General features: G+C 44.6%; 3 protein-coding genes and 2 long non-coding RNA genes across 6 annotated transcripts; 2 read left to right on the forward strand and 3 right to left on the reverse strand.

The window, feature by feature from the left end:
* Window positions 1-36,880: 36,880 nt before the first annotated feature.
* LOC139830213 (uncharacterized) lies at window positions 36,881-37,201 on the reverse strand. Its single transcript, XR_011742223.1, has 2 exons — window positions 37,159-37,201; window positions 36,881-37,080 (listed from the first exon to the last, which is right to left on the reverse strand). It is a non-coding gene; the product is annotated as an uncharacterized lncRNA (long non-coding RNA).
* A 7,186-nt stretch (window positions 37,202-44,387) lies between these two features.
* LOC127349150 (uncharacterized) lies at window positions 44,388-44,966 on the forward strand. Its single transcript, XM_051374933.1, has one exon. The coding sequence runs from the start codon at window positions 44,388-44,390 to the stop codon at window positions 44,964-44,966; it is 579 nt and encodes a 192-aa protein (XP_051230893.1).
* Window positions 44,967-49,645: 4,679 nt separating this feature from the next.
* On the forward strand, window positions 49,646-53,704 carry LOC127296710 (uncharacterized). Its single transcript, XM_051326910.1, has 4 exons — window positions 49,646-50,000; window positions 50,150-50,258; window positions 50,406-50,495; window positions 50,673-53,704. Exons 1-4 carry the CDS (start codon window positions 49,857-49,859, stop codon window positions 53,453-53,455), a joined length of 3,126 nt encoding a protein of 1,041 aa, XP_051182870.1. The 5' UTR covers window positions 49,646-49,856; the 3' UTR covers window positions 53,456-53,704.
* A 4,628-nt stretch (window positions 53,705-58,332) lies between these two features.
* Window positions 58,333-62,530, reverse strand: LOC127296709 (calmodulin-binding receptor-like cytoplasmic kinase 2). Its single transcript, XM_051326909.2, has 6 exons — window positions 62,151-62,530; window positions 60,573-60,832; window positions 60,327-60,495; window positions 60,155-60,244; window positions 59,103-59,395; window positions 58,333-58,952 (listed from the first exon to the last, which is right to left on the reverse strand). The coding sequence occupies exons 1-6, from the start codon at window positions 62,416-62,418 to the stop codon at window positions 58,728-58,730; spliced, it is 1,305 nt and encodes a 434-aa protein (XP_051182869.1). The 5' UTR covers window positions 62,419-62,530; the 3' UTR covers window positions 58,333-58,727.
* A 1,356-nt stretch (window positions 62,531-63,886) lies between these two features.
* Window positions 63,887-67,318, reverse strand: LOC127296708 (uncharacterized). 2 transcript variants are annotated; one of them, XR_007848659.2, is made up of 3 exons: window positions 66,698-67,318; window positions 66,578-66,596; window positions 63,887-65,786 (listed from the first exon to the last, which is right to left on the reverse strand). It is a non-coding gene; the product is annotated as an uncharacterized lncRNA (long non-coding RNA). The 2 variants fall into 2 exon arrangements; XR_007848657.2 differs by having other exon boundaries at window positions 63,887-66,596.
* Window positions 67,319-72,089: the final 4,771 nt, after the last annotated feature.

The following is a 72,089-nucleotide window of genomic DNA, read 5'->3' on the forward strand; positions in this document are numbered from 1 at the left end:
GCGTCTGTTTGTTTTTGTTTGTGTTTTTGTTTGAATAAATGCTTGTGTGGGAGAGAGACACGCTCCGCTGGTTCATATGAACACATGTGTTCTTAGCTTTTAATTTTCATGGCGAAGGTTGAAACTGCTTCGTTAATTGTTATATGGTTGGAAACGGAAAATGATACACGTAGTAATTGGTAAAATGTCTTGAATAATTTGATACTTGGCAATTGTTGTGCTCATGTTTAAGCTCTTGCATCATATACTTTGCACCCATTAATGAAGAAATACAGAGAGCATGCTAAAATTTGGTTTGCATATTTGGTCTCTCTAAGGTCTAGATAATTTCTAGTATTGAGTTTGAACAACAAGGAAGACGGTGTAGAGTCTTATAATGTTTTCAATATGTCTTTTATGTGAGTTTTGCTGCACCGCTTCATCCTTGTGTTTGTTTCAAATAGCCTTGCTAGCCTAAACCTTGTATCGAGAGGGAATACTTCTCATGCATCCAAAATACTTGAGCCAACCACTATGCCATTTGTGTCCACCATACCTACCTACTACATGGTATTTCTCCGCCATTCCAAAGTAAATTGCTTGAGTGCTACCTTTAAATTCCCATTCTTCACCTTTACAATATATAGCTCATGGGACAAATAGCTTAAAAACTATTGTGGTATTGAATATGTACTTATGCACTTTATCTCTTATTAAGTTGCTTGTTGTGCGATAACCATGTTCCTGGGGACGCCATCAACTACTCTTTGTTGAATATCATGTGAGTTGCTATGCATGTTCGTCTTGTCTGAAGTAAGGGAGATTTACCACCTAATGGTTAGAGCATGCATTTTGTTAGAGAAGAACATTGGGCCGCTAACTAAAGCCATGATCCATGGTGGAAGTTTCAGTTTTGGACAATATCCTCAATCTCAAATGAGAAAATTAATTGTTGTTACATGCTTATGCATAAAAGAGGAGTCCATTATCTGTTGTCTATGTTGTCCCGGTATGGATGTCTAAGTTGAGAATAATCAATAGCGAGAAATCCAATGCGAGCTTTCTCCTTAGACCTTTGTACAGGCGGCATAGAGGTACCCCTTTGTGACACTTGGTTAAAACATGTGCATTGCGATAATCCCGGTAATCCAAGCTAATTAGGACAAGGTGCGGGCACTATTAGTATACTATGCATGAGGCTTGCAACTTGTAAGATATAATTTACATGATACATATGCTTTATTACTACCGTTGACAAAATTGTTTCTTGTTTTCAAAATCAAAGCTCTAGCACAAATATAGCAATCGATGCTTTCCTCTTTGAAGGACCATTCTTTTACTTTTATTGTTGAGTCAGTTCACCTATTTCTCTCCACCTCAAGAAGCAAACACTTGTGTGAACTGTGCATTGATTCCTACATACTTGCATATTGCACTTGTTATATTACTCTATGTTGACAACTATCCATGAGATATACATGTTATAAGTTGAAAGCAACCGCTGAAACTTAATCTTCCATTGTGTTGCTTCAATGCCTTTACTATGAATTTATTGCTTTATGAGTTAACTCTTATGCAAGACTTATTGATGCTTGTCTTGAAGTACTATTCATGAAAAGTCTTTGCTATATGATTCATTTGTTTACTCATGTCATTTACATTGCTTTGATCGCTGCATTCATTACATATGCTCACAATAGTATGATCAAGGTTATGATGGCATGTCACTCCAGAAATTATCTTTGTTATCGTTTACCTGCTCGGGACGAGCAGAAACTAAGCTTGGGGATGCTGATACGTCTCCGACGTATCGATAATTTCTTATGTTCCATGCCACATTATTGATGATATCTACATGTTTTATGCACACTTTATGTCATATTCGTGCATTTTCTGGAATTAACCTATTAACAAGATGCCGAAGTGCCAGTTGCTGTTTTCTGCTGTTTTTGGTTTCAGAAAGCCTAGTAAAGAAATATTCTCGGAATCGGACGAAATCAACGCCGAAGATCTTAGAATCCCCGGAAGCATCCAGAACACCCGAGAACCGCCAGAGGAGGGGCACAGGCCCACCAAACCCTAGGCCGGCGCGGCCAAGTGGGGGCCCACGCCCCCTATAGTGTCGGCGCCCCTTCGACCTCCTGACGCCGCCTCTTCGCCTATATAAAGCCCCTGGACCTAAAACCTCGATACGAAAAAGCCACGGTACGAGAAACCATCCAGAGCCGCCGCCATCGCGAAGCCAAGATCTGGGGGACAGGAGTCTCTGTTCCGGCACGCCGCCGGGACGGGGAAGTGCCCCCGGAAGGCTTCTCCATCGACACCGCTGCCATCTCCACCGCCATCTTCATCACCGCTGTTGTCTCCCATGAGGAGGGAGTAGTTCTCCATCGAGGCTCGGGGCTATACCGGTAGCTATGTGGTTAATCTCTCTCCTATGTACTTCAATACAATGATCTCATGAGCTGCCTTACATGATTGAGATTCATATGAGTTTTGTATCACAATTCATCTATGTGCTACTCTAGTGATGTTATTAAAGTAGTCTATTCCTCCTCCATGATGTAATGTTGGCAGTGTGTGCATCATGAAGTACTTGGTTTATGCTATGATTGTGATCTCTTGTAGATTATGAAGTTAACTATTACTATGATGGTATTGATGTGATCTATTCCTCCTTTCATAGTGTGATGGTCACAGTGTGCATGCTATGTTAGTACTTGGTTTGGTTGTGTTGATCTATCTTGCACTCTAAGGTTATTTAAATATGAACATTGAATATTGTGGAGCTTGTTAACTCCGGCATTGAGGGTTCGTGTAATCCTACGCAATGGTGTTCATCATCCAACAAGAGAGTGTAGAGTATGCATTTATCTATTCTGTCATGTGATCAATGTTGAGAGTGTCCACTAGTGAAAGTATGATCCCTAGGCCTTGTTCCTAAATACTGCTATCGCTGCTTGTTTACTGTTTTACTGCGTTACTACTGCTTGTTTACTGTCCTGGGCAAAGCACTTTTCTGGTGCCGTTGCCACTGCTCATATATATTCATACCACCTGTATTTCACTATCTCTTCGCCGAACTAGTGCACCTATTAGGTGTGTTGGGGACACAAGAGACTTCTTGCTTTGTGGTTGCAGGGTTGCATGAGAGGGATATCTTTGACCTCTTCCTCCCTGAGTTCGATAAACCTTGGGTGATCCACTTAAGGGAAACTTGCTGCTATCCTACAAACCTCTGCTCTTGGAGGCCCAACACTGTCTACAGGAAAAGGAGGGGGCGTAGACATCAGTGTTCCAGAAATCCCTACTATTGCAACCTGGTTCGTGCGCGCCTAGTTATTGCAGTCTGGCACATATGTGCACATGTATCCGTGCGGGATCTCCTTAGGCGGTTCATACAAGAACTGGTAATCACTAGGATCGCCACCGATCTTGTAGACGACGTATGCCGGTGAACTCGGCACTTCTGGTGCTGCTAGCGCAAACGGCAGCGGTGGTCTGGTCTGAAATTGTTTCTCTCCTTGGTGAGTCCCTAGGGAAGGTCCTGACGGAGAGTACTGATGCTTCATGATTTCCTGGACCACGCGCAGTGCAACACGCTCTAAAGCGTTCACCGGGATCTCAGAATGGCGGTGTAGCGAGTGTGCTACCATGTGATTAACCTCCTGACGTAGAGACCTGGTGCGTTCTTCTGAAGGAGTAGATAGATCCACTCCAACGCGAGCGCCTTCAGCTGAGAACCCTTTCCACCTGATGCCGTGTGAGCGGGTCCTCTGGAAAGAGCCGATGAGATCGGTTTCGAAGAGAGCTTTGATCTCGTCGTACTTCTTCTTGTACTCCTCGAACAGGTCTTCGTACGTGACTGGATCTTCCGCCATCTCTGATGCGGATGATGATGCAGTTGTTGTAGAAGAAGGTCCCACCGGGCGTGCCAGAATGTGTTGACCACCAAAACCCACCGACGAGTAGCGACGGGCAACACGAAGAGCCGGGAGGCTCCCAGGACTGCTGGAGGGCCCTGGTCCCTCGGACGACGGCCCGCAAAGCTCCGGCACGCACGTCCGATGCTGGTGCAAGGGCGTGCCACCTGACCTATACCTGGTCAGGAAGGTGATGGATTGCTTCGACTAGTTTCCTGCATGGCATACACGTAAACATTAAATACGAGCCTCGATCGGCTCTCAGGTTGTCCTGTGAATCGGCTCAAGGAGCCGATCCACCCATGATTCGTATGAGATCTACGATAACATGGTGGTCCTGCTTGATCAATATTAAGTTAAAACGATCTACGACGATCTAGGGTTTTCACCACATAACCGGAACGTCCTACACGTAATTGAGCCTGGCAGACACGAAAGATGATAATAAACCAGTCCTAGACAAGGCCTAAAAACCAATGTGGAGTTGATTCCCGGAACATCTTCTCTAGGACTAGCAAACTATACCCTACGTCCTACTGGATCCTTCAACCCGTTTATAAGGCCTAACTATGTAGATATTAAACTAATCCTTGAAGAACAAGGAGCAATCATAACTGATCGAATCTACTAAACAATGATTAAGCAGGGTGCCACCCTTGCACCTAAGATCGGTACAAGGGTGGCTAGATATCCAGGAGTAGCATGTCTAATCAAATACATCGAGAAAGTACCGATGCTAACCCTAACATATCCATGATAACGGTGTTGCTCGCCATCAAAAAGGCTTCAGTACGAGCAACACATGAACAACAGATAAACAAGATTCTGCCTAGGCAGCATAGCGCTTACCCGGAAGAAACCCTCGAAACAAGGGGTGGCGATGCGCCTAGATTGGTTTTGTTGTGAACGTGTTCGTCTTCTTTCTCAATAACCTTAGATACATATTTATAGTCCGTAGACTTTCTAACGTGGGAATAATCCCAACCGTGTACGAGCTAAACTCTACCTTTTAATCCTAACCGACACGTATCCTACTATATTTACAGATACACGGGCAATTTAGCCCAAACTCTCTATACAAGGCCGATTCATGAATATTTTCTACGTATATTTGTTAAGCCCATCTCAATCACGGCCCACTTCTGATTTGGTTAAAATCTGGTGATAACAAAGACTCTACACCGTCTTCCTTGTTGTTCAAACTCAATACTAGAAATTATCTAGACCTTAGAGAGACCAATTATGCAAACCAAATTTTAGCATCCTCTATGTATTTCTTCATTAATAGGTGCAAAGTGTATGATGCAAGAGCTTAAACATGAGCACAACAATTGCCAAGTATCACATTATCCAAGACATTATAGCAATTACTACATGTATCATTTTCCAATTCCAACCATATAACAATTTAACGAAGAAGAAACTTTGCCATGAATATTATGAGTAAAGCCTAAGGACATATTTGTCCATATGCAACAGCGGAGCGTGTCTCTCTCCCACACAATGAATGCTAGGATCCATTTTATTCAAACAAAACAAAAACAAAAACAAACCGACGCTCCAAGCAAAGCACATAAGATGTGACGGAATAAAAATATAGTTTCAGGGGAGGAACCTGATAATGTTGTCGATGAAGAAGGGGATGCCTTGGGCATCCCCAGGCTTAGACGCTTCAGTCTTCTTGATATATGCAGGGGTGAACCACCGGGGCATCCCCAAGCTTAGAGCTTTCACTCTCCTTGATCATGTTGTATCATCTCCCTCTCTTGATCCTTGAAAACTTCCTCCACACCAAACTCAAAACAACTCATTAGAGAGTTAGTGCACAATCAAAATATACATGTTCAGAGGTGACATAATCATTCTTAACACTTCTGGACATTGCACAAAGCTACTGAAAGTCAATGGAATCGAAAAATCCATCAAGCATAGCAAAACAGGCAATGCGAAATAAAAGGCAGAATCTGTCAAAACAGAACAGTTCGTAAAGACGAATTTTATTGAGGCACCAGACTTGCTCAAATGAAAATGCTCAAATTGAATGAAAGTTACGTACATATCTGAGGATCACTCACGTAAATTGGAATAATTTTCTGAATTACCTACAGAGAATTAGGCCCAGATTCGTGACAGCAAAGAAATCTGTTTCTGCGCAGTAATCCAAATCTAGTATGAACCTTACTATCAACGACTTTACTTGGCACAACAATGCACAAAACTAAGATAAGGAGAGGTTGCTACAGTAGTAACAACTTCGAAGACTCAAATATAAAATAAAGGTACTGTAGTAAAAACATGGGTTGTCTCCCATAAGCGCTTTTCTTTAACGCCTTTCAGCTAGGCGCAGAAAGTGTATATCAAGTATTATCAAGAGGTAAAGCATCAACATTGGTGTTGGGAGTTTTCTCAACTATGCACTTTATCTTATCTATGTGAGTTTCAGAGGCTCCCTTTTCATTATTCTTAGGTTTGCTATCCTCATCAAACAAATTTTCAGGTACAAGCCAACCATAATTATTTTCTAGAGCGTCACTCATTCCTAGGAGCTTACAAGGTATTGTTGTCTTAATCTCCCCACCATCATTAATAATATTAGTGTACCTTACTCTCTCCATGTCCATCTTTTCAAGGATACTACCAAAATTGGTATAAGAACCAAGCATCTGATATTTAATAAAGACCTTTCTAGCCTCTCTTGCTACACCACCAAATTCTTTAAGAAGGGTTTCTAAAACAAAATCTTTCTTTTCCCCTTCTTCCATATCACCGAGTGTAAGAAACATGTGTTGGATTATAGGATTGAGATTAACAAATTTAGTTTCCAACATGCGAACTAAAGAAGCAGCAGCAATTTCATAAGTAGGAGCAAGTTCTACCAAGTGTCTATCTTCAAAATCTTCAACGGTACTAACATGATTGAAAAATTCTTCTATATTATTTCTCCCAATTATAGACCCACGTCCCACCGGTATGTCTTTTAGGGTGAACTTAGGAGGAAACATGATGAAATAAACCTAAGCAAATGCAAGTAACTAATTTTTTTGTGTTTTTAATATAGAGTATGCAAACAAGACAGTAAATAAAGTAAAGCTAGCAACTATTTTTTTTGTATTTTGATATAATGCAGCAAACAAAGTAGTAAATAAAACAAAGCAAGACAAAAACAAAGTAAAGAGATTGGATTGTGGAGACTCCCCTTGCAGCGTGTCTTGATCTCCCCGGCAACGGCGCCAAAAAAAGAGCTTGATACGCGTACAACACGCGTCCGTTGGGAACCCCAAGAGGAAGGTGTGATGCGTACAGCGGCAAGTTTTCCCTCAGTATGAAACCAAGGTTTATCGAACCAGTAGGAGCCAAGAAGCACGTTGAAGGTTGATGGCGGCGAGATGTAGTGCGGCGCAACACCAGGGATTCCGGCGCCAACGTGGAACCTGCACAACACAACCAAAGTACTTTGCCCCAACGAAACAGTGAGGTTGTCAATCTCACCGGCTTGCTGTAACAAAGGATTAGATGTATAGTGTGGATGATGATTGTTTGCAGAGAACAGTAGAACAAGTATTGCAGTAGATTGTATTCGATGTAAAAGAATGGACCGGGGTCCACAGTTCACTAGAGGTGTCTCTCCCATAAGATAAATAGCATGTTGGGTGAACAAATTACAGTTGGGCAATTGACAAATAGAGAGGGCATGACCATGCACATACATGATATGATGAGTATTGTGGGATTTAATTGGGCATTACGACAAAGTACATAGACCGCTATCCAGCATGCATCTATGCCTAAAAAGTCCACCTTCAGGTTATCATCCGAACCCCTTCCAGTATTAAGTTGAAAACAACAGACAATTGCATTAAGGCCCAGTTCTTTTTAGCTTCAGCTTGTGCGGAAACTGCTCTAGCTTGAGCTGTCTAAATAAACGGCCGTGGAAAGAAGCTCCGCAGAAAACTACATCCAGTTCTTTTCGGCTTATGTTGTCTCAGCTTCTTTTCTGAGTGGTACACTGAAAAATCCAAAATACCCCTGGATGGAAAATGGATATGGTAGCTGGCTAGTGTATCTGAGTAAACCAACAAACTGAATCTTGATTCAGGTCGTGACTTCAATCAGACCAGCAGATTGATGGACGCGAGGAGGTTGGAGAAGCTCACGCGCGACAGGTCCTGGCCGTTAGCATCCCATCCATGGAGCAGGGACGCGAGATGGCCAGGCGAGGCCCTGCCGTTCGACGGCAACAGCAGACGAGGGAGCTCCGCGTACGAGCTCGACCTCCGCTCGATGGGGACGACGATGCGCGGGGGTGGCTCGGGGCTAGACCTCCTCCATGGGATGGAGGCGTGCGGGCATCGGGGGCCAGGAGGCGGGCGGGCGGCGGCCGGACCGGTCGGGGGCGGCGGCATTGGAGTTTGCTCTGGCCTGTCGCAAGCGTGCGTGGGCAGGTGGCCTGTGCGGGTCGAGAATCGCGATTGGAAATGTTTCGGTCAACAACAATCCAGCTCGGTGGCATTTACCTGTAAAATACTGGAAACAGTAGGGGCAACAGCACATACCGCTTCGCTGGAACTCGGGAAGCTGTGGGAAGCTGGGGTACCCTGGCTTTTCTCCACTACACACGAATGACCGAAGCCGGCTGTTCCGCACAACGGCTTAAAATCCAGTTCTTTGTGGCTTAGGCTTCTTTTCACCACTAAGCTGCCTAGAAGCTTCAAAAGAACGGGGCCTAAGTATGGTGCGTAATGTAATCAATAACTACATCCTCGGACATAGCATCAATGTTTTATCCCTAGTGGCAACAGTACATCCATAACCTTAGAGGTTTCTGTCACTCCCCTAGATTCACGGAGACATGAACCCACTATCGAGCATAAATACCCCCTCTTGGAGTTACTAGCAAAAACTTGGCCAGAGCCTCTACTAATAACGGAGAGCATGCAAGATCATAAACAACACATAGACATAAATTGATAATCAACATAACATAGTATTCTCTATTCATCGGATCCCAACAAACACAACATATAGCATTACAGATAGATGATCTTGATCATGTTAGGCAGCTCACAAGATCCGACAATGAAGCACATAAGGAGAAGACAACCATCTAGCTACTGCTATGGACCCATAGTCCAGGGGTAGACTACTCACTCATCACTCCGGAGGCGACCATGGCAGTGTAGAGTCCTCCGGGAGATGAATCCCCTCTCCGGCAGGGTGCCAGAGGCGATCTCCTGAATCCCCCGAGATGGGATTGGTGGCGGCGGCGTCTCTGGAAGGTTTTCCGTATCGTGGCTCTCGGTACTGGGGGTTTCGCGACGAAGGCTATTTGTAGGCGGAAGGGCAGGTCAGGGGGCCACACGAGGGCCCCACACAGTAGGTCGGCGCGGCCAAGGGCTGGGCCGCGCCGGCCTAGTGTTTGGCCACCTCGTGGCCCCACTTCGTCTCCTCTTCGGTCTTCTGGAAGCTTCGTGGTAAAATAGGCCCCTGGGCGTTGATTTCGTCCAATTCCGAGAATATTTCCTTACTAGAATTTCTGAAACCAAAAACAGCAGAAAACAACAACTGGCTCTTCGGCATCTCGTTAATAGGTTAGTGCCGGAAAATGCATAAATATGACATAAAGTATGCATAAAACATGTAGATATCATCAATAATGTGGCATTGAACATAAGAAATTATCGATACGTCGGAGACGTATCATGGTGTTCCACCGGGCCAGGTAGTCCCGGTCTGTTTCATTCGGGCGCTGTATGCACAAAGCGAGCTATTGCGGCCTGTTTGGCCTTCGGTAGGTGCTGCTGAAGTTACTCACAAAAGCTTCCTCAAAGTCCAACCAACCGTTTATGCTTCCTACCGGCAAGTTGTTCAGCCAGATTCTTGCCGGTCCTACCAAGAATGACGGTATGATTCTCACGGCCCAACGCCGGTTTCCTCCTCCTGCTACGGTTCCTCCGCCACCAGCGACGTATACCGCGGTCACATAATCCGCGAGCCAGTCTTCCGACTTCGTGGTGCCATCGTAAGTTTTGTGTCACGGGGCAACTGGAAGTTGCGAACCGGTGGCCCCTCTTTCATGATCCTTGGACCAAAACATTTTGGGCCCTGAGGACCTTCAGCCTCGATCATCTCTGACAAGTATACTCTATCCAGACGGTGCCTCGCATCCCGTTCTGGCAGGTATCTTTCTCCCAAGCGTTCTCCCAATGGGTTTCGGTATGCTGCCGGTCTTGTGGAATCAGCTTCATCATAACATTCCGGTACCGCGGCCCTTGCCTGCCGATACCTCGGGGGATCCATTTCCTCTTCATCATACGCTGCCCTTGCAGCTCGATAATTTTGCCCGGTTTCGTGTCTACCGGCATGATTGTTTCCGACATAGCCTTCTTTGGCGTAGCCTCTGTTTGCCCCTTGGCTTTTTCTACCGGCATCGTGTTGCCCGGCTTGTTGTTTTTCGGCAAGAACCGGATCGTACACAGTCATCTGCTGCGCATTCATCTCTTTTTCTCTTCTTCTGTCCGGATGGGGGGACGAGGCCTGCCCATGGGACTTGCTACCGGCATTCCTTGTTGAACGCGCGGATTTTGAAGCCACAGCCTTGTTCAGCTTATCAAGCTGCTCAGCGTTCTGCTGCTCGATAGTTTCAAGTAGCTCCCGGACACGCTCTTGCTGTTTTGCCAGAGCATCCCCGGAAAGCGATTCACACAGCTGTACTGCAGCTTTAGCAGCTTTTATAGTTTTATCCGGGCTACTGTACTTAGGCTTCTCTACAACGCTCACAGATGCAGAGGTGCTTTTGCCGGCATGAATTTCCTTACGCAGATCCTGATCTAGATTGCGAGCCTTAAGCCGGTTCTCCGGTATCCTAGCAGCATGAGTGCTAACAGAAGCAAAGCCATGGGCAGCGTTATACTCACGTATGGTTAGGTTCAGCTCGCGCTGTGCCCTGACGACGTCCTTGCCGCTCTCGAGCATCTTCTGGCGCTGCGCCTCCAGCTCCGCCTGAGCTATTGCCGGGTCGATGTTCTGCGCGATGGGCGTGGCGAGGACGCTCATCGCCGCTTGGAGCGGTGTCTCCGGTAGCGCGGACGATGCTCCCGCAGCGCCTGCGTCGCGCTCGAGCGGTGGCTTGGCCGCACGGGTTGAAGCCGCACGCCCAGCACCTTCTTCCACAGCTTCTTTGCCAGCGCCGACCACGCCTGCCATCATCACCTCCACGCTGCCGGGTGCACGGCCTGCATGTAGCCACCTTGGCAGATCCGGCGCCACCAGCACCGGCGAGGGGCGCTGGCGCACAGGAACGGTGCCGAAGTAGACGCGGTGGCTGCCGAACTCGATGATGCGGCCGTTTTCGGGGAAGATGCCGCCGTTGGCGAAGCAGCCCGCGTTGTCGTTGATGAAGTCCATGTCATAGAAGCGCTGCACTAGCGCGGACACCGTACGCTGGCCGGCGACGTCAAGGATGCCCGCCCGAATGTGAACTCCAGCAAGCGCCACTTCATGCCCCACGGTGGGCGCCAACTGTCGTCGTGGCGAACGAGCAGATGCCATGGGATGGCTTAAGTTGGGGCCGAATGGACGCAAGAGGATTCGGGGGAGGGTTTGTGATTAGATGGGATGAACTTTCGGATGCTTTCCTCAAGAACTCAGCCAAAGGCAGTGATACAAGAAGAAACACACAAGGAAGAACTCTGCTCTAGATCACGATCTTCATTGATCTCAACATAGTACAGGATTCTGGTTACAAGGTTCCTCTATTCTTCTACTAGTTCATCGTGCGTGCAACCGTGCCCGTAAGGGCTATGCCCCCTCTCCTTATATAGGGGAGAGGGTGGCTTACAGGGCAAGAAACCCTAATGGCATCTTTGACTGGACAAACTACTTTACAAAGTAACTTTAAACATGGATGACGCCGGGGTCTTCTTTAATCAGGGAAGCTGACGTCCTCCGGCTTCTTTCAGCGTCATCCCTCTCTTTGGTGCCAGGGCTTCGTTTAAAGCTACTTTGTTTAGCTCATCCTTGTCCTCTAGCTCTGACGGGAATCTTTGACCAGTCTTGCCGACATGCTCTTCTTACCGGTATCCCGGTGTCTTCTTCATCCGGTTCCGGTATACCCCTCTTGGGGATACCGACCTGGCTTTACTTAACCAAACTCTTATCTTTGTGCTCCGGTATAAACATTAAACCGGTATCTTGATGGATCAAACCATCCGGTTTGGCATGCCTTTGGCATACCGGGGGTCATCCCCCCAACAAAGTTTTTCAAAATTCTAAACTGATGGAAAGAGACTGGGCACTGTATTTATATTCAACAATCCTCGCGTCTAGGCTATTTTAATCCTTATCGTGAGTTTGGTTCCGGCTGCAGAATATTTTATTTTGTTTTTGATACTGCGTGAGCAAGGTCTTAAACTTGATACTTTTTGGCTCTGATATCATATAAGATTGATGCACTAGCCAAGTTTTTCAAAAGTCCAAACTAATGGAAAGAGACTAGGCATTGTATTTATATTTAACACAATCTTATGGCTAGTCTATTTTAGTCCTTAGCGTGGATTCGGTCAGATGCAGAATCTTTTGTTTTGTTTTTATATTGTGTGGGAAGGGTCTTGAACTTGAGATCTCTTGACTCTGATACCATATAAGATTGATGAACTAGCTAAGTTTTTTAAAGGTTCGAACTGATGAAAAGAGACTAGACATTATATTTATATTCAAGTGTCTTCTGCCAAATTAACCAACTCACATGGGAAGACAACTTTATATTCTTCCTCGGCTGCTCCATACACGGGAGCAAGAGCGCTAATGAAATTGTGGTCTTTGTAATGGATATAGAGTTTTATGTGAAATGTTCCATTAGAACTAGCTAACACATCTATAATGTCTATTCTAACGCCAAGTAGTAAGCTCCAACATCTACCACGTGGCACATGAGAAATCCAAGTAAAGTCTAAACCCTAAGAGCATCCCCACTCGTTTGGGCTCCCCACGCCCAAATCCGGGTGAATTTAGCGCCGGATGGATGTAGTTTTTGGCCTGGGGAGGCCCATTTTTCCAGCCGCGAGCCCATGGACGCGCACCCACCGCGTGCAAAGCGACGGCGCAGTCACCGGGAAGGGCAATCGTCGGAGTTCCCTCGACGCATTGAACCGTCGCGAAGTGGACTGGAGAGCCGGAACGACTCGTCGGGAACGGTCGAAGTGGCCTCGATGCGAGAACCGCCGTAATGGAGCACGAACTCCGCGGAAGAGCAACCGGCGCTCTCTGTCGTCGAGAGACCTACATATACGGTTTTCGACGGGTGACGCCATTCATCTGTTCTCTCGTCACCATCCTCCGTCAACCATGAGCGATATCTCTTGGCCATCGGACACCGACAGCGAGGGGAAGCCGCCTGGATGGCGCCATTGGTGGGAACCAGCTGCATCGTCCAGCAGCGACGATTCCCCCCCGCCGGCCAGCGAGGACGAGTGGGACGACGAGGAGGAGGACGAAGAGGCCGTGGAGCAGGCCGAGGAGCAGGCCGAGGAAGAGGCCGAGGAAGAGGAGGAGGAGCAGGAGGAGGAGGACGAAGAAGCTGATGAGGACGACGACGAGGACTCAACTTCCTCCGACGAGGAGGTGGCGAGCCGGAAGCGTCGCCGCGACGACGATGAGGCGGGGCCTTCTAAGAAGAAGAAGAAGTAGTTTAGTTTTAAAGTTTTTATATGTAATTTTTATGTTTATTCGAATTATATTCGAAATATATATATAATCTATCTATGTTGCACCACTTGAGAGTTCAAAGCTTTCGTTCGACGAGGGTATTGCCGTAGATCGGGAAGACGAGGGTTTTGCCGTAGATCGGGAAGACGAGGGTTTTGCCGTAGATCGGGAAGACGAGGGTTTTGCCGTAGATCGGAGGCCATTGTCGCCGACAAGTTGGGGCCACGCGCGCTTTCGTTTCGTCCGGAGTCCCCGAGCGCTCCCCGGGGGGCCGGGGATGTCGTGGGATCGCCGGATGGATTTAGGCCCAAATCCGGACGAAAACGAGGAACCGGGGGCGCGACTGGGCCGAATTACGCCGTCCGGATGGAAAAAACGCTCGCCGGGGGCCTGTTCGGGGGGACGAGTGGAGATGCTCTAAGATAGGTGGTTCAGAAGAATCACCTACAATCCGGTCTACATGTCTTGGAGATAGCCACAAAATTCAATTTATGATTCCTTATACAATAATCAATATTAAATATTTAGCCAAGTTACAAAGACCTATAATACTCAGAAACATGACATTTATTGGAAAACAATTGAAGATTTGTACATTTTCATCTTTTTACGTGGCTTTTGATCTTTTTTTAGGAGGAGGCTTTGGATTTCCGGCTATAATCTTAATTAAGGACATGGATCAACAGAAGGTCGTCAATCAATAATATAATCATAAGGACACTAATTAGTTGGAGCTTTGTTTTAATGATGATGACTCATGATTGTCGATTAGGGACACTAGATTGGTATCCTTAATTATCTAAAACATAAACTTGGGTTGTTGCAAAGCTCACCTCAAGTGCGCCAGCTCTTAATAGTTTCTTCCACACTGCCGCTACACTGTCTCGCAACAAACAGGGCCATGGAGCCGAATAGAAATAGTTTTGCACGTACGTATACTCTGATAAAAGAAAGATATGAAATGGCTTGCACGTAACCTCGAGTAGTTTTGTTTATGTGATGACACGCCGTACGTGCAAACGCTTACTTTTGTAGTATCAGCGTTTCATGATTATATTAAGATAATGTGCGCGACAGTGCACTCCTGATTGCCCGCTTTGTTTGTTTGCTTACCTATCCGATGATTTCTTTTCTGATCTGTGTGCATGCAAGTTTGTGCCTGTATAGCTGTATGTTTATATGCGTACGTGTACATGTCCTCCACGACGAGAACACGGGCGAGTGCGACGGCTACAACTGACTTTTATGTGTTTGGGGAGATTGATTGAAGAACAGGTAGGGTAGGTGCTTGAGGTGTGGCCGTGTGGGCTAGCTCTCAGGAGGAGAAATTAAATCAGAACCTCTATAAGTCTATACATCTGATAAGAGATATCTGAATTTAGAATTCAGAGTGCTGAACAGGTGAACAACCTCATGTTTGAGATGCAGAAAAAGAGAGCGCAGAAGCGAGTCTCGACGAGAGATATATATGGGCCTGAGGGAAGTCTGGCTATTTGGAAGGCCGAGTCTCGTGGGTCTCTTGCTATGGGCCCGCAAAGACGCATCCTAGTGTGATCCAGTATTAGTGCATCTTGGGCTTTCAGATCTGCCGAAGATTTGCAATATAAACACCCCGATTAGCCTCCTCCCAATTTTCAGTTACATGTCTACCCAATTCTTCTCTAATCATCATCGATTTATGAACAAACACCAGAAAGCAAAACAAAACAAAAATGATATCAACTTTAAAGCCTGTCCGAAACATTAAACTTAGTTTAGTTAAACGAATTGTGCATTTAAATAGATTATACAACATAAGATTTTACGCATGATCTAATTGAAAAAAACATGAAATATTGACACCTACCTTTAAATATTACATACACATGAATATTTTCGGTGTTAATTTGGTTTAACTAAAAAAAATCATTTTCTGCATATAGTCACTGCCAAACCTAGAGCAACGGCTAAATCTAGCGAGACAGCTCGAAGTAATGAGACTAGTTGAGAGAAATTGTAAATCTATACCTAATAATAAAAGCAAAAAGGACCCCGATTTTCACATGTAATTATAGACATTGCCACCGCCCACCGGTAAGTTAAAAACGGTTCGCTCGTTCGTCCGTGGCTGCTGGGCCTCGTTGTTTTCGTACCCGCACCTGAATCATTCACCTAGCCCATAAAATCGCCCTCCTTCCTTTGGAGCGAAGCGGCGGAGGTGGAGCGGCAAGCCATGCCGTGGTCGGGCTCCCAGCCCCGGCGACCCCGCTCGTCTCGCGACCCCCGTCCCAAGCTCTCACCGCAGACCTACCTAACGAGGAGGACCACGAGGCGCCATCGTCCCAGCAACAAGGAGGAGCAGCCACAACACGCGGTGGACAACAGTGGACCCCGCCTGGTCGCTGGCCAAGGTTAGGGGAGTCCAACCTCGCCGTACTCCATTTCTCTTGCCTCACTCCATGGATCTGATCCCGCAGCTGACCTCCTCACGCCCTGGAGATCTTCCCGACGGGAAGGCTGTGCGCCAATCTCGCTGGAGGCCACGACCTATGTGCTCAGGGCCGGTCCTGAGATTTGTGAGGCCCAGGTGAAACTAAATTTTTTGGCCCCTTTTACTACTTTCTTTTCTCATGTATGAGATGACTTTTAAGTGTACACAACTTAAATATTCATATAAAATAATATTTACATGATATCTTAAAGTTTTCTCCGCCAATTCCTAGAAGCAAAGTCCGTGATAATGGAATCAATATCAAACTCGTCCATTAACTTCTTGTCGATGTATAGAGTTGTCAAACCAGTTAAGCCCGCTCCTACAAATAAGAACAACAATTGCTAATCGAAATTCAGAACGCGAATTATAGGCGAGCATATAATAGAATTCCAAGAGAACTGCAGTGGGCGTTTGAAAGTGCTTGGAGCCCCCATGTGTGGTTTTGGTAATTAATGACAATCCCTATGGACTAATGTTTGCATTGAGTTATATTTGTAGGAGTTGTCCATAGGCAATGCTTGAACCATATGTTGGCTTCAAGGTTGCAATAAGAAGAAATTGATGAAGGATATCAAGTGTCAAGTATGTCTTGAAGATGAAGATGAAGTGAGCCCTCAAGTTACTTCAAGACATCAACATGATGAAGAATGAAGAAATGAAGTGCAAGTTCAAGATGAGCCATCTCGAAGAGATCCTTTGCTTGAGTCTTGCCATCCATATGGTGATCATGGATATGTGAAGATGCGCCGAAGAAGAAGTTCTCCCATGGTGGATTATGGGGGAGCAATCCACATGGTGGTCATGGTTATGTGAAGATGCGCCGAAGAAGAAGCTCTCCCATGGTGGATTATGGGGGAGCAATCCACAAGACTTCGTCAAGCAAGCACAAGCAAGAAAGGCGTTCCATCTTGTTGAGGTCAAGATCGTCGTCATCGAGCTCAAGTGGAATGCGCAAGTATAAGGTTTGCTCTTGATAGGGTTTGTTTCTCACCGGTCTCATAGTGTAGTTGGAGACCGGTTTATAGTTTAGTTGCCGTACTATCAAGAGGGCTCTCGAGTGAGTAACTCGATCGTATCGTTCGGAGAGAGCTCAAACCTTTGCATCCTTGCATCATCTTTCTTGGTTGTTATTTGGACCTTATCCATGTGATGTTTTAGAGCTTGTGCTTATTCTCATGACAAGCTCTAGTTCATCGAAAACGGATTTCGCATAGATCACTTGTTGCGTTTTCGAGTTTGGTTCATCATCTTTCTTGGTTTTATTTGGATCTTATCCATGTGATGTTTTAGAGCTTGTGCTTATTCTCATGACAAGCTCTAGTTCATTGAGAATGGTTTTTCCATGGGCAACTTGTTGCATTTTCAAGATTGGAGGTTTTACCGGTATGTCTTTTTGAGATAGGTCAAACCTTTCTTCATTTGTTTCTATCCTCCTTTGCTGGACTATGATGTTTCTATGCATATTGTTGTAGAGCTCATTGTTGTGATTTCAACGAGCCCAAGATCATCGAAATCGGAGTCCGGATGCAAAAGTTATGCCCGTTTTAGTTTTGGTGTTTCTGCGGTTTTGCCGGGCCGGATTTTTCAGAAATATCCGGGCGGATTATCCGGGCCGGATATTTCGGAAATATCCGGCCCCAAATCGGCTAAGGACCGGAAGAAAAGCAGCTCTGGATGGGGCCGGATTTTTGGCCGGATTTTGTCCAGGTTTTGTCCCCGAGGCCGGATAATCCGGCCCAGGATAATCCGGCCCCAACTTGGGCCGGAATATCCGGCCTGTTTTTGCCCAAACGGCTCGATTTTCTTGGGGGTATAAATACCCCCTTCTTCCTCCTTGGGCTGTGCTTCTCTCACTCTCTCTCTCCTCCATTGTTGAACTAGAGAAGCTTGCTCTATCTCTCAATCCCTCCATGATTCTTGCCCCCATTTGAGGGAAAAGAGAGAGGAGATCTAGATCTACATTTCTACCAATCAAATCCATCTCTTTGTGAGTGGAACTCTCTAGATCTTGATCTTGGTGTTCTTTGTGAATTCCTTTGTTCTTCCTCTCTTATTCCCCCAATAGCTTTTGTAGCTTTGTTGGAATTTGAGAGAGAAGGACTTGAGCATCTTTGTGGTGTTCTTGCCATTGCATTTGGTGCATCGGTTTGAGTTCTCCACGGTGATTCGTGGAGGTGAAAGCAAGGAAGTTGTTACTCTTGGGTTCTTGGAACCCTAGACGGATTCTAGGCCTTTGTGGCGATTTGTTGGGAGCCTCCAATTAAGTTGTGGATGTGTGCCCCAATCTTTGTGTAAGGCCCGGTTTCCGCCTCGAAGGAAATCCCTTAGTGGAACCGTGACCTAGGCCTTTGTGGCGAGGGTCACCGGAGATTTAGGTGAGGCGCCTTCGTGGCGTTCGGTGTGTGGTGTGAGTACCGCATCTTGGGGTGAGGCCTTTGTGGCGTTGGTGTGCATCGAGCAACCACACCTCAAGGTGAGCCTCTTGTGGCGTTCGGGAGCACTAAGCAACCGCACCTCTCCACCGGAGATTAGCACTCGCAAGAGTGTGAACTCCGGGATAAATCATCGTCTCCCGCGTGCCTCGGTTATCTCTATACCCGAGCTCTTTACTTATGCACCTTACCTTGTGATAGCCATCGTGCTTGAAGTTATATATATCTTGCTATCACATACTTGCTTGTATTGCTTAGCATAAGTTGTTGGTGCACATAGGTGAACTCTTGCTTAGAATAAGTTGTTGGTGCACATAGGTGAACCATAGTATATATGCTTTGGGCTTGACAAAGTAAACGCTAGTTTTATTCCGCATTAGTTAAGCCCATCTCGTAAAAGTTTTAAATCGCCTATTCACCCCCCCCTCTAGGCGACATCCGTGTCCTTTCAATTGGTATCAGAGCAAGGTCTCTCATTCTTAGGCTTCACCGCCTTGAGAGTAAAGATGTCGGTTAGGGGATTAGATCACAATAACTTGTTTATATTTGATGGCACAAATTATGATCTATGGAAAATTTATGTGCTTAATATTTTGCGGGGTATTTCCCCGAACATGGAGCGATTTCTTGACATGGGTTTTTCTTCTCCTAAGGATCCCCAAAATTTATCTTATGAGGAGAAGAAAAACTCTTGTCTCGATGCTCTTGCTTCTCATGTGTTTTCCATTGTTGTGAGCAATGTAGTTACTTCTTCAATCATGCCTTTTGGGAGCGCTCATGAATTATGGACAAAGCTTCGAGATAAATATGATGTGTCCAATATCATTGAGGATGATTGTATTGCTTCCACTTCCGGCCGTGATGAGTTCTCATCTTCATCCACTTCACCAAAGTGTTTCAAGACACAAGGTAATGATATGGTGAGTGGTGATGGAAATTGCAATGTTGGTATTGAGCTTACTATTGATGATCCTTCATCTATATCTCATTGCAATGGTTCATCTTTGGACTTAAACACATCTAGCACTAGAAATGATTTACATGCTTGTGTTGATAGTCCTTGCATATCATGTGTAAGTTGCTTGAAAAAATCTAATGATGATATGCTTGCATTGTCTTGTGGCCATGATAAAAATGATTCTATTTCCTCTAGTTGTTGTGTGTCTAACAATGTAGAGGAAACCAAAGATTCTATTGGTCAAGACAAGATCTTGAAAGGAGCCTCAAGTAACTCCTCATCTTTATTTCACGGTCCTCATATATGCCTTATGGCCAAGGGTTCCACGGTACCTCCTACCATGGAACCTAATATGTCTCGTGGTGATAAGAATGAGGATGAATATGAAGAAGAGGATTGGGTTGTCTCTCTACGCGATAAAGGTGAGAGTGTATTCAAGGTTCTTTACAAAGATAAAATTGCTAGCTCTCACTTCTTTGAAATCTTGACTACCGCTATTGAGAGCCAAAAACTTATTTGGATGCATGAGAACACCATTGATAAAAAGGGTGCTCTTGAACGAGAGTATGCCGATGATGTAGCATCTTTAAAGAATGATCTTGAAGAAGAACAAGAGACCGTAGCCTCTCTTGAGGAGCAACTTCAAACCCTTGAGGTGTCTCAAAATGAAATATTTGCTAAACTCACTAAAGAAAGAGACCATGCTAAAGCTAAATTAAAATTGCTTAAAAATGAAAAGTTCAAAGTTGGTGTTGGCCATGATAAACTTGTTAAGGATCTAGATGATCTAGACAAGGCCCACAAGGCCTTGGAGAGCGAACACTCTATCCTCACCAAGTCATATGAGCAACTACAAGCTTCATATTTAAAAGAGCATGCTATGTTACCTTCTCTTCTTAATATGTCTTGTGATGATGCTTGTGCTACTAACTCTACTTCTTGTGAAGCATCTATCTTGAAGGAGAATGTTGAGCTAAGGGCTCAACTTGAATTGCTAACTAGCAATTATGGGAAATTGGAAGAAAATCATGGAAAGCTTTCTAGCTCCCATGAGGATCTTCTAGCCTCCCATGATAGGCTAAAGTTAGCTCATGAGACTATCATATCGAAGGCAACACCTTGTGAGCCTCATGTGGATACTAGCACTACTACCCAAAATGCTATATTGCCATGTGCTAGTCCTAGTAATTCATCCACTCATAGTATTGCTAAATCTTGTGATGAATTATCTTCCTTGCCTTGTTGCTCTAACAATGAAGGTTCTACTTCCTCTAGTACTTGTGTTGTTACTAACCATGTAGAGGAAATCAAAGAGCTCAAGGCCCAAGTCACTTCTTTGAAGACCGACTTGGTAAAGAGTCATGAAGGGAAATGCAAACTTGACACGATGTTAAGTGTGCAACAATCCCCCAATGACAAGAGTGGACTTGGATTCAAATCCAACAACAAGAACAAGTCCAAGAACAACAACAACAAGAAGGGCCAAGTACAAGTCAAAGACCCGGCCAAGATTGTTTGCTTCAAGTGCAAAATTGAAGGGCACCATGTTAGATCTTGCCCTTTGAAGAAGAAGCAAAAAGGGAAGCGGCCTCAAGCTCAAACTCATATTCAACCTCAAGTTGAAGAAATTCCACTTCCCAAGAAGAATCAAGCCAATGCTCCCATTGTGGAGAAATCTAGTGAGAAGAAGGAGAAGAAAAGAACTTGCTACATATGCCGTGAGAAGGGCCACATCTCCTCTTTTTGCACTATTGGTACCTCATCCAACTCTATCTCCATTGATGATGTTTATTCTCTTTGTAAGGATGAGGGTGGCAATGTGTTTGCCAAATATGTTGGTGCTCAAAGTGGTGTCAAGAAAAGAACCATTTGGGTTGCCAAGCCTATTGTGACTAACCTCTTAGGACCCAACTTAGTTGGGGACCAACAATCCAAAACTTGATCAATAGGTGCTTTTTGGAGGGCATTGGAGACTTGGCTACATCATGAAGAGTTAAGGGATCTTCATCATTTATACTATCTCAAGCCAAGTCTTTTGGTTATCTTACTTCTATCATACACCCAATGTTCCTCCTTGCGGTAACATGTGCTCAACTCATTTATATTGAAAGTTACTCGCCCCTTTGCATGTGTTAGTTTTGTTCCTAACATGTGTTTGTATATGTTGTGCATCCTACGTGTTTTTCTTGAGAAATCAAGGCTATGTATGTTAGGTTGCACACCATGTATTTGTGCTTGTGTTGGAGCCTCTTTGCATCTTGTTGTATCTTATATGGCTCTTATGAGAGATTATTGGACTATAACATTTTGGGGGAGTGATATGCCTTTAGGAATTTCACAATCCTAACAATGTGTGTACATGAGGAATATCACTTAGAATTGATATTGCAAGATTATCTAGTCTCTATGTGGTATGTCATCTTCATGAGAAATTCAAATTCTAATGTTCATTAATATCTCTAGTTGGATCTTATTTGCCTCTTGTGAAAATAAATTCCTTATCACATTATGGGGGAGTAATAAGCTTTGTGCATATTACAAGCCTAGGAAATGTGAACATTTGAGGTTGTGTCACATAGAATTGATATTGTAGATTATCTCTCCTATGTGGCATGTTTGCTCAAACAAGCTCCAATTTGCTTAAATGGCTTCATTGCTAATATCTTTGTGGATCTTATTTGTGTAAGTTTTTCTTGGCATGGTTTTTCACAACGTGTCCCTCAATACATTTTTGGAAAACCATGTGCTTCAAGTCATACTATTAATTGCTTTGCATGTTGGTATGAATACTATTAATTGCTTTGCATGTTGGTATGAATACTATTAATTGCTTTGCATGTTGGTATGAATACTATTAATTGCCTTGCATGTTGGTATGACTAAATGAAGCTATCAAGAAACTTTCTTTGCATGATGGTTAACTCTTATCTTTTACCATATGCTTTGTTCGTTGTAAATATGATCTTATGTATACTTACAAACTACCACCGGAAATATTTCCTAATACCTCTTGTCCTAGGACAATTGGTAATCAATTATGAGGTAGATATTTATTGATCATATCTACATTGGCTCTTGTGTTTAAATTGCCTTATTTATTGCCATGAATTTGTTGTGCTTTGACTCCCATGTGTCTTCCTTGCATCTTATGGATCTTGTGTTTAAATTGCCTTATTTATTGCCATGAATTTGTTGTGCTTTGACTCCCATGTGTTCTTTTTTCTATTCAAACTTTCTTAGCTTTTTTTGTAGATATAGGTAGTGTGATGATCCTAGTTGTGTGCATTTTGTATCCATATTCTAAATCCTAGATAATGCACTAATCTTGGGGGAGCTCTCCTATATTTGTTATATAAACTTCTCTTGATCTTTATCAAAAATTTGGTTTTGGGAGTCATAAATTTTCTTTTTGGTACTGTGTGCCATCATAAAAAGTGTCGAGGGTTTGGTTTATTTGTTGGAACCTTGCTCTCTTGGGAGTTGGTTATCTCATTCCTTTGTGCTTAGGTTTAATTAGCTTCTTATAATGAGATAAGTCTTTGGAGTCAATCTTGTGTTGATTTGATTCTTTGATATAATTTGGACAACCATTGTCTCTTGGTTTATTTGGTGTCTTGTCCAAATTGTATCTTCCTTTGGTTCTTGAAAGTATTGTGCATGCATATTTAATATATGTATATCTTATGGCATGTGTCACTTTCTTTGATCCAATATATAGGGTAAACTCCATCAAATCCTAATTTGGCTAAGATGTGCATGAAATTCAATTTCATATCTATATGCACATAGAATTGTGGAGTTTGTCCTATATGTTGTAGTGTGTCTAACTACTTCGGACCCAATTAGTTTGGGGATCATTTTGTACTTACCTTTGTGTTAGGTACAATGGATATGCATTGAATGCTTGTCTCACTCTTGGAAAGAAGTGGTGACTCAATGGTAACGTGAGGCAAGCTAGGATGATCAACGAACACATATCTACTACATCCACACCAATGCTATCTTGGTAACAAGTATCTTCTCATGCATACTTTTCTTGTATCCAACCTTATGGTTGCATCTTGGCATGAATCTCTTGATTTGCAAATGTTGTGCTTCTTGCAAAAGTCTTAATGAAACCTCTTTATTGTGAATGTGAGTAATTTGAGATGAGTGCATGTGTTGGGAAGTATTTTAAATCATGCTCATGATTCATCCATCCCAACTATGCCTATCTAGCAATTTTGTTGCATATCAATTCCTCAAGGCTCTCACATGTGCAATATAGATGAAAGTGCAAATTTAGTTACTTCTTTTGGTATCCCCGTTTGTGATACTTGTTGCCTTTCTCAAATGCATCCCAACTATCTTCTATCCCTTGTTGATATTTGTGATGTATTTTAGTTGTTTGTGGTTGAAGTTCATGAATGTACAATAAGATAATATTGAGCCTTTGGCCATGCTATTAAGCAAAAATCTTATTGGTATATTGCATGACTTCGTCTTGGATATCATGCTATTTTTCTTGTGTATCTATTTGGTGTGTGCATGTTTCTTTGTGGATAAATATCTTTGTGATATTGTCCACTTAGAGAAACTTATACACATAAGAGATGATACATCTCCATTTGATATCTTTTTTATTTGTTGCATGTTGATTGGTCATGCTAAGAAATATAATTCATTGAAGACTATGATGATGCTTTTTGCTCATCCATATAATAGTCTTATAATATGCTTTATCATGCCTTTCACATATCCTCTTGGTTGAGCCTTTTATTATGGTGCCTCTTACTTATTGCTCAACTATTTGTTTGTTGCAAGTGTTAAGCTTATTTCTCTATCTATGATCTATTCCAAATGTTTGTGTTTTAAATGGTAATGAGGGAGTGAGGATTCCATGTTATGCATATTGTATTCAAAGACAACATTTTAATTTATGCATGTACCTTGGGGAGCTTCCTCATTTGATTTAGAGCACTATCTTGTGGTGATCATTAGAGTTTGATTCACTTGGTATATTTTGTTTTTGAATGATATTATGGGAGTGATGATTCCATGTTTGTGCACTTTATACTCCAATACAAATTGTATAGTTTTGTGCACAAACCTTGGGGAGCTTCCTCATATTATTTAGAGCAATCTTCTTGATCTTATCATAATATCTATCTTTCTTTTTGATATCTTCTTTGTGGTTCATTTGGTTGCTTGCTTCATTTTTTGAAGCGTCTTGACTTTGTTATCTTTTTGCAATTGTTGATCCTATCTATGGTGTGATTCCTTCCGAATATTCGTAATTGGATATGTGCATTTGATTCCACTCAAATTATGAGAAATGCACACGCTATGGAGGAACTCTCACTATATTAGCCTTCTAAATTTTTCACCCATTTCGGCAATTGGTGCCAATGGGGAGAAGTTTGGAGGGTTTAAGGGAATTTGGTTATGTCTTTGCTTTGTGCTTAAGCATGTGCCTTCATTGCATTGCATCTTGTTGCTTTGCATAGTTGAATCTTTAGAGGAAACTCCACTAGGCTTTGAATGCCAATATATGCAATGAAAGTCAAGATCATTCACACATGCATATATTATGGGGGAGTTTGCTCTATAGATCCAACTTATTTGTTACTTAAATTCCTTATATAAACCCTCTCAAAGAGATTGTCATCAATTACCAAAATGGGGGAGATTGAAAGTGCTTGGAGCCCCCATGTGTGGTTTTGGTAATTAATGACAATCCCTATGGACTAATGTTTGCATTGAGTTATATTTGTAGGAGTTGTCCATAGGCAATGCTTGAACCATATGTTGGCTTCAAGGTTGCAATAAGAAGAAATTGATGAAGGATATCAAGTGTCAAGTATGTCTTGAAGATGAAGATGAAGTGAGCCCTCAAGTTACTTCAAGACATCAACATGATGAAGAATGAAGAAATGAAGTGCAAGTTCAAGATGAGCCATCTCGAAGAGATCCTTTGCTTGAGTCTTGCCATCCATATGGTGATCATGGATATGTGAAGATGCGCCGAAGAAGAAGTTCTCCCATGGTGGATTATGGGGGAGCAATCCACATGGTGGTCATGGTTATGTGAAGATGCGCCGAAGAAGAAGCTCTCCCATGGTGGATTATGGGGGAGCAATCCACAAGACTTCGTCAAGCAAGCACAAGCAAGAAAGGCGTTCCATCTTGTTGAGGTCAAGATCGTCGTCATCGAGCTCAAGTGGAATGCGCAAGTATAAGGTTTGCTCTTGATAGGGTTTGTTTCTCACCGGTCTCATAGTGTAGTTGGAGACCGGTTTATAGTTTAGTTGCCGTACTATCAAGAGGGCTCTCGAGTGAGTAACTCGATCGTATCGTTCGGAGAGAGCTCAAACCTTTGCATCCTTGCATCATCTTTCTTGGTTGTTATTTGGACCTTATCCATGTGATGTTTTAGAGCTTGTGCTTATTCTCATGACAAGCTCTAGTTCATCGAAAACGGATTTCGCATAGATCACTTGTTGCGTTTTCGAGTTTGGTTCATCATCTTTCTTGGTTTTATTTGGATCTTATCCATGTGATGTTTTAGAGCTTGTGCTTATTCTCATGACAAGCTCTAGTTCATTGAGAATGGTTTTTCCATGGGCAACTTGTTGCATTTTCAAGATTGGAGGTTTTACCGGTATGTCTTTTTGAGATAGGTCAAACCTTTCTTCATTTGTTTCTATCCTCCTTTGCTGGACTATGATGTTTCTATGCATATTGTTGTAGAGCTCATTGTTGTGATTTCAACGAGCCCAAGATCATCGAAATCGGAGTCCGGATGCAAAAGTTATGCCCGTTTTAGTTTTGGTGTTTCTGCAGTTTTGCCAGGCCGGATTTTTCAGAAATATCCGGGCCGGATTATCCGGGCCGGATATTTCGGAAATATCCGGCCCCCCCGAAATCGGCTAAGGACCGGAAGAAAAGCAGCTCTGGATGGGGGCCGGATTTTTGGCCGGATTTTGTCCAGGTTTTGTCCCTGAGGCCGGATAATCCGGCCCCCGGATAATCCGGCCCCAACTTGGGCCGGAATATCCGGCCCTGTTTTTGCCCAAACGGCTCGATTTTCTTGGGGGGTATAAATACCCCCCTTCTTCCTCCTTGGGCTGTGCTTCTCTCACTCTCTCTCTCCTCCATTGTTGAACTAGAGAAGCTTGCTCTATCTCTCAATCCCTCCATGATTCTTGCCCCCATTTGAGGGAAAAGAGAGAGGAGATCTAGATCTACATTTCTACCAATCAAATCCATCTCTTTGTGAGTGGAACTCTCTAGATCTTGATCTTGGTGTTCTTTGTGAATTCCTTTGTTCTTCCTCTCTTATTCCCCCAATAGCTTTTGTAGCTTTGTTGGAATTTGAGAGAGAAGGACTTGAGCATCTTTGTGGTGTTCTTGCCATTGCATTTGGTGCATCGGTTTGAGTTCTCCACGGTGATTCGTGGAGGTGAAAGCAAGGAAGTTGTTACTCTTGGGTTCTTGGAACCCTAGACGGATTCTAGGCCTTTGTGGCGATTTGTTGGGAGCCTCCAATTAAGTTGTGGATGTGTGCCCCAATCTTTGTGTAAGGCCCGGTTTCCGCCTCGAAGGAAATCCCTTAGTGGAACCGTGACCTAGGCCTTTGTGGCGAGGGTCACCGGAGATTTAGGTGAGGCGCCTTCGTGGCGTTCGGTGTGTGGTGTGAGTACCGCATCTTGGGGTGAGGCCTTTGTGGCGTTGGTGTGCATCGAGCAACCACACCTCAAGGTGAGCCTCTTGTGGCGTTCGGGAGCACTAAGCAACCGCACCTCTCCACCGGAGATTAGCACTCGCAAGAGTGTGAACTCCGGGATAAATCATCGTCTCCCGCGTGCCTCGGTTATCTCTATACCCGAGCTCTTTACTTATGCACCTTACCTTGTGATAGCCATCGTGCTTGAAGTTATATATATCTTGCTATCACATACTTGCTTGTATTGCTTAGCATAAGTTGTTGGTGCACATAGGTGAACTCTTGCTTAGAATAAGTTGTTGGTGCACATAGGTGAACCATAGTATATATGCTTTGGGCTTGACAAAGTAAACGCTAGTTTTATTCCGCATTTGTTAAGCCCATCTCGTAAAAGTTTTAAATCGCCTATTCACCCCCCCCCTCTAGGCGACATCCGTGTCCTTTCAGCGTTCTTACCCTCTATCTTAATCTAATACGTATATTGGATGATTGCCTAATTGACGACGGTCGGACTGGGACTGCCAACTGCGACGGTCACTGGCTCGCAGACTAGCAGGCAGCACCGTAGTTCGCAGGAGGGTAGCAGTCAGCGGATGACGAGGGATCACCTCGCCAATGCCTATGTATTGTAGACTTGGGTTTCGGGAGAGAGCGGCGATGGAGATTCCGGGTGCGAGATTAGGCACACGACGTACCCATCTTCGGGTCCCCTCGGTGGAGGATCCCTACGTGCTGCTAGCAATCTAGTATATAATCATAGGTCTGTTTATAGGGTGCCGCCGTAGCGGAGCTATGGTGTCTATCTGTTGTCTATCTGTTGGCCTCCCTTCTATCGGTGCCCTGGCTGGCTTTATATATGCAACCAGCTTAGAGTTTTACAAGAGTCCTAGTCGACTACTTCTTCGGATTGCCTTGTTGGGCCTTCTCCATATTAGGCTGACCCGAGCCAGGTATACTAATAATGGGTACCCGAAGGGTATACCCATGTCAGGCGGCATGGGCGATAGCCACGAACCGCGAGAGGACAGGCAGGGAATCAATCAAGGCGTCGGGCTCGGGCAAATTGGTGATGTTTCAAATATCGATAGATGGAATGGATTTCAGGCACTGACTCAAGTCGTGGCCGGCCAGCCGGATTGGAAACCAATAGGAAAAGAAAAGGTCCAACTGTAGACCAAGCCCATCTAAAATCATAAAATTGCTCTTTTTTTTCTGCAATGTATAGTAAACCTATACAGAATATGGCCCCCAATTTTCTGGGCCTGGGGCGGCCGCCCCGCCAGACCCTCCCCAGGGTCGGCCCTGTATGTGCTCGAGTGAAACCTGTTTGACTTCGGACTATGATTCGGTGGCGCTCCTGCGTGCCTGGCAGAGCAACCTGGTCGCCACCTCCATCCAAATATGGTCTTTAGGGAATCTCTAGCGGCGCGACGCGAGCGTCCATTTGGGCTCCTCCAACGGGACAACGCATAGTGACCGGGCCGTCCGCGGTCACGCAAACCTGGCTCAAATATGGCGATCGCATAGCTGTGGGCTTCCTCCTCCGCCAACCAAGCCTGACAGCGCTAGGCGTCCCCAGCCAGGGACTCGAAGGACGCGACCAGAACGAACTGGTCGCCAGCGCACTCGAAGCGGCCGGGCACGGGGGGGGGGGGGGGGGGGTCATCGTCCGCGATGTCGTGGATGACGGCGTCCGCTGGAGGGGCCGCCATGGCCGCCCACGCCTCCGCAAGCTCCGCCCTGGCGTCGGCGAGATCGGCCATGGCGTTGGCGATCTCCACCCTGGTCGTCGCGAGGCGCCCTTCCCACGCTCTGCCGCCTCCCGGTCCAGCTGCTCGGCCTCAACGTCGGCAGCGACTACCTCCTTGTCCTCATCCGGGTGGAGGTGGCGGCACATCTGAACAACGTGTTCCCAAGTACTGTAGTGGTCGGACATGGATGGATGCTATAGCTTGAGGTGTCCAAGTCCGACTCGCCGATGTGGTAGTGCCTCCTATAGGCTATGTCGTCGAACACCTTGACGATCATCTCGCCGTCCCCCTCGTAGAGGAAGGTGAGCTGGCAGCCAGGCTCGAGAGCGAGGTTGCGAGCAAACTTTTCCCACCCCGTGTACAGATACATCTTGCCCTGCACGTCGAACAAGACCTCGACATGCCACCGGTAGAAGTTGCAGCTGGCCTCCCGTAGCTGCAACTGGGCCGACTCGACGCCATCGACGAACTCGGTGAATTTGTCCGGCATCCGCTTGATGTTGAGTGGGTCGTCGTTGATGCGGAGGAGGAACTCGAAGCAGCGCTCCTCTTGCGAAGACGAGGAGGGTGTAGGCAACGGCGACCGTGGGGCGGTAGCTGCTCCACCACGGCGGCCCCTGCCCCGGCCCCGGGGGCGCCCAGGCCCGCGGCCTCGACCGCCTCGCTGGCCACCAGGACCCACAGCCTCGACCGCCTCGCCGGCCACCAGGACCCGCCATGGACTTCCTCACTGGGCTAGCTGCGCTGCAGGAAGAGCTAGGCGGCGCTACTGTGGAGCTTGTGGCGGCTAGGATTTGGGTGGATGAGGAAGAAGACCGCGTGCCCTCTTTATATGGGCCGGAGGCAGGCGGCGGCCGCGGGACGCGTGGGCGTCGCCATTACTGTGTTGGCGGAGGTGGGCGGCGGCCGCTCGGCAGGCGAGACATCGCCATTAACGTGGCACAGACTACCGAAGCGACGCAGCGGCGCCAGTCGCTGGTGCGCCTGAGAAGACGAATCAAGCTAGGGTCGCTACCAGGCGGGCCCGATGAAACGTCCGCTAGACGCGAGCTGACACTTCGCGCGTCCACGCAGCGTCCGCAGAGACGCATATTTGGCGAGGTCTACGTTGCCGCGGACGGCCCAGTCACTTTGCATCGTCTCACTGGAGGTGATACCAGACGCATTTTTCAGCCCAATCGCCCCCTTGGAGAAGTTCGATGGGCGAATCTGTGGAAGTGGAACACGGCCGAACATGTAAGCGAAACCTAGTATAGAACACCAAAGGTAAAATTGAAGTCTAGTCGAGATCGAGGTGGAACGTGCGGGGACTCAGCTCCAGGGCGTTAGGCCACCTGGCTGGCCGTGGCCAGCGCCTTGAAATGGTCCTCCGTCTACAATGAACCGTGGCTGATATGTACTCCCTCCGTCTACAAATAAGCGCACATCTAGCCTTCTAAAAAATCCACAAATAAGTGTACATCTAGATTTCTTGGTATATTTTTTAGGTTTAGACCCCTAGTGCATGCCTTGATTTTAGCTCCTATTAATTTTTTTTGGTTTCTCAATGTTGTTTTATTGGTTACTAGTATGCACAACATTTATTAGCGCCTAAATCAAATCATCTTTTTAATTAATGAGCAGATTGATTGAAGGAATGAGGAATTTTTTTACAAAAAGTTTAAGGTCTCTTGGAAACCGCACGCGTCCACTTATTGTGGACGGAGGGAGTAGGTACTATGCATGTAGGCCTGAGGTGGTTGATGGTGCGGACAACGTTTTGTTGGCGTCGGACATGCAGGTGACAATTAGGGCAGTTTCCATGAGTAATGAGTTGGATGATAACGCATATGCAACATGAGCTGAGCAGTTCCCTCTGCCGACGGCCGTCAGCCATCGGTACAGCAAGGAAGGCTGTCGGCACAGGCTGTGCCGACGCTGACCGTCGGTGTAGCTTCGTCGGCGTAGTTTTGATTAGGGACTGTCCAATCACTGTCGGCACAAACTGGCCGTCGACACAGATTGTTGTGCCGACGGTAGCATAGTATTTTAAAAAAATTAATTTTTTTTAAAAAAATATACAAATTATGTTTTTTGAAAAAAAAAATTCCCAATTTTCTTCTTATTCTTTTTTACTTGTTAATCTTTCACATCACATTTAGTACACCTAATCTTAGATCAAAATGCACTTGTAGTTAAACTTTTCAGTTGGTCACCCATCCTCACACTACTCCCGCCTTAGCACGCTTAACTTCTTCGTTTCCTTTGGATGAGCTTCCACGAAAGAAATGACACCTTGTTGTTAATACTACCATATCAATCATATTAACCCTTTGACCGTGATGTCACACCTCTATATTTTTGAATTCTAAATAATTACATACGTAAACAACAATGAATATATATAAATAATAATAATATAGAATTTGTAAAACAATTAAATGATTTTATTTTTTTGTCTTTTTTATTCAATATTGGATAACTAATATCAGTAAATGCGAATTCGGCAAATAATATGTCTAAATTGATCAGAAAAATGAGAGGAATACAAATATGACATTCATACCATATTTTGAACCTACAAAGTTAATTTACCAAAAAAAATGAGCGTTAGATCAAGTACCTATAGTTTAAATCTGACTGACTTTATCGGAAATGAGGTGGGAAACGGCCTCGGCATGGCATAGTTTGCCGAAATAAGGTCATATTTGGCACGCGTGTGGGCCCTAGAATGGGAAGCAAGACCCCGGATGCGGATTTCTAATCCGACCCACGGGCGACCATCTTTTCATTTTTAGCGTGCCCAAACGGTTTTTATTTGTGAAGCAGCTACATGAGGCGCATTTTAGTATGACATGAAATCTCCGTGCGATGATAATAGACCACCTACACACCACCTATCACATGACATGTGCACGCGTTAGCTTTTTGGAACCCATGCGGTTTCCGGCGGTGTCCTGCCGAATCCGACTGACCGTATTTGAACTAGGAGTCAACTATCCATCGCTCCAAAAATTCCGGAAAAAAATGCTTTTAGTTCTAAGACGTCTCATTATATGTGCTAACTTTTGTCCGTTTAGTTTGTTCGCGAATGGGTGCACCCGCACACCCGGTACAACGATACCGCATGTCCCGGAGCCCTGTTTGACCAGATGGCAATTTGAACGAAGTCAAAAAATTCCATGGAGCCGCACGGCGTCATTTTATATGTCATATTAACTATTCCGTTTGTCAAAACTGGGATACGGCAATTATTTTAAAAAACCCTTCACGAAATGGGCTATACCGTCCGGAGTTCTATGTATTTTAGGGGAAATAAGGTGGGGAACGACCTTGACATGGCATAGTTTGCCAAAACGAGGTCATATTTGGCACGTGTGTGGGCCCTAGGATGGGAAGCAAGACCCCGGGTGCGGATTTCTAATCCGACCCACGGGCGACCATCTTTTTATTTTTAGCGTGCCCAAACGGTTTTTATTTGTGAAGCAGTGATACGTCTCAAACGTATCTATAATTTCTTATGTTTCATGCTACTTTTATGATGATACTCACATGTTTTATACACATTATATGTCATTATTATGCATTTTCCGGCACTAACCTATTAACGAGATGCCGAAGAGTCAATTGCTGTTTTCTGCTGTTTTTGGTTTCAGAAATCCTAGTAAGGAAATATTCTCGGAATTGGACGAAATCAAAGCCCAGGGTCCTATTTTTGCACGAAGCTTCCAGAAGACCGAGGGGGAAAGGAAGTGGGGCCACGAGGCGCCGCCACAACAGGGCGGCGCGGCCAAGCCCTAGGCCGCGCGGCCCTGGCGTGTGGGGCCCTCGTGTGGCCCCCCGCGTTGCCCTTCCGCCTATTTAAAGCCTCCGTCGCGAAACCCCCAGTACCGAGAGCCACGATACGGAAAACCTTACTGAGACGCCGCCGCCGCCAATCCCATCTCGGGGGATTCAGGAGATCGCCTCCGGCACCTTGCCGGAGAGGGGAATCATCTCCCGGAGGACTCTACACCGCCATGGTCGCCTCCGGATTGATGAGTGAGTAGTTCACCCCTGGACTATGGGTCCATAGCAGTAGCTAGATGGTTGTCTTCTCCTCATGTGCTTCATTGTCGGATCTTGTGAGCTGCCTATCATGATCAAGATCATCTATCTGTAAAGCTACATGTCCGTTTGTTGGGATCCGATGGATAGAGAATACTATGTTATATTGATTATCAATCTATTACCTATGTGTTGTTTATGATCTTGATGCTCTCCGTTGTTAGTAGAGGCTCTGGCCAAGTTTTTGCTAGTAACTCCAAGAGGGAGTATTTATGCTCGATAGTGGGTTCATGCCTCCATTAAATCTGGGACAGTGACAGAAAGTTCTAAGATTGTGGATGTGCTGTTGCCACTAGGGATAAAACATTGATGCTATGTTCGAGGATATAGTTATTGATTACATTACGCACCATACTTAATGCAATTGTCTGTTGCTTGCAACTTAATACCGGAAGGGGTTCGGATGATAACCTGAAAGTGGACTTTTTAGACATAGATGCATGCTGGATAGCGGTCTATGTACTTTATCGTAATGTCCAATTGAATCTCACAATATTCATCATATCATGTATGTGCATTGTCATGCCCTCTCTATTTGTCAATTGCCCGACTGTAATTTGTTCACCCAACATGCTATTTATCTTATGGGAGAGACACCTCTAGTGAACTGTGGACCCCGGTCCATTCTTTTAATCGAATACAATCTACTGCAATACTTGTTTTACTGTTCTCTGCAAACAATCATCATCCACACTATACATCTAATCCTTTGTTACAGCAAGCCGGTGAGATTGACAACCTCACTGTTTCGTTGGGACAAAGTACTTTGGTTGTGTTGTGCAGGTTCCACGTTGGCGCCGGAATCCCTGGTGTTGCGCCGCACTACACTCCGTCGCCATCAACCTTCAACGTGCTTCTTGGCTCCTACTGGTTCGATAAACCTTGGTTTCTTACTGAGGGAAAACTTGCTGCTGTACACATCATACCTTCCTCTTGGGGTTCCCAACGGACGAGTGCTTTAGCGTCACAAGGAAGCTACTACGCCACATCAACTGTGCGCAAGCAAGCAGCTACATGGGGCGTATTTTAGTATAACGTGAAATCTCCGTGCGATGATAGTAGACCATCTACGCACCACCTATCACATGACATGTGCACGCGTTAGCTTTTTGGGAAGCCATGCGGCTTCCGTCGGTGTCCCGCCGAATCCGCTGGAAACTGACCGAATTTGAACTAGGCCTCAACTTTCTGTCGCTCCAGAAATTTCGGAATTTTTTTTTAGTTCTACGACGCATCATTCTATGTGTTAATTTTTTTCCGTTTAGTTTGTTCGCGAATGGGTGCACCCGCACACCCGGTATGGCGATACCGCATGTCCCGGGGACCTGTTTTGGCCATATGGCAATTTGAAAGAAGTCAAAAAATCTCACGGAGCCGTGCGGCGTCGTTTTATATGTCATAGTAACTATTCCGTTTGTCAAAACTGGGATACGACAATTATTTTGAAAAATCCTTCACGAAAAGGGCTATCACGTTTGGAGTTCTATAGATTTTAGGGAAAATGAGGTGGGAAACGGTCTCGGTATGGCATAGTTTGCCGAAACAAGGTCATATTTGGCACGTGTGTGGGCCCTAGGATGATAAGCAAGACCCTGGGTGCGGAATTCTAATCCGACCCACGTGCGACCATCTTTTCATTTTTAGCGTGTCCAAACGGTTTTTATTTGTGAAGCAGCTACATGAGGCGCATTTTAGTAAAACGTGAAACTTCTGTGCGATGATAGTAGACCACCTACGCACCACCTATCACATGACATGTGCACGCGTTAGCTTTTTGGGAACCCATGCGGCTTCCGGCGGTGTCCCGCCGAATCCGCTGGAAACTGACTGGATTTGAACTAGAGCTCAACTATCCGACGCTCCAGAAAGTTCGAAAAAAATGTTTTTAGTTCTACGACGCATCATTATATGTGCTAATTTTTGTCCGTTTAGTATGTTCGCGAATGGGTGCACTCGCACGCCCGGTACGGCGATACCGCATGTCCCGGGGGGCCTGTTTTGGCCAGATGGCTATTTAAACGAAGTCAAAAAATTCCACGGAGCCACGTGGCGTCATTTTATATATCATAGTAACTATTCCGTTTGTCAAAACTAGAATATGGCAATTATTTTGAAAAATCCTTCACGAAAAGGGCTATCACGTCCGGAGTTCTATGGATTTCAGGGGAAATGAGGTGGGAAACAGCCTCGGCATGGCATAGTTTGCCGGAACGAGATCATATTTGGCACTTGTGTGAGCCCTTGGTTGGTAAGCAATACCCCGGACGCTGATTTCTAATCCGACCCACAAACGACCATTTTTTCATTTTTAGCGTATGTGAAAGCCATTAAACCTTGAACATTATAGCTCATGTCTAAGAAGATTTGTTTATGTATTTTAAATATTCCATTTTTGATATTTTTCTACGATAGATCTTGTTTTTTGCAAAATTTGATATATTATACTTATTTTTCTCAATTAGAATGATTTAGTTATGCTTTTTTGAAGACTGCCATGGAGAAATAGAAAAAAAAGCTATGCCGACGGTATAACCGTCGGTACAGGTCTGTAGTAAAAAAAAGAAAAAAAACATGTTGTGCCGACGTCCAGACTGGTCCTGTGCCGACGGCCAGAACTGTGCCGACGGTGATCGTCGGCACCTCCAGCCTATACCGACGGCCAATTTAACACCGACGACCATCCTTATCGCCGTGCTCCGGAGGCTCCTGTGCCGACGACCCCGACATTTGGCCGTCGGCACATCGTCTGGCCGTCGGTGTACGGCAATTCTCCCGTAGTGCTCCTCCGTTCTGTCCGACATTCCACTAAACTTTTCGACCTAGCAAAGAGAGACTGTCGCATTTCACTCGTTCTTTTAGAGTGCGGCACCCAGATCAGGCAGAAAGGCACAGGGCCGGGCTACTGATAATTAGTCACATTAGTTGCTGATAATATTTTGTCTGCGAAAAAAAAGTTGCTCATAGTGACGAGGTATATTATTTGCTACAGGCTATTAGTCACATTAGTTGCTGATAATATTTTGTTTGCGAAAAAAGAAGTTGCTCATAGTTACGCACGCGCAGCCACCGCCTCCAGTTCATCCTTCTCCATAGATCGGTTCCCCCTTCTCTGGTCGGCTTTATCGGCGTCGGAAGAAGTGGGGAACCCGATTTATACATGGAGTTTCTAATAATAAAAAATGAGTTAAGGAGTGAGCAAGAGACTGACTGACTCAGCCATGCGCTCATGCATCTCGTATGATTTCAATCATGCATGACATTTTAGAACATTGCATCTTGTAAATGTAAGTTAAAGACTAAACTATTCACCAATTCCATTTTGACATCTCAACCACAAATACTGACTGTAATAAGGACGCTCCTGGTTCACATGTGCATGCATGCATCACAGCATCAACCAAGAACTCGACATCGACTTTACAGTCGTGCGTCCATAAAAAATATTTAGCAAGCTATTCCCTTATGTTCCGAACGCAGGGAGACAAAATAAGGAGGAATAATACAGATTCAAACGAATTCGCAAAAAAAAAACTAATAAGAAACGTCGCGGGGAAATTTACTGGCACGCCCGGCGAGTCACAGTACTGTCTAAACCCAGTATCCATCTTAGGGAGACACATGGATCTCTACAGGATTTCATAACACGGCAGTTTTGTAAGCGATATTTTTAAATGGCACACAGTAAATAAGCACACGATTTTTATACGACTGAAAAGAGACACAGATAAAGTGCATTAGAATTCTAATAGAGAAAAAGGAAAACAAAATAAGACTGAGCTCATGCTCAAATTCGTATGGGCTGAGGCAATAATAACACATTCCATGAGAATTTTTCTACTCCATCGTATATAATCGGAAAGACCTGTATGCAAAAAAATTGCAACCATTTTTTTTTTTTTTGAGAACACAGTACAACGCAGACGCTCACAAACACGCACGTACAAACACCCCTATGAACGCACGCACGCACACCCTACCCCTATGAGCACCTCCGAGGGACTGAACCGGCATATCTTGAGGTTGACGAAGTCACCACTGGCGCCTCGCTGTTGACGGGCACGTCACCTACCACTGAAAGCATAGCGCCGGTTAAATCCTGGAATAAATCCAGGTAAATGCAAACACCCATGTCAAGTCTAGGACTTGAACCTGAGTGGGCTGGTTCCACCACAAGGGACCTAACCACCAGAGCCAAACTCTGTTTGCAAAATTGCAACCATTTTAATCCTCCAACTTGCATGGAAATCTTTTAGCTCAAACTTTTTTTTTAGATAAAAGACACCAAGTGCTCGACTTTAAATTAATAAAGCTTTGACGTTTAGCAAGTTATACAGACCGAAACCAAACACAGTTAAGACATAATGTTGCGGCATACAGCTTCGCCAAACAAAGGTAAAAACAAGTAGGCCTATTCCAGGTGGCTACTAAGCGCGGCGTCCATGTGGTGCAGGAGATGTGGTCACTCCACCGGCTTGGCCTTCAGCTTCTTGGTATCATAGATGTGTTGAGTCTCCTTAGCTCGTGTGCTATCCAAGTAAGGCCCTCCTTGTCCCTTTCTTTGAACTTATGCTCCACGGCTGCAAAAGAATCACAGTTTTAAAACGTCAGCAGAGTGGTTAATGACTTTCCTCTCAATGGTGAGCTTATTGCGGATCAACCAAAGAGCCCATGATTGCGCAAGAAACAAAACCAACAGGAGTCTACGCGAAAGGCCCGAGAAACTGGAAAGGATTGCGTGGAACTGGGCAAAGTTTGCTGGGCGCCAGTTACGCCCAAGTAGCTGGCGTAGCACTCCAGGCAAACTTGGCAAGAGAGCAGCTAAAGAAGATATGTGAGGCATCCTCTGTAGCGCCACATAAATAACATGCCCCATTAGAAGGGACTGGCGGGTAGCAATTTGGCTGCAAGTCGGGAGCTTATCCAAGGCCAACTGCCAAGAAAAGATCTTGATTTTTAGCGGGATCTTGGCCTCCCACATGTCTTTGAAGTGTGACACCGTGGTCCCCTGCGATAACTTGGCGTACATGGACTTAACTGAGTACTTTCCCATAGGTTCTAGGTGCCATCAGATTTTCTCCAAACCCTCGCTCATGTGGAAGTGCTCTACATGCGTTTGCAGTGCGCTCCACTGCAGCACGTCCTCCTGATCCAGAGATCGACAAAAACGGATAGTCAGGCCTTCCTGAAGGCAAGCCTGAGCAACATATATCGCTGGATTGTCACAGATCGCATATAAGTGAGGGAATGAGTCTTTGAGTGGCTCATCTTCGATCCACCAATCTGCCCAAAAATTTGTGCGGGTCCCATTCCGCACCTCATATTTAGCACCAACTTTAAACAGGTGCTTGATCTTGTGGAGGCTTTTCCATAAGTGGAAGCCCCCTTGGCATGAACCTGCGAACAGGTTGTCAGCATCCGCATACTTGGTTCTGATGATATTTTCTGGACTCATCGTGTTGGTATAGTTTCCAGATCCACTTCAGGAGGGCAGCATTCATCCTTTTATTGTTCAGTAGTTCTAATCCCTCCATGAAAGTCTAGACACCGTCAGCCAGTTGACCATATGGTACTTGCGTTTCGGACCGGCTCCTTCCCAAAAGAATTTAGATCTGATCGAGTCAAATGTACCATGGATGTCGTCCTGGAGCAGAAAAAGGCCCATGGCAAACATAGGCAGATTATGAAGCCAAGAGTTGGAGAGGCGTAGGCGTCCCCCCCCCCCCCCCCCCCCGAGGACAGCAGTCGGCAATCTTCTCACCAGGAACATCCATTGTTCCAGGGAAAGCTTCCTGTCTGAAATTGGGAGACCCAGTTGAATTTGTTCGCGATACGAGTTTGTTCATCTGCATGTACTCCCAAAGCAATAACCTCACTTTTGTGAAAGTTGACCTTTAACCCCGCCATGTGTTCGAAACACATGAGAGGAAACTTGAGATTGGTAATATCATCTTCCGAATTCTGAATGAGAATAAGGGTAGCGTCCGCATATTGGAGGTGTGAAATCCCCCAGGGATCAAATGGGGCTCCACCCCATGTATGTGCCCCGCCTCTGAAGCGGCCAAGAGCATGCCTGAGAGGGCCTCACCGATAAAGTTGAAAAGTAGTGGGGATAGCGGATCCCCTTGCCTGACCCCTCTCTTATTACGGAAGAACGGACCAATCTCGCCATTAATGGAGATCGCAGTCTGACCCCGGATACCAACTGCATAATGCGATGAATGTAACCTTCGTCAAAACCTTTGCAGCATAGCACTTCCGCGAGAAAATCTCAATTCACGCGGTCGTACGCCTTCTCGAAATCTAACTTCATGAGGATCCCCCCTAGCTTTTTGGTGCCGCGGCTCATGTACAATTTCAATCAAGGCTAAAGGGCCATCCAGAATATTCTTGCCTTTGATGAAGAAGGTTTGGTTGGGACTAATAATTTGATTTGCGATCGGATCCAAACAGGTGGCATAAGCTCTTGAGATGATTTTGAAAATCACGTTGATCAAAGCAATCAAAGCAATCAGGTGAAATTGGGTTATCAAATTAGCTCCAGGAACTTTTGGGATAAGGGATAGGAAAGTGAAATTGAGCCTGCAAATGTCAATCCGCCCCAGCACAAAGTCGTTTAGGATGTGGAGAACCCCATGCTTCACCAGGGGCCAGAACCTCTTGAAAAAGATGACAGGGAAGTCGTTAGGGCTGGCGATGTGTCTGATTTCATGTCCTTTACCACCGAGAAGGTGACCATGAGATAATTATTTTTAGTCTCGGTAACTCGTCCAACACCTTACCAGGTGCTAGGTGCCAGCCCACAAATCCTGGGAGCTGTCGTACCGAGAAGCTCACGATAAAAGTTGTTCACGATAAAAGCTGTAAACATGATCCTGTACCTGTCTCGGCTCTGAAATCACCCCTCAAGAGGATAGGAGGGAGGTGATATTGCATTTGTGGCGTCTACCATTGGCAACCGCATGGAAGTGTATTTCTAAGCGCCATTACTTTGACGTCTGGTCACACAACACTTGTTTCGAGATACATGCTAAGATTTTCTAGCTAGATAGCAGAGTCAGCATCATTCTACCTCTTCCTTGACCATCTCTATCCCATGATAATGAATGCCGTTCACGGAAGTGTATTTCAAGTTTTCAACCTTAAAAAACTCACTTAAACAGGACATAGATTTTCATGAACCTGATTCAGGAAAATGCCAAAAAAGATCGGGATTTTTCAGGAAATCCTATTATTTTGGTATTTAACTCTAGTCCCGCTTTTCATATTTTCGCGAATCAGGAACCTTTAGAAAGTCAATTAGTTCTAAACAAACATATAACTTACATGTGCTAGAACTTGCTGTATCGTTCTTATTTTGTGCGCCACCATGTTTCCGGGAGAGATGAAGTGTAACCACGAAGCATAAGAGCTTTTCCAATATAAGAAACAATATTCACATCACTTTGTTATTGTTGTTTAATTTTTTTAATTAATCCCATAATAGAAAATTACTTTATTGTTATTTACTAATCTAGTAGAGTTGGGGACAACAAGGACATTTTCTCAGTTTTCACAGAGTTGCTTGATGAGAATAGCAAGAAACACCATATACATTGTGTTCGATATTGAACCGGGACATTCTTGTGGGGGAAAGAACATACTTGCTGAATTTTTTTTTCGCTTGGAGTCCCAGAGAATTAGTAGACATGTAGGTTATAGCCATTCCGAGCCCTGCATGACTGGCTCGTTGATGTATCAACCGGGCTCTGAACGTTGAACTTTTGTATCTTTTCATATCTCGTTCTATCGTTTTCTTGACATTGAGTACATTGTCTTAGGCGATACTTTATGAAACTATAACTGGTGTAATTGACCATGTAATTGCTCAAATATATATTAAGTTGTGATATTTTTTTTAATATTCTAAATTTAAGTTGCAACATTGGAGAAAATATTTTTGACCTTGAACTTCAGCATATACCTAAGCAAAGTGAAACTCCCACTCCCCTACACAAAATAATTTGGACCACTTAATACAATATAGTTTTATGTATGCTCATATCCAGAATGACGAAAATATCTAAATATTATGATGGGGTGCTTTATAAGGTATGGGTCCTATGAGTATCTTAAGCATTAGTGTAAAAATATATAGAGAGCTGTGAGATGTCAACAAGTGGTTTCCTTCGTATATCATCCTTTCACCCTCAATAGCTAGTTATGTCAGTTTCCAGATCGGTACTTCTTTCAACACATCTTAATTTTCATGTTTATAGGGGTTTCGTTGCTAGCAATGTGTATATGCGTGCTTCGTACTTCACAATTTGTAACATGTATGAGAATATAGAATTGAAACTTCATTGGTGGTAGTATTTTCCTTTTGATACTTTCCAAAAAAAAACTAGTACATCACTGTCAGAAAATAAGATTCTGAACATAGCTACATACATACTCACCTTTTAAAACTTGGCAGAAGACATATTTGTAAGTATTGTAAAATTCTGAAAATAATCACACACATGAGCTGTAAGCATTTAATATTCTGAACTTAATTTGCTTCGAGAGATTATTTTGTGGAGAGGTTTGGAAGTTACTTGCAGTTTATTTGACCAGCACGTATGATCTGTATTGAACATATATAGGAGATTTGAAGGTATACGTCTATCCTTACAAATAATCACACATGAGCTGTAAGTACTGAACATAGGAGAATTTAAAACCTGCAAATTTCTAAATGTAGTTTGCAACATTTGATCACACGCACACAGCCGTGGTCAGCACCTTGAAATGGTCCTTCGTTACAATGAACTGTGGCTTATCTGTAGGTCTGAGGTGAGCTGACGGGGCTTTACATCGGAGCAGGCAGGTGACAATTGGGACCGTTTCCGTAAGTTGGATGATAACGCAGAGGGAACATGCATGAGCACAAGCTGTGAGCAGTTCCCTTCTCGGTTTTGTCTAACGCTGCATTGAACTTCTCGTCCCAGCAAAGAAAGATACCGCGTTTCACTCGCTCTTTTGAAGTACGGACCCCAGAGCAGGCACACAAGGGAATGCTGATAATTAGACATGAAAGGCATTGACAGTGACGAGTATATTCTTGGCCACAACTTCACTACCATCAGTTAAGGAGCGAGTGAGTGAGAGACTGACTGACTGACTCAGCTATACTGTCATGCATCTCGTATGATCACAATCATGCATGACATTTTAGCAGATTACGTCGTGCAAATGTAAAGTTAAAGAACTAAACTATTCACCAATTCCATTTACATCTCAATCTACAGATACTGACCGCGAAAAGGACGTTCCTGGTTTACAGGTGCATGCATCAACGAAGAACTCGAGATCGACTTTACAGTCACACAATCATAAAAAATGTTCCCAATTGGAAGCGATTCCCTAAGAATCCAAACGCATGGAAACAAAATTGGGAGGAAAAATACTAATTCAAACAAGAAATGTCGCAGGTAAATTTATTGGCACATTGGACTTCAGACAGTGCGAGCTGTCTGAAACCTGTATCCGTCTGCCCATACATGCTCGCCAATCTAAGATTACATTATTTAGAAAAGCAAGAGTATTATATATGTCAGATATAGTTTAGTAAGTTTCATCGACCTGGACAGGGGGCCAGTTCAACGCTACGACAGCAACATGAGAAGCGGTAGCAGCTGCACCCAGCTGAACATAAGTAGACCAGGCTGCATAACTCGAATTGATTGGGTGTTTCTGAATTCTCAAAAAGAGGGCCATACACCAGCAATATGTTTTGCCCGTACCAGTAAAAAAAGTAGAGATAATTTGACGAAACCACAACTATTGGGGTTAGGGTTTCACAAATCTTGTCGAAAGAATTTTTCCGAGAAAATTAGAACTTTTGGGGTAAATTGCTTCACATAATCCAAACTATGTGATTTAGTCCGTGTGACAGCGTTTCTGTTTCTGATACACGTGGCAAAGGCCACGGGTTTCTCTCGGTTTTTTCTTGTATATCAGACTGAACTTGAACCGAAGTGTTTGGAAGTTGTCACATTTTTTGAACTTTTGGCTGAAATTAGCTTAAAATTTCAAAACAAAACTCAAAATTTGAAAAAAAACAGCAATTCAAACTTTATTTAGTGATAAAACTAGAAAACTGTGAGCTCTTTTTGCCTAACAGTCTTAAAGTTTTGGCAACTTTTGTAGCTTTCGGTTAAATTTGTTAAAATCTCAAACTATTTTATAAATTGGTAATTCAAATTATATGTAGTGAGGGTAATGTTTCATCGTAACACTGATTTGAAGCTATTAGTTTTGTAACTTTTACCAATATTCAATCAAAATTTAGAAGTTGACAATCAAATCTTGAAAATTTAAAGTAACTTAATCTAAGTTCACCGACAGAATGAACCAATGTTAATTATCCTACTTTATTTAGTTTCAATTTTTGAACTAATTTTGGTTGAAAGTCAAAAAAAAAAACTTCAAACGGTTGGTTTAGTCTGGTCCGGTCGATCTACAGGAAAAAACCGAGAGGAACCAGCCACCTTTGCCACATGGACCTGATTAGTGGGACCTGGCTGTCGAAGAAGTTGTCAACTGCCCTAAGTTGCATCATTTGGGTTCTTTGAAACAAGTTATCATAAAAGTTCTGAGTTCCTCAGAAAACAAATCCAGGTTGTGGTTTTTTGATACCCTAACTTCCATAGTTGTGTTTTTTTTAAAAAAAATTGCAGAAGAAAGTAAGCACATCAAGTGAGATTTTACCAAAACTCTTGTAATACTAAGAAAAGGAAATTTCGGTCCTCCGTATCATGATAAGTCGATAAATGTGGAGGGGGTAAGGGGTAACAGTAAGTTAAGGTATTTCAGCTCGGATCTTCTAGGCCCTGCATACTTTGCCAAAATGGGAAGGTGCAACAACAGTCTGAACATATTTTCTTCCAAACGGACTGCTACACAGTAGGCACGCACTTGAAGCACACCCGTGCAAACAGTCAAAACTACAAAACGATAGAAGTAACAATCTATCAGTGACAAAGTATAATATTTTTCACAAGAGGATACTTGGGTGTGAAGCAGCTCCATCCATTCATACTGCACACCATATACGGAGTACACAACTAGCTAGGGCAGAGTCATGGATAGATAGCGAGGGCAGCTGCTAGGCACCAGGGCCGGCCGGCCGTGCACAATCTTTTATTCAGAAATCGCAGAGATAATATCAATAGAAATGCTGGCTGCCAATCTCAGTCTCTGTCCCTGTCCCCCAAGCTCTGAATATACTACCTCGTTGCACACACACATTCTTCCCCATCTACTGAATCCTGACCATCCCAACGTCAAACCCTTCGAATTCATCATCCTACGCAGAGCTAGATACCGGCGGGTCATCGAGGTAGATCGTAGCTACCGACATGGAGAGGGACAGCACGGCGGCCCAGAGCGACGAGACAGTGAGATCGCCCGGGCCAGCGGCGGCCGAGGCAGCAGTGACTGCGCCGCCGGCCGCGACCCGGCCGTACTACGAGTGCGTGTTCTGCAAGCGCGGGTTCACCACGGCGCAGGCGCTGGGCGGGCACATGAACATCCACCGCCGCGACCGGGACCGCGTCAAGCCGGCCCCCGCCCGCCGCCTGGACGCGCCAGCCACCAAGTGGTATGGGCACTCGGCGTCCTATCCGCCACCGCAGCTGGCAGCATCGCCAACGAGCAGCGGCAGCTTCGCCATGTTGTACTACACGAGCGGCGCCGGCGCTGCGGCCGGAGTGGACGTGGATCTGGCCCTGAGCCCTGGTACCCCTAGCCCGAGGGAGCTGAGCCTGTTCGGTTCCAAAGACGACCATGATCGTGACTTGCAACTGGGCCTTGGGTTCCACGGGAGCGGGTGGCGCGCGCCGGAAGGGCTGCCAGAGCGGAAGCAGGACGGCGAGCCGGCGGAGAGGATGCAGCTGCTGGACCTGGAGCTCAGGCTCGGGCCTCGTCCCAGGCACTGATCAGTGATCACTCGCGCGTACGTACGGTGGTGCAACTCGATCCCTCATGCATGTATACACATGATTTATGGATGTATACATGCATGCCCTGGTGCTTAATTTGTGTTTTCAGTTTTGGGTATTCCATTGCTTCTTATATTTGCTTATATATACACTGCATGCCTTTTAAAACGAACTTGTGCTTGTGTGGTACACAGCTACAGATAGGCCTCTGTTTGATATTGTTCGCCTGCAATTTAGCACAAATATTTTGATGTTCATTCTATGGCAGACACTCTTTAATTTGTTGTGGGTGCTAGCTAGTACTATTTGTGTTTCTGTTATCTGCTGTTTAGCATCATCACTATTGCAATTATCATCATCTGGTGATCGCTCACGAATGTTTATATGTGCATTTCGCCGTAACAGCTATAGCAGATCCTTCATGCATGTCTTGAATATGAACATACTTAGCTCTTTCGAGTTGATTCGAATAATTTAAAAACATAGGAATAAGAAGAGGTTAATTAGGGCTGCATTGTTGCATGTTCGAATATTATATTGTCCAATACCACATGAAAATTTGCGCAACAAATGGATTATCATTACATATTAATAGGAAAAAATAGCAATATTTTCAAGAATTTTGTATCAAACGAATCCTAGCTTAATAATATTGCAAATCGATTGTTCTGGAAAATCGCATGGACAAATCCTACAATCAAACAACCACATATAAAAGCTTTCTAATGATTACAACGTTGGAGGATAATATCTGAACCAAATAAGACAAAGGTGGGAAGCTATCCTAGCTCCATGCATGGAACTTGAAAAAATAAACATAGTTTTCACCTTACACGATAATTTTACCATTTGCGGGATCATTTGCAACATATATGAGGTACATAGCTCACAATTTAATTTATGGATTCTATATATATTGGGCATAAATAATTGCACCCATATGCATGTGAGCAATATGTAGTTGTATTCAATGTATATATTTCCATTTTAAAAGGAATTTTGGAAATATAGAACATGTATAATTCAGGGTCCTTCCGAATCGACTCGAGGTGAGGTGTGCATCAAGGAGATCCGTCGTCACCACTTTTCTACGTTAACAACACATTTTCTGACTTGAAACACTTTCATATAATTTAATATGATGATGACACGATTGCAATGCTCCCAACCCACCAATAGAAACTTTAGGCAACAAAAAAAAAACTTGAACCTAGACTCCGAAACAAACTCAACTAGTCGGTGTCTAGCTCATGCAAGATTTCCAAACTGACCAATTATGACTCTTACTCTTAACATAAAGTTCTAAGATACTAGTAAAAGCCATATCATTAAACTTCTTATGTTTATTTCCACTCCACGAATTCCAATCACTTCTCTCATCTCGAAATACTTTGGTCCTTCATGCATACATGCACCTAAATTCACACGGTCTCGTGGCTACAGGAAATCGGGTATCAATGTGTTTTCTATGTTCATGATGGACCTGGTTTTTTGCACATTGATATCATTGATTAGTTGTTGATATTTATCTCAAACATCCGCACCTTCTTCCAAAATATATACTAGCAAGCCTCGTACGGGGCGTAAGCTGATGTATTTGCACTTTGAAAGTTAATACCAAAACCCAACATGTTGGTGCCGTATGAGATCATATTTGGGTAAAATATCTTTGAAGTTAATCATATCCCATCATTATTGTAAGGTAAATATGTGCACAATCTCCCTTCCAAGATATTTAAGGTCAACACATATTGACAAGAGTTAATCTTGGCAATGTCCATTGTCATGGACTCGGATTTTCTTGGAAAAGGGGAGTACGTACTATTGGTTATATCGATTGGTCAGACAAACAAGGTATCTGGTGTATATTCATGGTGTGCAAAGTCGCCGAAATAACTAGGGCTACATCGATTCTGCTATAAAACGAGTAGACGATGCCCTCCCCACCGGCTCGTCCTAGCCTTTATATAGTAGGCTAGGTCCCGGAGGCCAACTCGTGTCGGTTAGAGTTTACAATATCGGTTTCCCTTTATGGGCTATAACTTGCCTATTTTATCTAGTTCCTGGGCTTTGGATACTCCTCGGCTTCATGGGTTTCGTATACTCCTTTCTAGATCCATACCAGGGATAGACAATCTCGGGACCCAATATGATATCCCCATGTCACATTTAATTTACGTGTGTGGTAATAATATTACAAATTTCACAAATATTGATAGAAATACTAATAAATGGGGGAAATAAATTGCCTTAAATTAGATAAGTGTAACTCAAGGCACCAAAGAGAAAATTTTGTAGAACCTCATGATCAAAAAAATAGCAATGTAGTTTGATAAGGATAATTCCTAGAAAAATCGCAACATGATATGAATGGTCCTTGCAAGTAACCTCAAGTTGTAACTTTTTGGGTTATGGCTATAAGTTTTGCAATTTCCTATTAATTTTATGCTTGTCGAATCATCAGATAAATAAGACATGGTTCCATTTTGGTATCTACAAATAAGACTGGGAAAGTAAAACAATTATGCTAATTGTTGGAAACTTTTAAAATTCACCTGTCCATCATTTGAGCTAGAAAATGGTTATGAGAGTAAAGATTTTGAATTTTGGAGGAAAATATGATGTTTTATTAGTGAGGGAAAACATGTTGTTTGGGTGCTTTTAATACAATCTGTCCAAGTTCCAAATATGTCATCTAGTTAAATCAGAAAATTTGCCTTTGTGGCCTAGTCGCACACTCCAGCCCAACTAGCTAGGATAACACGTCCTCTCACTGTATCTCCCATGGGCAATCTCTGCCATTTTGTTCTCGCTCCTGATCCCACATGCAGTGCCACTGCCTTGATCGCTCGGTTCCTGCCATCTCCGACGCACCTAACGTCATGCCATGGTATCACACCTTGGGATAAATGATAAATCTAAACATAATTTGGGTCATACCCTGGTGATGCAGTGGTCCGCAGCAATGTTAGCCAGTCCCGTGGCACTCTGCACATGATGTAGGAGGTGCATGCGAGAGCGGGTGTTGTAATCCCAAGCGAGCCAGTTGGAGATGGCGTAGTCTAAGTGAGTTGCAACAATGGAGCAAGCAATTTATATTAACCTTTTTTACATTTATTAATATATAATTAATTGTCTTGATTGTTTCCTACCAATTTTTTGAACTATAAAAACATATTAACCATGTAACTGAGCCACAAATATTAGGATACAAATTGTTGTAGAGTTACAATATTGTTTCCTCTAAGAATTGAAATATGTATTTTGTCGCAAATATTGTGTTAACATTTTAAATTTAGTTTAAAATGTGAAGTATTCTTTCATTAGATTGGATTTTAGTCAAAACCTAAGCAAAGTAAAAAAAAATCATGCCACCTAAAATTATTTCATGTTGTTCAAGTTTCGGAGTTTTCATATACATAGTGTTTTAGAATGTGTGTGCCTTAGTATCATGTAAGAAACATTTTTGGAGTATATGAAATTTTAGCTTGGTGCAACTAAGATAGTCCTAGAATGTACAAGACATCTACAAGTTGGTTGTCCTTGATTATACTCCATCCTTTATAAAATAGGATAAGTATAGTTTTTGGTCAAAGTAAAACTTCTTAACGTTTGGCAAACCATATAGAAAAAAATCAACACTTATAATTTCTAACCAATATTATTGGAATGATCATGATATATAATTTCATATTTTGTTAGTTGGTATCCTAGATGTTTATGCGTTTTTCTCAATAATTAATCAAACTTTAGATAGTTTAACTTTGACCATAAACTATATGCATCCTATTTTGGGAAGGAGGGGGTATCTGCAATTGCCGCTCGTGCTCACAACTCGCCTACCATGTTAATAGGTATTTAGCGGTATCCATGCTCCCGAGCTCTTCATGTCAGATCAATACTCCCAAGTAAAGAATTCAGGCACTGCATTTCACGCTGGCAACCGACCTTTGTCAAATTTGCAGAGTTAGCAACAACTAGATAACTCGCTTGATATGGCATCTATGTTGAGGAGAGATGATCGAGGGGCTCAAATGCAACTCGACAATGATAAAATTTTTTTTGTACAGTTTGGCATTATTGTGAGTGCGGCCAAAAATACTAGGGAGATGGATAAAAAGAACAATGAACACATGCTCAAAACTATCTATAGCCCTCATAAGAAATTAGAAATCCCCGAGATTGGATGGTAGTGAAATATCTCTTGATTGAGAGTCCAATGAAACGTTATCGAAACTCTCGCAGGGAAGGAGAGGAAAGTACTCTTTCATATAACTACAGGTGGATTTTGTTCGGTTCCCTCTCATATCATCATTACGAGCTCGTTTGTCATAGCACGGTATGCACCCGAAATAAATAACGATTGTGTATTAGCACGGTAATTCTGGTAGTACAAAAACTTCACATTTTGAACCGCGGCTCGATCCATAATACAAATATGATATCTCGCGTCAATAATTAATTAATTACATCGACACATCAGCTTTTATCATGCATGGATTGCATGGTACTGCTACCATAATGCCAGTGCACATTAATGGATGGAGCAATTTCACTTACCCTCCACTTTCAACGGCGGTTGGTTGGAGGGGAGAACGGACCGGCTTCCCAGGACACAAGGAGCTCCTCGTTCCCTCTTGCTCGCACGCGCGCGGGACGGAGGCCGCAGGTCAAGTCACGGCACGGCAGCAACCCTAGCTAACGCCGCCAACAAAGGCAGACGCAGCGAGCAGGAGCTCGGACGCGAGAGGGAGCCACCGCACCACACCAGAAAATTCGCTTCTTTCTTCCCACGAGCTGCTGCTCCCCCCACACACACACCAAAATTCCCCACACATCCACCGTCCGCCCCGCCGTCCACATCACCCCAACCCCGCCGCGGCCGCCATGCGCATCCGCCGCTACGCCGCGCGCCTCCTCGCGTCCTCGGCCGCCGCCTCGCCCCCGCCGCCGCCCGGCGCGGCGCCCTGGCTCCACGCCGCCGCCGACGACTGCGCCTTCTGCGACCTCACGCGCGGCTCCGACCCGCAGGTACACCCCCCCTGTCCCCTCCTACACCTCTCACCAGCATTACTCCGCCCCGTCGCTCTGGCCTCTTGAGGAAAGTTGCGATTTTTTTTTGCCTCAGCTGGAACGGGTTCTTATGTATTGCACCTTCTTGTTTCCGGGCGGAATCGCAGGTTGCTCCCGACGGGATTAAGCACAAGGGCCACACACGCATTGCTAGTCCGGAGCCGGAAGCCGAGAGCGACAGCGACGACCTAGCTCAGCGGCCGCCTGCCCCACAAGGTGTGTGTGTGTGTGCCGTGCCGCACTCCCACTCCCACCCTAGGGAGGGATCACTTCACTAGTTCAATCTGTAGCTTGCTTCTGTTATCTCAAAAACAAATGCATGACTCGCTAATGTGCAAAATATTATTCCTTTTGATGTTTCAGAATGGGTTCCAGCTCAAAGATGCGAGATAGACCATGCGCAAGGCGAGCTCAAGAGCGCCGGCCTGCCTCCACAGCCTCATGCGCCGAAAGGTGTGTGCTACCCAGCCACTTAAAGGATCAATCCAATAGTGCAATGCCTAACTTGCTTTTGTTCTCGCAGAAAACAATGCACATATGCCTTGCTATTTGCTAATGTGCAAAATATCGTTGCTCTAAAAAAAAGGTTGCTCTAAAATGTGCAAAATATTTCTTCTTTTGATGTTTCAGAATCGATTCCAGCTCAACGATGCGAGATGGATTATGAGCAGTCTGCGAGTGGAGATGCCGCGGGAATCGAAGTTACTGGGAGAGCTGCTGCGAAGCCAGAATATATGGAGGAGACTACTCTTTCCAGTGAACTTGCTACTGAGCCGGCCGTCAAGCGAGGAGCTTTTGTTGTTGATGTAGCTACTGGTGAGCAGGAAGCTGGAGGGACAACTCCTCTTGTTAATGTCTCTGTCGCCGATCCGGAGGCTACCGGGGAAGTTTCTCTTGTGAGTGGATCGATCGCTGGGCCAGAAGTTGCAATGGGAGTTCCTTCTGCTGGTGAGGCTGCTGCTGAACGAGAAGTTCCGGAGGGAGTTTCTCTTGCGAGTGGGTCGATCGCCGTGCCGGAATTTATAATGGGAGCTTCTCTTGCTGGTAAAGCTGTTGCTCAACGAGAAGTTTCGGAGGAAGTTATAAGGGGAGCTGCTTTTGCTGATGAAGCTGTTGCCGAGCGAGAAGTTTACGAGGGAGTTTCTCTTGAGAGTGGGTCGGTCGCGGAGCCACAGATTATAGGGGGAGCTTCTCTTGCTGATCGAGAAATTTCAGGGGGAGTTTCTCTTTCGAGTGAAGCTACAACTGAGGCAGCCACTGTAGTCACTGCATTGGGAGTTACAGCTGGAGTCCCCCTCGACACCGAAGGCATTGCAGAACCAGATTGTATAACAGGAGCCTCTCCTGTCGATGAATCTGCTGCTGAAATTGATAAAATGGAAGCCTCTTCTTCTGTCAATGAAGCTGCTGCTGAAATGGATAAAATGGAAGCTTCTTCTGTCAATGAATCTGCTGCTGAAATGGATAAAATGGAAGCTTCTTCTGTCAATGAATCTGCTGCTGAAATGGGTGTTACACGTCCAGGTTCCTTTGTTATTGAAGCAGCAACTGATCCAGGACTTCCAGAAAGAGTTTCTCTTCCCAATGAAGCTGCTACTGAGCGAGAAGTTTCGGAAGGAGTTTCACCTGCGAGTGAAGCTGCAGCTGAGCCAGCAGATGTAGTCACTGTGTTGAAAGTTACAACTGGAACTCCTCTCCACGGCGAAGGCGTTGCTGACACAGATATGGGGGCTTCTTCTGTCAGTGAATCTGCTGCTGAAATGGATTTTACACTGTTAGGTTCCCTTGTTACTGAAGCTGCAACTCGTCCAGGACTTCCAGAACTAGTTCCTCTTGCCAATGAAAATGCTACTGATCGAGTACTTACAGCAGGAGTTATACTTGTGACGGAAACTGCAACTGAGTCACCAGATATAGTCACCGCGTCGGGAGTTACAACTGGATCTCCCATCGACAACGAAGGCATTCCGGAGCCAGATATTAAAATGGAAGCCCGTCTTGTCAATGAATCATCTGCTGAAATGGATGTTATACGGTTAGATTCCCATGTTATTGAAGCTGCAGCTGATCCAGGACACTCAGAAAGAGACTCTCTTGCTAATAAAACTACCACTGAGCGGGAAGTTTCAGAGGGAGTATCACTTGTGACTGAAGCTGCAACTGAGCCAGCAGATGTAGTCACTGCATTGGAAGTTACAACTGGAGCTCCCCTTGACAATGCAGGCGCTGCAGTACCAGAAACTAAAATGGAAGCTTCTCTTGTGAATGAATCTGCTACTCAAATGGACTGTGTACGATTAGGTTCCCCTACTATTGAAGGCACAACTCATCCAAGACTTGCAGAAAGAGTTTCTCTTGTGAGCGAAGTTGTCACTGAGGCAGGAATCATAGGAGCCGCTAACCTTGACACTGAAGTTTTTGTGGAACCAGAAGCTACAGGTGGGCCTTCTCTTGTAAATGAATGTACTGAACTGGAAATTGCGGAGGGGGTTTCTATTGCTAAGGAAGCTGCTGCAGAACAAGAAGTTACTGGCGAGGCTTATGTTTGCAGTGAAGATGCCGACGCTGCTTTAAATAAGACACAGCCTCTTGACTGTGATTTGGATTGTGCCACTGTGCAGGTTGAAAATGTAGGAGTGTCTGTTCGCGACGAAGTGCAGCCCTCTAGAGATGATGCAGCAGACGAGGTTGTTTCCGTAGGTTATATGAGCACTGGTCCTGAAAAGAGTCCAACTGCTGATGAAGTAACACCACACGATGACACACCCAGTATTTCATGTGTATCAGGTATAGTAGCTAGAAGCGTTGGTAAATCAGGGAGGACTGATATCATATGTTATGCTAGGCGCAGCGGTAAAAGAAAGCTGGATATGGCAGAGATGAAGACAGATCAGATTGAAATGGGTGATGGTGACATTTGTGATCAATGTGAGGAAAAGGCGACGTTGGACATAACTGCTCCTTGCGAGAGTGCAATGTCAACTGCTGGATCTGCAGAAATTAAACTTGCTGACATAAAGAGAGACCCTGTAGACAATTCAGCTTCAAGCAGGTGTAAAAGGAGGAAAGGACGATATGAATGTGACATTGATTACTGCCGCATGACATTCAAGAAAAAAACCGAACTTTCTGTCCACAAGAAGAACATTTGCACGGTCAAGTCATGTGGCAAACATTTCAGATGCCACAAGTATCTGAGACGCCACCAGAGCAGTCACAACGAAGATACACCTTACAAGTGCCCGTGGGAGGATTGCAGTATGGCTTTCAAGTGGACATGTTCTCTGGCTGATCATTTCCAGGTTCATACAGGGGAAAAGCCCTATAGATGCAGGTCACCTGGGTGTAGCAAGATATATAACTATGTTTCTGACTTCATCCGGCATAAGAAGAGGTGCAAACCTCAGAGGTAAAAGCTTATTCAGTATTGCAGAGTTAGGATAGGGGTAAAGCTCGTGCTTGCTATTGTAGATGGCTTCATTATTTTTGGAAGTTCCTTGGCCCAATTGTTCCGAGTTCTGACAACTTATAGCGGGGTTGTTGTTTCTTTATTGAAGAAAAAATGTTACAATCTTCAGTTTAGAAGCTTCTACTGTGCTTTTCTTGAACATCGGTGTACATTTCCAAATGCTGGTTGATAAGATCTGCAGTGTTTGTTGACAGTGGTGATGTTTGTTCTTCACAGTGAGTGATATATCAACTCCGGGATTTGTAAACAAGAAGGTAGTTGAAGATAACCTGCTTGTTTTGCTTAGTTTCTCACTTACACTGCCATCTGAGTTATATTCCTGAATGTTTGTTTGGTAAGCCGTGAAGTTGTTCAATCATTAACTTCTGTAATGCTTGAACTTCCATGAAAAGATTTGAAAATCAATTATGTGCCCCTCTATTTTGAGGTTCTTCTCTGCAATGGAAGGTACCCCCTCTGTCCCGAAAAGGATGTCGCACATTTGTCTAAATTTGAATGTATGTAGACACGATTAATTGTATAGATACATCCAAACAAATCTGCAACATCCTTTTTGGGACGGAGGGAGTACCAACAAAACCGGTTATCACCGCAGCACGTGGATTTCGAGTCAAGTGACTAGTCTACGAGTCAGCAATTGAAAGGTTGACTTGTTGACTCCACTACTCATTTGACTAGTAGACTAGTCAAGGTTTTAGTCTACGAGTCGTGCGACTGAAAAAAGATCCCACCTGTCATATATTTATTTCCAATATTATCTCCCCTTCCCAGTTTTCCCCATGAAAACCTAGATCGAGCTCCCAGTTTCCCCCTGTAAACCCAAAAACCTAGAGGAAGGCTTTGGCCATTGTATGGAATTGCCCAGGTTTTCCCCCACTCCCTTGTCCAGTTGTTCCCCCAGCCTTATATTATATTACATATTTACACATTAGTATTAGACATGAGTCTTCACTAGTCACGACTAGTCTCGTGCCTACTATCTAGTTCGAGTCAAAGCATAAAGCTTGTGCCTAAATTTATTGCTTGCTTGCAAAAAGACATATTGAAGAAAAGAGTAGATTCTAATCAATATGGACCCTTAGTCGCTGCCCGAGAACGACTGGTTGACTCGAAATCCACGCTGCAGCATATAGGAGCTACTTTCTTAGATTTGTTTTTTGCTAGAATTAGTAGTATTCTTTGACAGGGCATGTCTGCTTTATAGACTCTTGATACTCATAACACTTTCTATCGCACCTGACTCATTCCTTGTGTTGGGGGCATGTGCTGAATTTGTTTTCACATATAAATCTGTTCTTTTGCCTTGCTGAATGACGGCAGTCCGTTCACCCTCTGAGATTACCTCTTAAGTTGCCAACTAGTTAGCTCCCATAATTATCTGTGGATCATCATTCTTTGTAGTAGACCGATGTATCACGATCTTTTGATTAGCTGATTCAGTTGAAGTATATTTTGCGTTATTTTCTGATTTGCACAAAGTTAGGAACTACGATGACACAACAGCTTGAATGACTCATGCAATTAAAAGATATTTCTACAGCATTGCACGAGCCGTTTAGCTTCTATAGCAGCGCCCGAGTATTTAGTTAGTGTAGTAGAAATAAACTATTTGTATGTTTCTTTGCTTTACATTACTAGCAATCTACCTGGCTTCTGCAGAAAGGTAAACTTTAGTGTGTGTTTTGGTAGATTTCAACTAGCTTGGAAAGCAAAAGCTATGAATGAATCTCGGCACTCAGCATTAAATAAATACATCCTATGGTTTTCTTGTTTGCAAGAGAAGGAACACTTTGATTAATGTATCTTTGCCAGGAACATAGTCAATATTTTTGACTTATGAGATGGTACAGACTCTAAGCTTTGTATTGATTGCAAAACAAACTAACAGTGGCTCCATTTGAGCTTTTGGACCCTGGAGTACTTACCTCTATGGTGATATTAACTACCTTTGATGCTCAGTTTGACATTTGGTTTCTCATTTACAATAGAAACTTTAACTACGTCTGCTTGAATATTAGTTCCAAATGTTTGTTGATAGGGTCTGTGGTGTTGGTTGTTTACACTGCTGATTTTTGTCCTTCACAACAAATCCTATATCAAACCCGGGACTTGTAAATAAGAAGTATATTATTTTTTGGCTTCATGATACTAGTTTGATGCCTCTCTGCTTAAACATTTGCAGCAAATACAAGATAACCTGTTTATTTTGCTTAGTTTTCCACCTGTGTTGAACCATATGAGTTGTTCCTGGATACCTAATAAGCTGTGAATTTGTTCCATCATTAACTGCTGTAATGTTTGCAAAAGGCCTTCCGTGGAGAGCTTTGAAAATCAAATGTTGTTGCCCTCTAGTAAGTTCTTCCGGCATTTCTAGAAGAAAAACTACATAGATCAGCAAGCAGTGGATGGTATCAACCAAATCGGCACAGCTGCATGGGAGCTACTTTCTTAGATCATATGTTTGTTGAAAGCTAAAAGCCTAAAATAGTTGTACTCTCTGACAGGGCATGTTTACTGTTTAGGCTTTTCATATTGCTTTCGCACATAAATTTGTTATTTTGTCTTGCAAGCAATGTAGCAGAAATGAGCATGTTATTTGTTTTCTTCTGGTTTACAATTATTACCGATCTACCTGCCTTCTGCAGAAAGGTTAAAAAATGGTGTTTTTGGTAGATTTCAGCTAGCTGTGAAAAGCAAAGCATATGCTTGAGCCTCACCTCTCTGCAGTGCATAAACACATACTATCATTTTATTTTTCGCAAAAGAAGGAACACTTCGATTGATATATCATATTTGTTTTACTTCTGAGATAGTACCAAAGGTAAGTTTTGTATTGATTGCAAAAGAAAAAAACTAACCTCATTGGACCTTCTGGACCTTAAGAGTATTTAACTCTATGGCTACTGACGGTATTAACATCAACTTCCTTCCCTGCTCAGTTTTTACGTATGGTTTCTTATACATGGAGCTGTTAATAAGCTGCAACTGTTGAGATGAAATGAGCTTGTTAATTTTCTTGTCTGTGTAATATATATGCTTAATCTCTAAAACAATTCTTTTATAAGTAGTGGCATTGAATTGAAACGGCGTAAGCAGTGTCACTGGGAAAAGGAGTTCTCAGACAGGTGTATACTCCTGCGTCTTAAGGTGAGTTGATACGCCTTTTTATTTCTCTCATTGTGGTAAGATGATCTTATAGGTGAGTAATCTATATGAAAAAAAGTACGTCTGTGATTGTGATCATGAGGACTGTTGTTAGGTACAAATGTTTCTTTCGAACTCATTTTATTTTTTCTGACGGAAGACTTGTGTCATTGTAATGATGTAACCCATGAATTGGTTCATTTGGCTTATAGGAATGGTTGCTGTGGTTTGTCGACCATGCCGCCATATTGTATTGACGAACTCCTTAGGAAGGATTGTTACAACGCTGCTGTATGTTTGTTACCCTGACAGTATTAGTGCTTATTCAAACTATTCAATGAAATAAAACACAAAGGCGTTTTGTGTTCGAGTGTGGATTTTGTGCACCCAAGCATGAGTGTGGGTGTACTCTTCACCATTCATTCGGACCTGGAGATTCGTGCAAAGTCTGGCTGGATGGAACATTTTTCTCCACTTCTATCATTTTCCTGTCACGTCGCTTGCTCCTTTTCTCCAGGCTTTTCACCGTGGGACACGGTACTTTCTGTTCGTGTAGGGGACAGGAGACGCGCTGAATCTATCAGAAAGTACTTGGGGCCAGGTCCTCCATCCCCAACCTCTCTCCCCTGTTTTCCCTCAAGCTGTAGCCGTACGTATTCGGCGTGCGCCGTCGCCAGCGAGCCGCCCACACCGCGCCGCCGACTCGCGGATAGAGTACGTATTCGGCGTGCGCCGTTGCCAGCGAGCCGTCCACACCGCACCGCTGACTCGTAGGTACAGTTCGCCGTCGCCGTGCGCCTTCACCGTCTACCCCTTTCCCTTGGAGCTTGTCGTTGCCGGACCTCCATTTCTTCTCTCTCCCCCTCTCCTTGTCTTGCTGATGTACTAATGCATCTCGTGCCACGTGCAGGCAATGGCCGCCATAGCAAGCCCTGGATTAAGGGAAGGCGAACCCTGGGGAGCTTCTTCACGCGGAGGGGCGCCGTCGAGAGGGTCGCGCATGGTGGCGCCAAGGAGGAGCAGGCGAGGCGGCAACATCGGGCAACAGAGGAGTGAACAAAGTGACGTCCGACGTGCCGTTACAGAGGCGTGCGGGTGGCGGCGACCTTGGCCCGATTTAGGCCTGCATGTGGCGGCCGCTCCTCGCGTCGACCTGAGCGACGGATGAAGCGACGGCGAACGGGACGGAACAGTGTGCCAGCGCAAAGTGGCTCCACCCAACCTCCCACTAATATTTTTTTCCGAGAAAAGGGAAATACATTTGTACACCCAAGCATGGGTGTGGGTGTTACCAGAGCCGTTGGATGCTTTGAGATTCGGATAAGATGTTAGGTGAGAGAAGTATCCAGGCCAAACAAGAGAGAACTAACTAACGTGAGGTTGGGTGGTTGTACCTCCATTCCACCAGAGTTCAAACCCTAGGTTTGATATCTGTGTGTCTCATAAAAGACGGAATATTCATTTAGTGGGAGGTGACGTTCCCGTCGACAGCGAGGTGCGTGTGGTGACTTCGTCAATTTCAAGATCCAACCAGCCGGCTCAGTCTCCCGAAGGTGTTTATATAGATAGGATGTGTGTGTGGTTCATAGAGATGAGTGCATGCGCGTGTATGTGAGCGTCTACGTTTGTACTGTTTTTCTAAAAAAAAAAAAATAGAGGCCCGAGTTATACTCCCTCTTCGAGAAAAAAGACAACACCGTCATTGATTTTTTTCTCTCAATCATATACAGAGAACGCATTTAGTCCACAGGGAATACTCTCCTGAGAAATCATCGCTATTCAACCATCTAGTGATGTAACAAAAGTAGAAAACTTACATAATATATACGACCCGGCCCGATGCATAGGAGAACTTCTATGTAACTCTTCCTAGCTGCTATCTAATAGGCACACAATTTCTAGGAAGTACAGTCGTCTCGTCGACAGCTTCACAGACCGTAAGTCAAGGAATAGATTCATCGCTCAGCGATCTGGTGATCCATCATCCATGCCTCCATGCTTTTGACTTGAAGATAAGCAAACTGAAATGTTGCTTTCAGTTTTCTTGATTGCTCCATATGAGTTGTCTCAGTTCAGGAGGTGGTTGGTTGAGCCTGAGACAACTCCCTGTAATCTTTACGTATAGTCCACAGGATCTCTGCGCATCGCCTCATGCTTGGCCGGTTCTTCTTCTTGCGAGCTAAGCACTGCAGAGCGAGCTCGTACATCTTCTCTACTGCCAGGTTGGTCGCGTCGGTCGCTTCCAGAGTTGGATCCAGTGTTAATATCGCATCACCTTTCGCGAATTTTTCCATTGCCTGTGCCAACCATAAACTGAGCACACTTAGCAAAACGAAAGATATGGCAGTTGCCAACATATAACTGAGATTAATGTACTTTTCATGGGACATTTAAAACCATTGAAGAATGAAGATACAAAGATAATTATGAGAATGACACAAACTAACCCATTTTGGGGTGACACGCTCAGTGATATGCCTCTTTGGCTCTATCGGGCGCCTCCCAGTAACCAACTCCACTAGCACTACTCCGAAGGAGTAGACGTCACTTTTTGCAGTGAGCTGGTATGTGCTAAGATACTCTGGGTCAAGATAACCTGCTGTTCCTTTGACTTGAGTAGAGACATGGGTAACATCATTTGGGGCCAGTTTGGCAAATCCAAAGTCGGCAACCTTGGCACGGAAATTATTCGTGAGAAGAATGTTCGAGGATTTGATGTCCCTGTGGATGACAGGCTGATCTGCATGCGTGAAATATATGGGTCAGGATCCAATTGCTAGTGATTTTGTGTTCATAAAAATATCAGCTATGTGACAAAAAAAAAGCATCTACTCCGGTATCTGCAGATCAGTTCCTAATAGTGCCATGGATCATAGTTTCCCCTTTTTGAATTGAGATATTTAACATATGGAACTCTTCAATCAAGACTAGTTCCTGTCATGATGACTCCACTATCACCAACTATTGTTTTAGTCCAAATTTGATATGGAGTGTTGTATCCCGGTTTAAATATAGGCTTAACTCCTATTAGTACTTGGAAATATATCATACGCGTCGGTTGTTGTGATGCCAGCTCCAGAAATATTCAACGCAGGTTCAGCTATATCTTCCTTGTGAAGTTAAAGCAAATGCAGAGAACCATATACTACAGTACTCTGTTTTTTCCTAAAGGATTCTGCAGTATGAACTAAATAAAAGAAGTGCTTAATTAAATTCCTAACAGTCTTGCTTTAATGTCTTCTTGAGGGACACTTTCTGATCACAAACAATAACTCCCTCCGATCCATAATAAGTGTCAGGGTCTAGTTCAAATTTGAGCAAATTTAAACTAAAACGTCGACACTTATTATGGATTGGAGGGAGTATTAGTTACCCGGAGTTTCAAGATCATTAGCCGAGCCTTTCAGATGCAAGAACAAAGAGAAACAACCAAAATATATTTAAAAAATCTTCATCCAAATAATGTGACAAAATAACATTAATAATAACTCTAAATTACCAGAGTAGGTGTGGAGATATGTAATAGCGTGAGCCACATCTATTGCAATTTCTAATCTGACACAGAACTCCAGAAATTTTCCATGCATACCTGCATAGTCTAGATTCAGTAAGATACAACTAGAAAGCCAAAAACCGTTGCACTCATCAACATAGGATCGTATGAATACTACCTTCAAGGTGTTCTCGAAGATTGCCATTGGGAACATATTCCACGATGATCAACTGCTCACCACCATACTCAAGGAACCCATGAAACCTTACCAAATTCAGGTGTTCAATGCACCGCAGTGTCTCAATTTCGTTCCGGAACTCATGACCCATATGCTTGTCATACACATTCTGAAATGAAAAGGAACCAATGTAGCCTTGGAACAGTCACCAAGTATGCAAACTGAACGTAAGAAATTAGGACAAACCTTCTTGGCCCGTTTGACGGCAACGAGAGTGCCATCGCTGAGCTGACCCTTGTATACTGTCCCGGAACCACCCTGCCCAATCTTCAGGTTCGGTGAGAAGTTCTTTGTTGCTTTCTGGATCTCTGGCAGCGAAAACTGTCTATCACCAGGTATCTCCCTTTCTGAAGAATTCCTGACGGGGCCATACAATCCTCTAGCCGACCTCTTGCTCGCTAAAGTGCTTCCGCTGGTAGTACCGCGAGAGCTCGCCGACTGTGAGACTGTAAATACATAAGAAATCAATATCGCATCTGAACTTGCGAGAAACCATACTAACGATTCTTTTCACGAAGTGCCATTTGGGTTATGATGAATTTAACACTTTGTCGAATTTTTTTAACAGTATCCATTCCAATATACCACAACTCATGTTTGTATCACATAGTCATTTTGTCAGGCGTTAACATTCTTTTTCTTTGTTTTGCAATGATGAGGGCCTGATATTCGACTCCAAACAGACAAGGAATTAGCAAACGATACCCTATGATGGGGTTTTCTTAAAGTAGTATACTGAAAAGACGCGGCTAATTCCTGATCGACCGGAAATTAGTTTGATTCCTGGTCAACCTGGTTTCATGTGTAATTCACGTGCAACTAGAGCAAAAGATATGCAACACATCCATGTGTAATTCTCGTATGCACGAATCACAATGCAAATCTAACGGTTGTCGAGTTGATCGGGAATTAACTTAATTCCCGGTCAACCTGGAATTAGGAAAAGTCATACTAAAACATCTTGTATATCTTCTCCTGGCAGCTTGGTCATGTGTCATGAAAGGTCGGCCCCCCCCCCCCCCCCCCCCACATCCGGGGCGAAAAAGCAGGAAGCTTCTCTTCAGAGGTGGAAACCGATGACGTTGTGGCGTGGTTGGCCTCTGGAGGTTGACGATCGTACAAGTACCTGAATGACGCTCTTCTTCACCAACTTCGTATCTTCTTGAGCCGGACTGCAGGACGGGACAATGGACTCGAAGCTCTAGTTGTTCTTCATTCTTTTTTTGTGCTTGATGTTATTCGTTTCTTGTTAGCTGGTTTTCAGCACTTTGTATCATTCTGCGGCAACGGTCTTATTAATTTAACATACGTAAAAAAGTATACTGAAACAAATTTACCTATATGGGTTCTAGTCATGATCAAATGGAGACAAATTGAATGGAACGGATACAAAATTAAGTACAAATTGATGTAGGGTGTCTGATTGAGGAGAACGCATCGTATGTATTCTTATTGCCGCACGCACACATGCTACTACGAGTCTACGAGACACTAACATAAGACCACAACTCAAACCCTTGTTATAGCCAAAAGTAGAAAGAGTGGAGTACGAGCTAGGGTGCTCTTGCACACAATAGTACTCTGCAAAGATCCCAGTACAAGATCATCCTCCTAAATACAGTACAATTGAAAAACTGTTGCAGTACAGGTATACGCGTTGACTAGGCACCGTTGACGACCAATATGATCATCATCACGCAACAAAGTAGAAAAAGGCACCAAAAGGAATTGGAGAAAGAAAAGGGAAGACGTGCGGGCACGTACGTTGTTGGGAGGGGTCGGAGACGAAGTCGTCGGAGAAGGAGGTCTCCGGCAGGCGCGCATCCGCGGGGGCGAAGCAGGAGCGGAAGGCGTCGAGGATGGCTGCAGCGCGGCCGCTGCCGCTTGCGGACGACCGGCCGGAGGGTGCGGACGAGGCCGTGGTGGTGGCGACGGAGTAGCGGGAGAGGTCGTCGCTGCTGTCGCCGCCGGTGACGTCTCTCCGCCTCCTCCCGGCCGCCGAGCCGGCGGTGCTGCTGCTGCTGCTCCTCATCGGCGATGGCGTGGCGTGGCGGCAGCCGCGTGCGGAGAGAGGGAGAGGGAGAGGGGGGCGGGACGCGCTCGCTGTTTATTATGGTGGTGCTGCGGAAAGCGGCGGTTTTTGACGACGATTGGGCGCGCGTCAAGGACTAATTCATGACTTGGGACAGAGAATGAAAGTTGAGAGAAGACCACAGCTGCATGCGGGCCCGGACACAGGCCACGCCTTCACTTGCGAACTTTTCAATCATGCGCATGCCACTTTGCGTTTTTCACGATCATATTCTCTCAGTTTAAAGATCTCTGAAATCTGAATTACCAAGAGAAAATGTCAAAATAAAGTATTTTCTACTCCTATATGGCAGATTTTGTTGAACTTTGCGGACCTTTGCCCAGCATGCCGTCGTCGATCAGAAGGAGGAAGAGGGGAAAATGTGGTGCGATTTTTCAGAAATTTTTGAGTCACCAGTGTAGTGCTCACCTATCAGGGGCTCAATGTTACCTTGACATAGGTAAGAGAATTTCGTTAGATGGAAATGCGATGAGAAAGAAGGGGCTCGCTGATTTGATTGCGCTTGCGGCTACAATAATAGATCCATGATATCGTGGAGGTATAGGCGAGCAACTGGTGAAGGACTACAAGGGGAGATGGATCCGACCGACAACGCTCTCGTGCCACAAACACAATGTCATGTCGCAAACTCGTTGCATATTTCCCCGTTGTTGCTCGACTTTGAAATATGAGTTTTCTTGTCATTGTTATATGTGGCCGGTAAAACGGCAGGTGTGGCTTCTTTGCGCGGATGTTTCAGTGACAACCTTGTGGATGGTACAATGGAGCCTAGCCAGAGTTGCTTCATCGATCAAAAGTGACGACGAGGACACCGGATCGAGGAGGGAAACTCATCTAGAAGACTAGCGAGAACCTTGCGCTTGATGTGTGTCGGTGGTAGCTAGGCTTGACAATGGCGCCTTGTGCAATTTTGACATGTTCTAACAGTTATCTTCTGAATTTGTGCCAAGCTAGCTGGCCAATTCTGTTTAATTAGTACTAGACGAATAGCGAGCTTCGCCTCGCCGCCTGTATTGTGTTCTAACACAGCGTGACTAATACTTACACTCGTGGGCGCTTTGTTGTCCGTCAATGGCGTCACTTCATACAACTCCTGATATCAGAAGTGCAGCGGAAAAAATCCCTTTTGGTTGAGCCACCATTGCAAGTAACATCTTCACCACTCGCACAACCATATGGTGCTACCCCAGCATATGTATAGATCATCCGAATGGGAGATTATCAATGACGTGGCTAAAATATTTGTTGAATGAATAGTACCAACACAGTTTCCCAGAAAAAAAACAGTGTGAGAAATCGTCCTGCACAAAGGTTAAGAAGCCAGCGTATATGTCAATAATTGCCTAGCCAACTACCAAAAAGAAAAGGAGAAAGTACTGGCAGTTGATAACACCGAAATATAGCTAGCTTACACATCATGAGACAAATCAATAACAAAACAGGTGTTCAAAGTTGGTGTATGTTACTAAACAACCAAATTCATAAAGAAAGCCTATAAAGTTTGGCCTACACAGAAGTTGGGAAAAGTCATTTATTCTTCTAGAATACACAATGTTACTCCATGTACATGACAAACATATATATGCTAAGGCCACATAGTCTTTATTTCATTTTTGCTCCAGTTCTACTCACTTCCCATATCCTTGGCTTAGAAGGATCTCTTTCTCGCTCTTTCCTTGGTCTCCTTGGGTAATACAAATCAAACTGACAAAAAGACCTAGATGATCCAAAGTATTTGCATACAACGATCAGAAAATCATTCCTGAAAAGCAACCAAGCAGGGTAACAAATCTATCTACAATAGCCACGTTTCACATCCAACCAAGGAGAACAAAAAATGCACAAAACAACATATTGGTATATTAAATGTGCCATGTTGATGGAATTCACACCGCCAAGTGAACTTGTTTTGTGATACAAATGCCCATTTAACAATAAAATACATAACTTTCCATCACCGTGAGGACCAAATATATAAAGCCCTACATATTAGGGCATAATGGCAAACACAAAAGATGTGTGCAAACATGACTAAAAGTCTTTTAAAATGGTCTGGGTAGAGAAAATCATGTATGCTTTAAGAAAAAATAAAACATTTCCTTGGTTATACATCTCTGGTTATTCTGATTTAGTATTCGATCACTTAATAGTCTACACAAAGCTAAAAGAACTGACTTAGCAAAAAGTAATTTTTTTATCACAAATCCATCTTAGCACAACTATCAAATACAAATTAGACCAACATGATGTTACTACCTGCTAATCTTCTCATAGTCATAAGTTAGACAGCAAGACTATATAAATGGAAACAATATGGAGCCAATCGAACTAAACAAACAAAATTACAATTTTTTTTTGATAGGAATCATGCAAAAATTGTTGAGATGGAAAAGATGTATATATTTACTGAATACCAATATTTAGACATTCCTTTGAAATAAAATGACCATTCCTTACCTGGTCCTTTGTTAGAACCAGGCCTACTATCCTAGTCCTTCATGTGCATTAACCACCAAGGTACTCTAGCCATTTGTTGTGGAAAGACAAACATTTGTCTAGCATGGTAATTCACAAAAATGGAACTAATAATATTTATATATAAGTAATCTGGACAAAGTATTCCTAGGAAGTAAAGTGACACCAACATGACATGAGAAAATAACCTCAAAACGTAGTCAACATTTCTGTATTATCACACAGTAAAGATTTACTGCAGGAAATACACATTTTAGTGTCTGTCATTTGAATTGTATATGATCGAGGATCTCCTATCATGTTATAATCAGAGACGATCCTAGGAAGAGCAACAATAAAGGGAGAAGCCCGACGTGATGCATGTGGTCAGGATATAGCACACTACTAAAATAGACACCCATGTGGTTTGCCTCAATTAAGTAAATAACAACGATATGGACATCAGGACATGGCTATGTATCATATTCTGGCGAATAAAAATTGTAGCAGTGAGAAGCAATTCAGCCGGCCAAATTATACAACCGAGCCGCAATTAGATTACCGTAGTAAATCGAACTGTCAAAGTGAATTGATTTCAGAATTCACTGTCAGGCTCCAAGATCCAATGGGAAACTTTGTTGACTCCAAAATAAATTTAAATTACTTAAGCTCTCTTGAGATCTCAACCATTTCGGCTAGTAGAAATTTATTCAGAATGCATAGCGAGAACTGCTTACCTCCGTCAGGAACCACTCATTGAGGTCATCGCGATGTGTGAAGCGGTTCATACAGAAGTATAGTTTGATTTGGTAGAGTTGTTTATCTATTAATTTACCCTTATAGGAGCTCCAAGCCTATTATGCAGCACCAAAACAAAGAGTTACATTAATACCTCATTTCATTAGTAGCTCGTTCAATTACGTGAAAATATTTTCCCACTGGAAAATCAACCCATGTTTGACATGTCCAAACTTATAAAATGATTGGATTGTAGTATCTATGAATATCTCCTTGTGAAATCTTAAGGTTAGGATTGTAACCCACCATGTATTTGCAGTGTTACTAAGTACAATATTTGAACAGAGAACTAATATCAAGTGATACATATTTTCTCCAAAGTAGGAAGCCATGGATGCTTACAGTAATTTGTTTGTTTCTCTTGCGGGACATAAAAGCTTTGTAAGCCTTGGGCTTTTGTTTGACAGCATCTTGAAGCGTCAAGTCATGCATGTCTCTTATATGTCTTTCTTTAAGTGCAGGATCGAACACAACCTAGCTACAGTGCAGATTGTTTGTTCATTATTAACGACAATGCGGACGAAGCTTGTCTTCTCAATGCCCGAGCGATAGGAACATATTTCTTCAGACAACAATACAGGGATAGTACCGTCAGAATCAAGCGACTCAAAGAAGGTACCGCCCTTGTATAGAAAAATAGGAGCTAAATACATTGTAAAGATGGCCTTCAATTTATGCATTGTTGTTTGGAGCAAATATTGCTACACCAACTCTAGGGTCTGTATGCATAATTTGGTATTAGAATGTGAAACTATTTATTACAAAAAAAAATCTGAATCGATGTTGGTGCAAAGAAACTATATCTAAGAGTAATAAATCAAAAGATTCCATGCAAGGGGATACTAACCTGAATCTGCATATAACAACTGTCCCGAGCACAACCCAGATCCAGTGGAGAAGGATTAGGAACGGAAGCCAATAAATATATCCAAGTAAGCTGAGAACAGCATGATCATGGAAAACATACCACGCTTAGGTTGAAGCATACTTGTGTCCGCGAGTAACATCTATCGTAGGTATTCGGTAGATACAGTCGCACGCAGCCCTCGTCGGTATCAGCGCTAGCGGATGGCCAGGCGAGCAGAAGAGGGCCGCTGGTCTCAAGACACCGCATCCAGGGTGGAGCATATGAGCCTTTTGCGGCGCAAAGAGGTGAAAGGGTGAGCAGGATCTGCTCCTACTCACGGCGGCGCGTGGAGGGGAGATGGGTAGGCGACATTCCCCTTGTAGATCGAGAGGGACGGGAGAAAGGGAGAGAACGGAAGGGCCGAAGGGGGAGGCGTCATCACAATGGATAGAGAGGCAGGGAGGGATAGGAGTAGACATCAGACGATGGGCGGTCTCCGCGACCTAGTGTTCGTATAGGGGGCGACGCCGGGAAAAAGAGGAGAGCCACGGTGTCGCCGGCTCCGGCGAGGTGGACGGCGATGCTCCGGCTACGGCCCTCTCTCTCTCTCAATTGCGGTGCGGGGTGAAGCAAGGATCAGATCAGGGAGAGATTTTTTTTTGAGGGGAGGTTCAGGGAGAGATGAGATGGGAACACATAAAGAAAAAAAAGAGGGTGGTCGGTGGGGGGCCACAGTGCACCGTCAAAACACTGAGAGGCCAGGGATTGCAACGGCCTTACATGTTGTTTATCTATGTTGAACGAAATGGCCGTATGTATGATGCCTCAATCGATCGGTCTACTGACGACGCTGCTAGATGTTCCAACGCGTTTTTTTTTTTTTTTGGAAGAAGAAAAGCACGCTGCATCTAGTATTAGCGTTTGTACAAATCCTGTTAGAACACACGTGACGCGTATGTGCCCGCTGAAACGGGTTACCGGAAAACTAGGTACTCCCGGTGCTAGAAAACAAGTGAAAAAGCGCGGTAAAGTCTTGTGTGGAGGCCTCTCTCAAGGTCACGCAGCAGTCACCATTGGGCTGCCGTGCGGAGCAGGAAATGCGTGAGTAGAGGCAAAGTCAATCCATTTCGGTTCATTCGTCCAACGCATCGTCTACAGCTACCTAGGATGGAATCCGTCTAGGTCGATGGCAGGTGGGCCGGCCCCATGCATACTCTGAGCTTGTATGTAGGTTAGTAGAGACGAATCGATGGTGTCTACGTAGGTAGTAGTAGAAGGCGTAGAAGTGGAATCGGGCGCGACCCTAGCTAGCTTGGACGCCGCAGCGACCGGTGACGGCGAGTGGTCAACGGTCAGCAAAGCCTAGTCGGCAGCGGCAGGCACTCTGGAAGCCAGGCAACCTTCTTCTTCTTCCCAACCAAAATTCCCCTCCCCTCCCCGGTGGCGGCACGTCCGAATCGATCCACGGCGCGCGTAGGTGCACGTACCCCAGCTGCCACGCGCGCCTCACCGGCCACCGCCGGCCGATGGCGTACGTACCTAGCGTCGATCGGTACCGCAAAGTCGCGCCGGTGCCGCGTTTTGATGGCCTAGTACGCTCGCTACGTACGAATCGACGCTACGGATACGGAAGCAGCTGTGTCCCTGAGCGAAGCGCCATGCATCACCACTTGACCAGGGCATATATCGGATCTGCACCCCTCCTGCAATAATAATCTCCACTTGGTAATTTCGAGTATTACTGCTACAGTAGCTTTGATCAACGGCGACGACCGCGGCCGGCGCACTGATCGACCATGAACTTTTTGACCATAAATTAACTTGTAGGAAGAGAAGGCTGTTGACCTGTTGTAGGGCAATTTCGTGGATGTTGATACCTCACAGCTGCGACGACATGGCACACGATGTAATCGTCCTACCTAGAACACAACTACCGGAATAAATCAAAACCATCGGTGATTCAGTGGTAGAGGCGACATGAGAATGAGTCGACAATGAAACCCAGCTTAAAGATGACAGTTAAGTAGGTGCTGGCCCAAGCGCTTATGTAGATTAATTAGGACCAGCGATATCTCTATGGTTTAGAGCATCTCCATCCACACCCTCGATATACAGTTAGGGCATCTCCAACCGGGCGACCCATCCCGCGCCCGCGCGTCCGGATGGGTCGAAACGGACAAAAACGCGGCCCAGCGCGCGGACCCATCCCTAAAACGGATGGCCGCGGCGTCCGGGACGACCCAAACCCGGCCCAAATCTTGGACGGGTTTGCGTGGCCGCGGACGCGAAAGGCTGGTCGCTCGCGTCCTCTCCTTGTCCGCCCTGGCCCGCCTGTCTGCCACCCAAAACACAAGGCCGTCGCACACATCTCCCCACCGCTCCGCCGCCACCCACGGACCGGCGATTTGGGAGCGCGTCAACGCCGGCATCATTCCAGGACATTCTTTGATAATGACTGGGAAGGCCAAGGAGAGTTGGTTACTCCTCAACGTGCTCCGGCATCATTCCAGGACATTCTTCATGCGCACCATGAAATTCGAGATCTAGCTGTACACAACCAGCTTCAGGCTGATTTTGTCGAGCACATGTGGCAGCATGTAGGCAACAATGCTGCAAACAACAATGATTAAGCCTAGAGCATTTTGTATCGTTTTTTCATTTTATTTGAATAATACTTTATCCTTGATTACATGGACTATGTAATGTGTAATACATTTTGAGCATTTGAACTACTTTATATATTTTTTCTATAATTTATTTTGCGTTTTTCTAGTGAATTTACAAGAAAAACATACCATGGGGCGCCGCGACCCAAATCTGGCGCGTTGTGCGCAGCGCGCGACCCAAACGAACGCGCGGACGCGGGGCTCCGTCCGCGCGTCCGCTCGGGTACGCAAACGGCCCAAAACGGACGGCCCAGCGCGTCCGTTTGGGTCACCCGGTTGGAGATGCCCTTAGGCAGTAGCGTTAAATGGACGCTATAGGAGCGTCGGCACTAGTTGCCCCCATATTGGGAGAGCTGGGTGAACCGGTCAATCTTTCAATAAGACGTTGACGCATAGATTATTTTCTAATTTTTTTTTTGCAAATATAACCATATTTTAACAGTGTCGCATAGTTTTCAACACATAAGTAAGTCTTATTACAACAATCGAACATATAAATAAAATAATTCATACAATTCAAATTAAATATAAATTTGAGAAGTACAACTAGATAAAAAATCAGACGGTATTTTCTTCGAGCGCCCACAAACTCTATATAATATTGATTATTTTGCAGGTAAGAAATAACAACTTTTGTACCGATCTCACAAGCATCTAAGGAACCAGCAAGCTCGTCTGGCACCCTACTTATCAACTTGGACAAAATAGCCCTGACTGTTCATACGGACAATTTTTTTTGAAAACGGAGGCAAAAGCTTTGCCTCATTCATTCATTAAGCAGAAGGTGCCCGGTTTTTAGGAGAAAACCGAGCGAAAACCAACAACAACGGTGCCAAAAGCACCCCCACAGCCACACACCCCGCCCCAAGGGGCACACCTAGCCATCCTGGCTACCCACAAAAGCTACAGAAGAAGCTCAAGTCGGTCTATACCAAACAGATGACCCTTCGAGGAGAGTCCGGCAGCTTCGATTCTGAAGACGAGCCTCGGAGAGGAGATGCGCAAGACAAGCGCCAAATAGGACCTTCACCGGACCGCCTCTTAAAGGTCATCGTACACCGCCCAGGGGCAGCTTCGACTTCACAGCAAGGGGAGGTCACCAAGAAGACATTCGGACACGCCGGAACAGAGCCGACTAACATGACCTTGCCGCAACCAAACCTTGACCACCTCCATCGTCGTTGCCTCACAAGACTCCACCCGGAACACCCGGACCTCCGGTTGGCCTCCTGCCAACCCAGAAGCCATGTGTGCCTACCCGCCGGAGTGTGCGAAGGGGGTCACCACCTTCAAGACGACGCCCTCAAGAGGGGACACGACGAAGAATCGACGCCGTCGTCCGATCCCATAGGATCAAGGCTTTCACCCGAAGACGTGAACCCGAGGCAGCGAAGGTCGTAGAGCTCCACGACCGCCCCCCAAGAAGGACGACGACATCCACAGATGCCGCGCGGTCAGGCTTTCGCCCGGAGCAAACGAACCACCACACCCTCACGCGGCCGGACAGCGAGACGAAGATCGAAAAACGTTGTCAGCCCGCAGCCCGCAGACACACCTCATGTGCAGAAGCGGCGCCACCGCCACACACAAGCCACCACCGCCACCTCCACCAGACCAAGGAGCTCCGCGAGCTCGGCTGCCACCACCCGCACCACGCGGGTTTGAAGAGCCGAGTCGCACCAAAACTGCCGACCAAACTCACCGAGAAGAGCTCCGCGGGCGCCGCCAACCGCCACAGAGAGGGAACTTCGACGGACACCAACACGGGGGTCCAAGGCAGAGCCGTCGGCCGCAGCAGCGCGAGCAACCGGTCCAGCCACCATGCCGCCCTCGCGGCCACAGTGGCCGCCAACCACCGACATCACACCCGCAAGGCTGCCGCCCCGCCATTAAAGCAGACGCTCACTCTCGATGATCATGTTTCGTGTTATCACACAAACATTCACGATCTCCCACCTCTAATCTGTTGAACAAGTAAAATTAAGGCTTCGAACAATACCAAAATGAGGTTGGAGCACAGTAAATGTTTAATCGACATCCTTACTGCAACTTCCTTGGCACTAAGCAAACCAAGATTTTTTCTAACATAGAGGGAATGGGTTTATCTTCATAAATGTTGACCATTTAGATAGATGGCATCGGTTAGGTAGTACCATTTCACCATTTGGTGTATTGGTGGCTAGTGATCTCATCGGTGCGCTTCGGAGCATGGTGTTCAGCAAGTTTCACGAACATAGGAACGCGCTGCAACATGTTAATATCATTGTGAGTCCCTCCATGCATGCGTAAAAAAGTGTACCAAATCCATAACCTGCCACACTTTATAAATATATGAAAAACCAAACATTTCGGTGCAATTTTCGTACTTCCTCACACGAACTTTTTGTTCGCTTCCACAAATCATTTGGGGCATGTGTTGGCGGGTCATAAAAACACAAATCATTTGGGGCATGTGTTGGCGGGTCATAAAAATAGTCGGTGTATAACATGCAATGATCCTCCATCCTCTGACTTGTCTTGGTCTTCTTTCTCCCTAACTTCGAGCCTCCATGTTTGGGTGTGGCATTTAGCTCCGCTTGCAAACCCTGTAAGAGACGATTCTCAAGTGTTCATCTCCGTTGATGACGGCATTGGCTTCCTCTTCCATCATATCTTGGATCACCAACTCATGTATCCATGGTCTATGAATAAATCAATGAAGCAATTAAACTACCAAACACACTATCTAATTTATGTACACAATAATCTAAAAATGAACATACATAGGAAAACACACTATCTAATTATGTACACAAAAAATCTTGATACCGTGGTGGCATGTGTATTTCGGGTATCTAGTATTGATT

The sequence above is a fragment of the Lolium perenne genome, chromosome 4 (genome assembly GCF_019359855.2).
Source record: "Lolium perenne isolate Kyuss_39 chromosome 4, Kyuss_2.0, whole genome shotgun sequence".
NCBI lineage: Eukaryota > Viridiplantae > Streptophyta > Magnoliopsida > Poales > Poaceae > Lolium > Lolium perenne.

Bases quoted from the DNA above. Each gene is read 5' to 3' on its own strand.
- LOC127349150 (XM_051374933.1), top strand. From the start codon at position 44,388: ATGGAGAGGGACAGCACGGCGGCCCAGAGCGACGAGACAGTGAGATCG.
- LOC127296709 (XM_051326909.2), bottom strand. From the start codon at position 62,418: ATGAGGAGCAGCAGCAGCAGCACCGCCGGCTCGGCGGCCGGGAGGAGG. The intron at 60,245-60,326 runs GTAGTATTCATA...TAGACTATGCAG, and splicing joins TCTTCGAGAACACCTTGAAG to GTATGCATGGAAAATTTCTG. The intron at 59,396-60,154 runs GTAATTTAGAGT...TCACGCATGCAG, and splicing joins ATATCTCCACACCTACTCTG to ATCAGCCTGTCATCCACAGG.
- LOC127296710 (XM_051326910.1), top strand. From the start codon at position 49,857: ATGCGCATCCGCCGCTACGCCGCGCGCCTCCTCGCGTCCTCGGCCGCC. The intron at 50,001-50,149 runs GTACACCCCCCC...GCGGAATCGCAG, and splicing joins CGCGCGGCTCCGACCCGCAG to GTTGCTCCCGACGGGATTAA. The intron at 50,496-50,672 runs GTGTGTGCTACC...TTGATGTTTCAG, and splicing joins ACAGCCTCATGCGCCGAAAG to AATCGATTCCAGCTCAACGA.